Source organism: Paramacrobiotus metropolitanus, unplaced genomic scaffold, assembly GCF_019649055.1.
Source record: "Paramacrobiotus metropolitanus isolate TYO unplaced genomic scaffold, Prichtersi_v1.0 Parri_scaffold0000095, whole genome shotgun sequence".
Classification (NCBI taxonomy): domain Eukaryota; kingdom Metazoa; phylum Tardigrada; class Eutardigrada; order Parachela; family Macrobiotidae; genus Paramacrobiotus; species Paramacrobiotus metropolitanus.
In genome coordinates this window covers 16,975-80,226 of record NW_026570315.1, presented here as the reverse complement: position 1 = coordinate 80,226, position 63,252 = coordinate 16,975, and the positions used below count along the sequence as shown (strand labels likewise).

The following is a 63,252-nucleotide window of genomic DNA, read 5'->3' as shown; positions in this document are numbered from 1 at the left end:
ATTATTTCTAACAGAACATTTTTTCTTCACGACGTTCACATGACATTTATGAATCTTTGGGTTTTATCTATTTGAAAAATCCACGGCTGCTCAGAAAAAACCAGCAGTTCGACGGGTTCTTCAAGTGGTGTAGCAAATTTAAGCTCTAATCGAGCAAGTTGTTTTCTCTCAACCGGAATATCGTCAACATCGTGGTTGGGGGTTAAATCAAAAGAAAAAATGCTCTGGAAAAAACAAAAAATGCACAAAAATATAGAATGTAAATCAGATTTGTAGACTGCCGAAATTTTATACCGTTCCGTAGGAAACATCGGCGTACGAGGTGTCAGTAGAGCAGGCATAATCTCGGTTGCCGAGCTGACATGCTAGCGCACTCTAAAGCATAGCATAATGCCCGTTCGCGAAATCAACCATATATGACAGAATCTAATATCGACGATCAGCGTTATTTCTTCAAGATTAAAATGTTGGAAATTTAATGGATTCTTTCGGTAGTTTCCAAGGTATGCATCGTGGGTCACCATAGCAAAAACAATTCTGTTCGGTATTTTTTCAGAGCCAAAAAAATTGTCGATCGTCTACTGTCGCTTACCAGAAATTAAGGCCCGGCTGCGAACATCACTTGCCGCGTACATCTTGTATATTGTCGGTTGCGATGATAGACGTTTTTGAATTTGGTCGTGAGTTTTTTGTGATATTTTAACAAAACGAGCAATCAGTCGCATATCCATAAAATTAATGTAATAGTTTGGTGCAATATCGTCGGACATGAGGTGAAACGACGGATTGCGCTTGAAAAGTCTGATTCGAATGGAAACTTCCGGCAGTAAGTGCTGTTCCAGAAAAAACAATTCGTGCATTATTTTCCCTACCATTTCATATTGCCTGCCTTCTCTTGTCCTTTCGTAGCGCGCCAAAAGACCTTGATTTAATTCGGGATTAGTTAGATCCACACTATCCATGGTATTCTGTGGCTGAATCCGGCTTAACTTATCTCTGAACCACAGTATGGGTTGCAGTAGATGCTTCTTTACTCCTCGAGAATACTTAAGCAGTGTATGCATATAACCTTTGTAGCCGTAATTATTGTAACTGACCACATAGGGCGTCCCGTTTATTTCAATTTTCACGCGCTTAAACATCATGTGAAACAGTAGGTTAACCGGAGCTGCGTCGCGCACACCTTTAGTGTTTAATACGTTTGTGTAGTGGCCTCTGTCTGCAGAATCTAATTCTCCCACTAGCCTAGCAATAGAAGGGTCGGCTAGAGGATTATCAACATAACTCTGTCCCACCACTGCGCTGCTGTTGCTTGCACTTCCCGCGAGTTGATTAGCCCGCGGTGGGGGTTGTGGCGGTGGTGGTTGTTGTTGCTGTGGTGGAGGGGGCGGCGGGGGCGGTGGTGCTATGGCATTAGATGCTGCACCACCAGCAGCTACTAAGTCTCCGTCTACACCTGACACTGACTGTGCAACTGCGGCCTGCTGATTGGGTACAGCTGCGGTTCTTATGGGCGTTACCGTTGCAGATGGTGGCTGCGTTTTAATAATTCCAAGAACTTTCGTATGGTCGCAGTCCAAGATCTGACATCCCATTTTCAGTAAAACATCCGAAGGGTCTAAGTAATATTCAGTCGCAGGAATAAGGAACTCAATAACGTCAGTGTTGTTTACAATCTGATTTAGCGGCATAATTGTTGTATAATGATGTGATTCGACTGTAGATTGGGATACCGGTGGATCGAACAGTTGAAGCTCATCTGGGAACTTTTCGATAGTAGATTGATTTTTCAGGCTAGCCATGGTTAGTGATTTAGTTAGCTACACTAACGAAGCTAGACTTTTCCCTGTAGTGACCTTTTGAAACAATCCGGTTCGAAAAGCACCCCTTCGCCTACGTTGGCGGCGCCCACGTCGCCGTTTCCTCGTGCTGAATGACGGCCCACGCCCGATTACAGCCGTAGACTGCACAATAGTTCGCTTAATTATGCGCCCTCTTCTTTTTCTTCTTTTACCACTGGTTTTTCTCCGACAGCGCGCCGTTTTTGGGAGGAAAAAGAAAACACTGTCAACACATACTGAATGTTGATTGATGAGCTCTTCTTCTTTTATACCCCGCAGTCACTCAGACAGAAGTATATTTATCGTTTTTGCTTACAAATCCACAAAGCCAAACACCACTTTTTACATTTTCGTTTCTTTCCGACAAAGACGCGACACACATCCATCAGACTAGAAAAGCGCAGTTTTTTTCACTGCATCGACACGTTTGTTACTTGCAAACAAAGATTTTAGATTTTCTCTGCTTTTCCTATATTAGGATTACATTTCCGGTAATGGAGCGTCAGGATGGTCTCTCCTAGAGCGTTTTCGTTCCATTGCATTTTCCAGTCTGATTGGATAGTAACGGTAGGGTTCGACTTGTAAAACCAGTTTTTGACAGGGACATACATGCGATCTTTAGGCTCATAACCTTTTTGCAACTCATCCACGCTAACCACCGCAAGGATATTTTCCGCACGGTTTCCGAAAGCAGAAGAAATTACTTGATTCATGCAGAGAATGACTTGCTTGCGCCCCCGCTGTGTGTCCACCGGTAGACAATTTCGAATGAGTCGGTGTCTCCGTATTTCTGAAAGTTCTGATCGTGAAAAAACGCGCTCGCGGCGCATCACTCCAGCATCGTCATCGTACAGTAGACCCAGAATGACGGACAACAGGTTTCCTCTATTTACAATTTGAACCTGTTCATTCTGACTGAGCCAATGCAACTTTCCTTCCTGCAGTAGAATTAACGGCGCGATTACACCGGTCATATTGGTGACCATCAGGTGGACTGCTTTTGACACGGCCGCAACAAAGTCCGTAGGTGTTTTGTCAAATTCTGATTCGGCAAGATAGGCATCCAAATACAGCTGGCTGGCTGCACTATTCACACAAATTGTCAGCTGCCGCTGCTCAGGTGGAATGGTCGTCAGTTTTGCTTCGTAGTAGGACAATATCGGCAGCTGTTGCTTATTGGAAAATTGTGTAGCGGTGTTGCGAAGTACCAAAGAGCCGTAAGCCACGGAGGCTCCGCTATGCAATACGGTATAGAATCCTCCCTCCATCATCTTTTCTTGCGAAAGAGCAAGTTTAAATGTTAAACCTGCACGTACTCACAACCAACTGATATCATAAAACGAAACAAAATTTTTAGTTTTTCCTGACCCCACTCTGGAGATATCTTCCTTATAGAAGTGCACCGGCCGATTGCCATCCAAGACTGTCTCCGGCACGCGATCAAGCGTCTGCAGACGATACGTTATCACCGGCCCATACAGAATTTCAGAAATTTGAAAAATTTCATCGGAAAAAGTTTGCGTGTATCCTTTGCTGATTTTAGGTTTCTTAATCGCAGTGCGGACTCTATCACCGACTTTAAATGCTGCCTTCTGCAGCTTAATGAACCTTTTTTCCTGACCAAGTTTGAACAACTGCGACTGATTACTGATCGTAATTTTCCTAGGTTTCGTTTTTATAGCGCTGTGTATGCTTCCGTTATAGTTTTGAATGATATTTTGCAGCGCCGAAAACCAGTTGGAGCTCTTCGTAAACGTAAAATGGCGGACCAAAGTGGTTTTTAGAGTTCGATTAAACCGCTCCGCTAACGCAGCTTTAAATCTTGAAGACGATATCTGATGGCGTATGCCGTACTTGTATACAGATTTCGCTTTTTCGTTGATAAACTCTTTGCCCGCATCGGTAACTGAAACAATTATATTTTAAAAAAACCTTCTTCAGTTTAAGATAACTATGCTTTGTCTCATTATTCTAACCGAAAACAACAGGCCGTCGCTTTTGAAAAATTATGTCCAGCGCTTTTGAAACCTACTCGCCCGATTTGTTAACCAGCGGGTACGATGTAGCAAAACGGCTAACGCAATCTACTGTCGTCGAGATGTATCGGAACTTTTCATTAATTTTTTTAATTTTTTGCAGCTCCACTAGGTCACCATGCCATACGTTAGAAATAGAAATTAAAAAATCTTTGTGTCGGGGTGGACCATCCCGACACAAAGATTTTTTAATTTCTTAAATTTATTCCTCGTAGGCTTATGCAGCGTAAAAGTCTTTTGTTCAGAAAGAAAAGCTTTCACGTCCTGTAGGGTTACCGTTAGCTGCTTAGCTTTCTCTGTCTCCTTAGCAAGCCGGTACAGAGTCATCGTTCCACCCAGATAGCCCGGTGACGTAATGTCGGTATAGAGCGATTTCAGAAAAGAAGTTTTTCGCCGACTTTCCGTGGCGGTCGCAGGAAATACCTTTTTATGCGCCATTGCAACTTTCTTACCTCTTTTGCTGGTGTTTGTTTCTCGGCAGCAGCAGCAATAGGAACAACGACTCTGAATAATCTCACGTAACATAAAGCAATCAACTACCCCACAGCCAGAAATAATCAGAAGTTTTCTTGATCCGGCCTTCCTGAATAACCAGCAATTTATGATTTGGTAATTCATTTCCACATCCGGTCACCAACAGCAAGTTGTTATAAATTACGAAACGCCAAAATCTTACTTACATGTCGTTTTGCGAATGTTTGAAGCTTTTATACAGGGGGACAGAAAACACAGCACAGTTGTGGTGGAATTGTGTGGTCTATACTCCGATGGACGTCTCACAGCAGGAAACGAAGCGCTCAGGCAAGTATCCCACAAGGCCGGCCTACCAGTCCGGGGGGCTAATGCGACAAGGTCGCATCACTGTATGTTAGCACTGCAACATAGTTGTTCTGAGAGACCAGTGATATATAATAGCCATCTTGCCTATTATTTTGACGACGCTGCACTCACTGCAGTTTGGCGCTTTCTCCGGAATGGTATGCCGCTTCTTTACAACTATCGTTAGTTCTATCGGGAAACTTTTATCTTTCAAAATTTACTACAAAAGTGTTCCTAAGAAAGTAAACGAGCCGTTTTGCTGCAAACACCAAGCCGGTATTTTGGCTGAACGCATTTTTGCAATAGGGATTGGAAATTCGACAGCTACAGCCAAGCAGGACGCAGCTAAAAAATTACTTGCCATTTTATTGCGAAACTATCACACCAAACTCCTGGAAGTTTTGGATAGAAGGCAGCTGCGATCAGGATCCGTAACCACCAACCCCACCCCCACCGCAGCCAATAACTCACCAACCACGCCGGATCCTTTTCTCTCATTCACTCTGAAAAACTTGCGGCCCTATCAGGCACTAGCGGAAAATCTAGCAAACATGCTCGGCTTTGATTTGGAATACCGACGACTTCCGTCCATTGACGGCAGCAACTGTAATTATCAGGCTGCAGTTGCCAACGAAGACATTTTTATAATTGGAAGTGGGCCTGCAACACACCTGGCAAAAGCGGATGCTGCTAGACTGCTTGCTCGGAAACTACTGGTAAATTACATTCGATTTCTGTTGGAAATCTTGGACTCTCCTCCTTGCATTGCTTCTGTCTCGATGACAGCGACCACGATAACGAAGACGACAACGACGGTGACGACGCCGACATCACCATGAGCAGCGGTTATAACAGTAGGACAAACGGGCGGTATAGATATAGCTTCCGATGCCCTAGAATGGCTGATCGATATCATTCACCATATAATGCACCTCCTCCACCTTCGGATACTGCTGCACCATCTTCCGAAAACAATGATATGAAAGTTGTTTTACTCCGCCAAAGCACTCTGATGCCGGAAACAGCGAAAAGTACACTGGATATCTTGACAACGGCCAAATACGGAACGAGCTGCAGCTGTGCACCAAGACATGTTCTATAATTCTGGTAAGCGTTAGCTATATCCTCCATTTCAAATTTTTCAGTGGTGCTACCTTTAACGTTATGTTCCTTTTTTGTAGCCTCTTCCTAAACCCATTCTACGCTACAGCTACACCCTGATTAACATAACACGTGTGGTGAACTTTTACCAGTTCCAAAACCTCATGGAACAAAGCCTCATTCCTCTAGACGCATATTTTCAAAGCGCTTTGCGAACGACAGCCATTAAACGCACCGGAACAGAGGTGGATTTACCGCGAGGATTTTCAAATGATGTATATCAGAAGTACACCTACTTGGAACTGTACCGCCACTTTAATCTCCGGCATACCTTCCAACTTATAAAAAACTACTTCAATCAATTTGTTCAGTGTCCGCATTGTAGAAGCTGCTCGACTGTAATTGTCCGAAAGAGCGGAAAATTATGCATGATCTGCTTAGCATGTCAGGCTAATACATTTGTTTGCAAGCGAGTGTAAGAAAAATGCAACGATAAATGCAGTCCTAATCTATCGAATTCGAACCGGGTATGTGCGTGGAAATTTAGTTGGCCAACTGGCTTTTCTTATCAACGAAAGAAATGTTTTGTTCATCCGACATCCGATGAAACAACCAACTTCCAAGAAATAAAAAGCAACCGTACAAATTTGCGAATTCTGGAAACGTTATTATGTGCAACGTAAGTTAATAAAGATAACAATAACGCAATTATACGCAAACGTATAACGCAAGAATAAACTAATAAAATTCCAGTATACCTAAAAAACCTCAGTTTAGTATTACAACAACCAAATATGTGAGTATGTACAATGTAATGTAGTGTAGAAAAAACCTACCTTCACAAGGCAGCTAATGTTGAAGTTACTGTTTCTGGCGGCGAAGTTCCTTCACACGCTCGCGGCGGCGTTTGAATTCTTCCCGCTCCGCTTCAAATTCATCGCTTGGACCGCCCTGTGCCCGAACTTGCAAGCCCATTTCACGCCACGCTCGAATTCCATCTACCATATGACGCTCACCTTCCGGTCCAATTGCAACAGTGTCATACAGGATACTAGTCGAAAAGGCGGCCATTTGCGCGGGAAAGGCAGGGTCGGTTGCGCTCCGGCTCCACAGAGCAGACAGCCTTCTGGTTCGTTCATCCATATTCTCCACAAAATGAGCCATGCTGTCGTTAACGGCTTCCTGTTCTAAGATATTACCACATAAACAGATAAGACCACTAACTAATAGAACATAATCACACCAGTAACACTTTGTACATACCTGTGTTGTTGTATCGCTCGGGGTCAATGGCGCTGTGATAAGAGGAATCCGACGGTGGACTGCTTTCAGAAGCATTTTCCAGAGAGAAATTTCCCGGCAGCTGCTGCTGCTGCTGCTGCTCTCCGCGAGACAACACTGCCTGCATGGCGCTGACTTTTTCACCTAGGCGATTGATACTGGACTTTTTCACCTAGGCGATTGATACTGTTGTCCAAGTGCTGCAGATTCACATTTTCCCACGCCTGACTGTTGTCGGCAGTGTTAAGGTCAGACCCCGTCACGTCTGCAAACGCCGCTTACAATTAATCAGGTGAACGAGCGTGCAACACAAAAGCATGGGAGGTGTGCCACAGATGTACGCGCACATACTTTCCAGTATTTGGACGCGCTGGATGTTGAGGTGGAGCTGATGTTGGTGCAGCGGATCCCGGTGGCCATGGGCCTCGTAGGGTAGCGTTGGAGTTGAGAAATCCCAAGAATGTGGATGATCCTGGTGACCGATGAGGTCGGCGACCGTTGCCAGGCCCCCCGCCCAAAGGATGTGGCGGAGCGGATGGGTTCCTGGGAATTCGAACCGCAAAAGGATCACCAGTCCTTTATGCGTGCAACCGTGCTATGCAGCGTTGAAATACATTGTAACGGGATGCTGCACATCCCAGGATAGCCAGGACGATCAGGACAATTCCCACAGCGACTCCAATTATGCCGCTGGTATCCAGAAATGGTGCACTGCTGCTATTGTTGTTGTTGAAGTTGTTGTCGGCGTCATCATTGTCCCAACTACGACCTAAAAAACATGGCGGACATGGTTGGCATGGCGGATGCTGCTGAGCAGTTGAATTAACAGCAACAACATCATCCTCTAAATCGTGCAAGCTGTCAGATTTGTTGCGCGCTGGACCGGACACGTTAGCAATACTGGCGTCGGCACTAATTAAGAGCATTTCTGTTGTGCCGACAGGGTCCTCTTGATACGTCGCCGTCGTCGACGCCATGGTTGTCGTCGTCATCGCCGCCGTACTCATCCTCGTCGACGACGATGGTACAGCCGTACTAACGATTGCGGTGCTGCCATTTTGAGTCGCATGGGTGAATACCACAACACCACCAGTACCATTTGGGCTTAATAAAATGGACGCTGCAGCAGAAGTGGTATTTTGGAGCAAAATTGTTGTTGTTGTTATTGCTGCTGTCGCTGAGATGGTCAAGCTGGTCGCCGTCGCCGTAACCGATGCTAATTCATCGCCGAATACAGCGGTGGCAATGGCCGTCGTGGTGGACAAGGTGTTGTTTAACAACTGAGATGTATTTTCTGGTGATACTGAATCAGATTGGCTGCTGCTGCCGATCTCCGGCGGATCACCACCTTCATTCTCAACTGTTCGGTTACTTGCGTATACATGTATGCGGTGTTATAATTGTACATCGACTGATATTTGGCAGTGGTAGGCGCCGCACTGCTGGTGCTGGTGCTGCTGCTCATATTGCTGGCGATATAATTCACTGTCCACCGGACTTTGTGGTGGTGGTGGTGGTGATGGTGGTGAAAGAACGGACAATCAAGTCAGATGGGATGGAAGTAGTAGAAAACTTTGCTTTTAATGTTGATGATATAATAGGAGTTGAGTAAAGGGAAGCAAAAGATGTATGAACAGAAAAGTTGGAAGTATTATGAGGAGAAACAATATAAGACATAAATGCTGACTCTGATGTGCCACCACTATTGCTTCTAATGCTGCTGCTGCTGCTGCTGTTGCTATTGGTCTCTTGCTTAATTGTTCTGAATACTGCGGTGGGTGGCGCTACGGACTCGTGCTCAGTTTTCGTGGTTGCCGCAGCCGTTGTTTTTATGGTGGTGGTGGTGGTGTTGGTAGTGGTAGTGGTACTGGTGCTTGGGACAACTACACACAATAATGACGGCAATAAATAACGGCCGTTTTATTGTAGCTGCTACCAGAACCCCTATAACAATGCACGAGTGTGCTTCTCCTTACCAGTAGCTGTGGTAGTAAAAGCCCCGGGCGGGTACGGAAGTGGCCGAAGCGTTGGAAACCCGGTGGGAGGAAAGCTGCTGGTGGACCAAGGACAGCACGGGAGATACGCGCAGCCATTACGTTTATCTACAAATATGAATTAATTATCTATATTATCTATAAATATGAATTCCTAACAATTACCTCAATATTTGCTGGTAAATACACTGACCTTTGCCACATCGGGGAGCGATAATCTTTAAACCGAGTTTCTCCAAGCATTCCAGCTCACGGCATTGGTAACCGTCAAAGATCGCGTTGACCAGGAAGATTAGCTGCAAATCCGAGAAATTATGGGTAGGCGGCCAATTCGGGAGAACATTCACATCCGATCCCGTCATGTCCAACATCTTCACAACTCTCACAACGACATGCGGTTGACTATCCAGCGGCCAGGTCATCGAACTGCTACTCGCACACTGCCAGATAGTAGGTTTGCAGGTGCAGAAGTACGGACAATTGGCGGCGGCGGTGTTGGTAGCGACAATGGGATAATACTGGCCGTAAGCTACGCTGCAGACAGCAATTACAGTCATTAAAACCGCAGCGCTGACGATCCTCAAAATCATTGCCATCATAATGTTCGTACGGCAATTCACATTAAATACTTAAAACTGTGGACAATTATTATGAATGCACATGAAAAAGAACAGCTGACAAATGCGGTGAATAATTTTACTTTTAGAACTGAATACTCAATAATAATCAGATGATGAGATGAGTCATGACTGAGTTAGCTGGGCGCGATCTTCCATCTTACCTAATCAAGCTGGCTCTCACTGTCCGAGTTACGATTTCTGACAGAGAAAAAAATTATCAGGAGAATTTAAACGATACCATTACCGCAGCAAGCAACAGTTCTACTCATATAGAGCAATGCATTGTTTACGCTTCATTGCGCTGATAACACCCATGGGAACGCAGGCCAAATGGCTATTTTCTACTTTTTTCATTCATGCAAAATTTTATTAACCACTGCGCTGCAATGCAATGCAAAGGAAGATCAAATATGCACCGACTAAATGGCGAATGCATCCACACCAGCAGCTGCGACTTTGCACGCCCGCGTTCTTTCTCGCGCAGCATGTCCGTGTCATCACCGAGATGCACCAGCAGCTGCGACTTTGCACGCCCGCGTTCTTTCTCGCGCAGCATGTCCGTGTCATCACCGAGATGCAGCAGCAGCAGCACCAGGTCATTCACTTCTGACACTCATGCTTGGAGTAGAGTGCAATTATTAATATTAACCATGGACAGCTAGTAGATAAACTACGGACCATCAATGATAAGATATATTGTACAGTAATCATACATTGCGATATATACAGTAATCATACATTGCGATATATCAGTACATCCTATGAATGATAATAAGATTTATTGAGTATTATTACAATAGATTGTTGTAACTATTTTTATGAATTAGTTACTCATAAGTTTGCATATCATAGTCGTACAGTTGCATCCAGCAAAGAGATGAAGTACGTATGTAACCGGCCGCCGTACTGTCATAATAATAATAACAGTTTGCATTCACACATACATACACACAGCTGCTAAAATTTTAGCATACAAAGTGATACGGGCATTGGGCAAGGGCCGACTGGCGAGCTGAGGCCTAGTGGTTGGGGCAGTACCGCCATCCTATATTAAGCAGATGGACAGCAGCGCCCTGTGCGCACCCTAGGGGTGGTGCGCCGGGCGAAAGAATGATCATCTATCATCATACGTGGTTATGACTCGAGAACTTAATCTTGGTTTTTGAATGAAATTATTTTTTATCAACAAATGGCTTCAGAAAAAGTAAGTTCTTAGGAAAGAAAGACTGAAGACCTAACAAATTCTGCGAGTAAGGAAATGCTCAAAACTGTTTCTCAAAGAGCTGTCGTTCGCAGGGTTTGACCAGTTTAAAGTTGCAATGTTTCCACGGGCGGTTGCCATTGGTACTGATATGCCGCTGCAGACAGAAATTTGCGACGACTTGCGCATCGCAAGTTGCGAGTTAATTTGTTTTCTGTGGAAAATAATGTCCAAGAAAGGTAATATTGCATGTTTAGTGTTGGTGGTGAATTTCATGTTTAGAACTTTAAGGTTTACGTACAGCAAGCTGGCAGCTGCATATCCCACAAGCGCTTATGTTGGGTAATGTGTACTAACTGCAGCAGACCTACGAGTAAAAACAAAATTTTTTTATCAAGCAAGCGAGCGAAGCGAGCTTGCGTTATTATAGATGAGATTTGAGTTTTCTGTGACACGGAGACCTCGAACCCGGGTTCCTGGGTCCGCCACTGAGTTTTTGCTGCTAACCTACACAACTCGACACGCTGAGTCGAATGGCATTGAGGAACCCAGGAACCCGGGTTCGAGGTCGCTGGGTCCCCGAGGTCGCCACCAGGATTTGGCACTTTTCTGGTACAGTTTGATGTGGCGAGTCTAACCGAGGTACCCGGGTTCGAGGTCTCGGGTTCCCCGAGGTCGCCACCAGGTTTTCGCTCTTTTTTGGTGTAGTTTAATTTGGCGAGTCTAACCGAAGTATCCGGGTTTGTTTTTAAAAGAGTTTTGGTGTATAGAAAGGATACTCTAGGGTTTTATTATGCTGCTTTTACAAAAAAGTAATACTTTTAAAACATTTTGAAATAATTTTTTGACCTGCTTTGTGTAACTCATTTGAATTATTTCAAGCAGTGCTTAAGAAATATTTTAAATGATTTATCGAGTATTTTTTACAAAGGGCTTGATTTTGTTGTTCTAATTAGTTTTAAAAACAACCAAAATCTTAAAAAATTTGAAAATAAATGAATGTTTCTAAATCTTCCTAATTACTCGTCATTATTTCAAAATACTTGTCAAAGTATTTCTTTCTATATTTCTCAATATTTCTAAGAGTTTCTTTAAATATATATTTCTGAATATAACTAAAATTTTTTTTAAAAACTTGGAAAATTTTAAGATCCGCTAAATTATTTTAAATATTTCAAAATTTATTGCTAAAGCTTTCCAATGTTCCTATTTATTTCTAAATATTATTAGATATATTTTAAAAAATCCGAATATTTCAAAAAATATTATACATTTAAAAATAGGTTAAATAAATTTAACTAATTATTATATTATGAAAATCAGTTGAATCTTTCCTTGTCTTCCTTATTTTTGAATTTTTCAAAATATCTTTCCAAATATTTTTAAAAATATTCGTGAATAATTCTAAATATAGTAAATATTTAAAAAAGCAGATCATTAAAATTAATTATGAAATGATGAAAAGAAAATAGATTTTACAATTTTTTTAAATGTTCTTGTGTTTCTAGAAATATTTCCAAATAATTTTTTATGTACTTCATAAATATTTTGAAAATATTTAATATCTAAAAAAATTAAATAGATTGAATTAATTATAAGATAAGAAGAACAAATTAAATATTTGAAAGTCTACTTGAAATTTCTCTGTTGTTTCAAAACACTTCTAAAATATCTTATAAAAATAAATCCTAAAATATACAAGTACTTCTAGAATATTTTCTAAAGCATTTCCAATTATATTTCCAAAGATTTCTGATATTTTGATATATATTTTCAATTGTTTCTAGAAATATGTCTGAAAATATTTCTCTGTACGTATTTGCAAGTATTTCCACTTCTAAGTATAACAAATATTATTAAAATATAATACACATACTTAAACATATTTATTAGTGTTTATAAATGTACATATTTAAAAGTATTTATAAATACTTCTGATTATAATTCTGAATATTTTTTAATTTTTTAGAATATTTTTTTATCTTTTTCTGAATATTTTTAACTACAGGGGTGCTACGCCAAGTTGGGACAGTTTTTTATAAATATTACTACATGTCTGCCGTCATTAAATAAATAAATAATTATTTTTTACTTGACTGCCGAAGGATCAGGCATCTTTTAAACCTGAGATCTCTACATTTAGAGCATGCTTCAAGCCCCAGTGAGGGGAAAATTTAAGTAGACCAGCTAAAAAAAACCGCTAAACCCGTATGGAGTGCCAGCTTTCCCCACACCCATTAATTTTTTTAAAATCCTGTTGAGGCCGTAGTCCTAAGGTGATAAACCACAGTTATTTATCATCCAGTTCTCTTGTAGGAGGTGCTTGACAACAGTCGATTTCAGTCAAGCCTCTATGACCTTTGCAGTACTTCTGCGAGCACTGTAAAAGTGAAGGGTGACCTTATTTGCCAGCTTGCCGCGCAGCCGCAGAATGCCAGAGAAAGCCGTTTCTGATGAAATCTCGTTCCCAAAGCACTAAGCGTCAGCTTCAGGTTTACAATCCATATATGAAGCGGAAGACACTCTGCTCCAACAAACTCCAACAGCCACCATGACTTTTTGTTCCTACAGCTTTGCTGGTTTTTTCTGCCGCTCTTCTTGCACTTACACCTCCCCGCCTATGAGGCATGTATTTCGCGGCACATCAAAATCAACTAACAGGACCTACAACTTGTTCACGAAAAGTATTAGATTTAGGTTATCTCTATTTATGCGCTAGGCAACCACAATTCTCGGTAGGCCTTTTTTAACATACAAGTCTATGGGACATACCCCTTGTTGCAGCGCTAAGACAAACACTGAACGCGAAAGATTTTTGTCCTGGCCCGTGACAAATGCTCTTTGGGTCACTCAACAGTTTGCAGAAAAGTTCACGCAAAAATATCGATTGGCGAATTTGTTAGATGGGCAGATATAAGCAGTCCAAAAAGGACTACTACCCCTTCCCCTAAATCAACGCTCGGCCCGCAACTGACAGCTGGAATGGCGCCGGTTTTAGTTTTTCTGGATTTGCAATAAAAAGTTGCATGGGAAAAGTCTAAATACAAAACCAAAATAACGTATAGGAATTTTTGGCAGTTGTTTTACAAAAGTGTCCCAACTTGACGTAGCACCCCTGTATATTTAAAAGTTTTTAGAGATTTTTAAAAAACTTTTAAATAGTTTTAAATATGTCTACACAGATTTTCAAACATTTTTAAATATTCCAAATTGTTCCTAATATTTCTACACATTTCTAAGTATTTCTATTTATTTTTAATTATTTCTCAATATATTTTCAAATATTTTGGAATATCATGAAATAACATTGATTTTTTCAAGATACGTCACAATCAGAAATTTTTTTGTTGACTCGCTTGGCAGCACCATTTCGTACACTAAATTTAATACATACTATTAAATCGGATGCATCTCGCCATTTGAAAAAATGCCAAGTTGACTAGACAGTACAGATACAGCAGTGCTTCCCAGTTGCATAATTTATATCCTTGCGGAAGTTGAGGCTTTTTTTCCTCAGCTGGCATCGCAACAGTGACGTCGTGGTAGTAGTTACGATTGTTTGATGAAACGCCTAATTATGACATTTGCGTCATTCTATATTATGTACAACAATTTTACAAATCTTTTCCCCCCTTTCAGCATTCTCCACTTTGGGGGTGGCATCAGGATTCTTAGTCATCCGTGATATCCTGCTGATTGTTTTATCGAGAAAAGTTGAAAATTAAAAACGAAGAAAACAATAAATAAATATGTTTATCGATAGAACTTAGTTTTCGAATAAAACAAAGAATTTAATGCTGACGGTATACCCCTATTATATCGGTGCAGTAATAAAATTTTGCACAAATAAAAGGGTTGCAGTCGTATTAAATTTTGCCGCACTATTATTATGTACCACAGGAAATTGTTACTCTTTAAGAAAATAATTTTGTGGTCCTTACTTGCACCAACACTACAAAATACATTTAAGTGCCGTTAGGAATAATTATACAATGGTAATGCTCAGTGTTTTGGACACTGTTCCGTCTAATGTTTAAACTGAAAATGTTTTGTCGTTTAGATCATGTGAACGCAAGGTGTTGCCGATTGTCAAACATTCTACAATGTCATCCCATATCAAACAGTGTTACTAGGTTTAGAAATTAATAAACCTTTATTTCTGCACGTTGCTTCTGCACAAAACTTTTGTTTTGTTTTCGATTTAAGCAAAAAATATACTAGGTGTTTGAACTCCTACTCCCCTGCACATAGCTGCAATATGGGATCGATCTTTCATACTATTTGTGTAATAACTTCAACAAATGTCTACAGGTCGCTCGCTTGCTTGCCCTTAGGGCTGCTGAGACCTATACTAGTATTAGTGATTGCTTAACGGTCGTTAGGCGCGCCATCCAAGGTGGAATGCTCCACTGATAAAAACGAAAAATATGCGAAACTCCAAAAAATTTCGTCAGTTTTTCACAGAAGGCGGAGGCGCAGGCGACGCCGAGCTGCGGCGCGAGCGGAGCTCGCGGCGCAGGAAGCAAGTCAAAGGCAACTGCTTTATATTTTCCACTAAACAAGCTATAAACGAAATATTACTAACAGTTTAATAGTTTTATCTCGGTAGCAGGTAACCCATTACCCTGCTGTGTTTTGCAAACACAGCATGGGAATTTAAACCTGGCCGAACACAACACACGCTTATTACCAAACTCCGCTACAGAACGCATATGATACAACACAGCTCAGAATTGCAAGCATTAATAGACCCATGCACTGGCACACTAGACAATAACTGTATTGCGGTGACTCTCAGATCGCTACATCTCAGCATACCGCTACATCTCAGCTATCTGCCGGCTGATCCTAAAAGGCTGCGTTTTGAAAGAAGCTTGCGAATATACAAAGTACATGGCAGGCGTTTAGCACATCAGCACCAACAGATTTGATGTACAATAACCGCTAAAAGCGCGTGTAGAGCAAAGGGTAGCTGGCCTGCCCTTCTCTGTGACTTTTTTGAAAGGGAGAAGGGAGCTGCAGGACACAAATGCCTACCGGTAGAAAAAGGCGATTTGGACCATGCTGCAGGATCGCCGCAGAAGACGGTTTGCAGGGAAGAATGGGTCTGATTCAGACCGCTTGCCATTTCTATGGCTTTTGGACCGTTCTGCGAGGCTGCGATGTAGCGATCAGAGAGTCACCGCAATACAGTTAATGGCTAAGCATTGACATAAACGTAAAACGCGTATAAAGCACGCAGATTAAACGCTGTAGACAACAAGATCCGTATCGTTGGGCCGTATCCGTAGTTGAATGAGGAACAGAGCGCAGGTGCTTTATCCAGATGCGACGAGCGAGTTGAACCATGGAGGATCCGTTGAAGCCCAGGCGTCGAAGAAACGCACACGCCACTCAGTACGGTCAGCGCTGATGCCGACTACAATGTTTTAAAATTGCTATTTAGTTTCTGTAAAAAGTAATTTACAACTGATTGCGTAGGGGATACAAAGCAACAGAAAACCAATTGGAAATCGGATAATTTTTGATAATTTTTGTTTGTCAAGCCGGAGTGTTTGGTTCATTTTCAATCAGTGCGAGTAAACTTCGAGACTGCAGGTCTGCAACTGCAAGGCTACTGGTACATTGGAACTCGCGATTCGCGATAGTAAAAATGAGCAGGTTGCATTATTTGTATTTAAAATTTGAATTACAAAGCAAATGTTTTGCAACTGGGTAAATAACATTTCTAATGGTATTAAATATTATTTACTGGAATGGTGCGAAGGATTCGTGCTGAAGAGCCAAACCGAGAACCGGCCCACTTCCGGAAAGAAAGTTTGAAAATTTCGTATGCTCATGTCAGCGCTTGTCCTGGCAGTCCAGTAATATTATAAATCTATGATTTTTCCTCATAAAACGACTTAGATCTACAGAAGCAGTTGAGAACAATATTTTTTTTGCATTGCATTTTTCTTCTTTTATTATTCCGCGCAATTTGCGCGGGGTCAGCTAGTAAGAATATATTGGATTACAAGCGAGCAACACGCCGAATAGAACGATGGAAGTTGACGGCAGCTCTCCAGAGAGATAATATCGCGATCAGTGATATGGTACGTCAGAACGACCAGCTTGAGTTTCAACTACATGCAGTCGACCACCTCTGCCTTTGGGACCTGAACGAGTTACACCGGCTGGAACAAGACACGCTGGAGAAGTCGCGCATTGCAGTTGCCAATCTGCATCGGGAAGTAGAGCAGAGACTATAAACTTTCAGGCTTCCAACCCAACAAGGCTGGTGAAATTACAATTTATGTTGAGCCCGGTCGACACTAACCGCAGTGATAACCAACGGCTGGAGGAGACATTTCACGCCATGGAAATGGAGATTGGTTAGCTCCGATCTGAGCTCAAGATTCTCCGTCACACCGAAACCCATGGCTATGGCGGCACAGCAAGAAAACTTTAAGCAACAATTAACCGAACAAGCTTACGCTTTCATGAATGCGCGCGTAATGAAACCAATGCCCACATCAGGCTTGAACACAGCTATAAGGAGTTTTTCATGAGATTCAATTTATTCAACTTATGGAATGCACAGGAAATTTAACTACCGAATTTAACTTCTTTTGGATTTTTGGTTTTTTACTGGGCCGATTATTATTGCCCCTGGATGACAAATTTTCCGTTATTCAGTACGAAGGGTGGCTACGGGACCTTAGTCTGGTAGATTGATGTTCTCCAGAGGCTGTGTGGTGGCAGCTGTCCCGTAGACATCCAGCGAATCACCAGCGGAGTACCTGTAAGTCTCCAACTCATTTCGTTTTACTGCAACTGTTCCCTAGCTACCGTTAACAGTAAGCCTCAGTACTCCTGTTCTGGCTGCGGTAAATTTGTTACAGGGATGGGGAACTAACAGACGCTTGTGTCCCAGAACCCTGTCGCAAAAACCTCAATTGATCCCGTTTCAACCCAACAGCCTCCTGCTCCAGCCCCTTCTGCGCCGATGACTGTTAACCCTGCCGTCGATAGGCTGCACGTCGACCAACGCTATTGAAGGAGCGAACTACCCGCTGGGTACCACATCGCGTCCGTCGGGCTCCGGCAGCATCTTTCGAGAAAGCCATCAAGAATGCCGTGCAGCACAATAATGAGCAGCACTGGGTACGCTCCTGTCTTTTGCATCGCAGGTTTTAGCTGTTCCTGAAAGCCCATATGGTGCCCGAAAAGTGTCCCCCGCACCCTAATCAAACAAGCGGTAGCGGACTGTGAAAGTGAAAAGAAACGGCCTCTGCCTGCCTGTAAGAGAAAAAGCCCAGGAAGCCTAACGAGCCAAACGGCAACCTAGTGCGACGCGTAGGAATCAAGATTGACGACGGCGATTGTTCGGGGGCAGTTCGCATTCTGATGTCCACTGATACCATAGCCGAAACGTCGCAAGAGGTCGGTAATGGATATCATGGCAGCCAAACATCCAGAGTCTCACCTGCCTGACAGACCCAGACTTACCGCACCAGCACCATCAGTTACATCGGACGAAGTACGTCAGGCAATCCTCACCTTTCGACGCGAGCCTGCTGCAGGACCTGACGGTCTTTTACCTCAGCACATACTGGACATGTTGGGGAAATGTTGGGGTTGTTCAAGATGCTATCTCCGCCAGCTTTTGCAAAGCCTGGCCCTGCTACTAGACATAATCATACAAGGATCTAATCCCGACTCCGTCCGTCCCTATTTTTTCGGTGCAAAACTGATCGCCCAGCGGAAGAAAGACGGTGGCCTGAGGCCTGTCGCGGTCGGTAACACTCTGCGACGGTTAACGGCAAAAGTTATATGCCGTCGCGTTAAAGACCGTTCGGCGGCTGCCCTTCAGCCAAGCGAACTGGGGTTCGGTATCAACGGGGGCGCCGAGGCAATCGTCCATTCCGCTCACAAATTCTTATGCAATGTCACAGTGTATACTGTAACCGCCCACGATGGCGATAAGTTATAGAAATGCTCCTGTTAATGGATTTCCGACTGGATTATCAGTGTTTCTGATCTTGATTTGTCCATTTTTATGTATTTTCTCCCATTTATGAATAAAAGGTATTATTTAGGGACACCCCATGTTTCCCCATATTGTAGATTAGAGGATATAGGTAGCACTACTTATGACAAATGGCGCTCTTGGGCAGAACAATGTACCAACCTGACGGTAGCTGTGGTTCTGCCCCAGCCGAATTTGGGTCGCCGACGCCGACTGGGTTTCTGTCGGTTCCTGAAGCAACGCAGCGGCATGCGGCCGCATATAGTGGTTATTCTGCCTGTGGATGGACACAGGAAGAAACGATCCACTATTCCCATACAGTTTCCGTGGAGTCGATGGGCTCTGCGGTCCCAAAACAGGGCTGTGCGGATCGACCCATACCCCACCATATTCCGGATTATTCTAAGGGTTTTACCACCCCTTCCCCTTATGGAAGCCCCTCAGCTACGCTGCCACTATCCAGTAAAAGCCAGTGGGATCGTTACACGCCCGACAGAATCCAGCAGGTGAGATGCTATGCTCCTTGTAGCGGTTGCCATTCAGCACACTGGGCACCCCTTACGTTCCATAGTACCGCCGAGCAGCGACAGCGCATTCATGAACTGGAAAAAGAGTTAGCAGCTCTTCGGAAACAGAAAGAGCACTACAGATTTGCTGCTGCTCGGTTAGATAGGGAACGTAATTTCTTCAAAGGGGTGGCTAAAAGAAGTCGAGCAACCCCTTCGAATCCTCTTTCTACTCGTTGCGCGAAGTAAGTCACAACAGGGTGTTTTCCTGTTTCGCCACAACACGCTTCGCGCAAATTACCACCACAGCCCCTGCAGCGCGCGGTTTTGACGATAATGGCATCTGATGCCATTTCAGATGATGCCGTTTCATTTCCGAAGCCCTGCTTAGAGGTGCCCGGTTCGTGTGAAAGCCGCGGTGGTACGAACACTCAGATCTTATTGTCAGCAGCAATGGCACGGGATGCAATTTCCAGTTCACCCCCGGCGGACAGGGATATCGCGGTTGATCGTGTTACTGCCACAGCTGACTGCAGTATCCGTTTACGTGAAGGGAAAATGGTACCAGTTCGTGTACTATTAATTGATTTCCGGACGATCGATTTGGCAGCGGAGCTTAAACGGACAGCTGCCGCCAGGTCAGTCCGTTTTCGACCTTATATCCTCCCACCTGCGAGGGCAGCACCGCCTGTTGCTCGAGTGGCGTCAGTTGCAAAAAACGTCCTGCAGAAGTAACCCGGAGGTTTACTCCTGTGTGCGGCCTCCTCCGATTCCGGAGGAGGCTGAAGCGGAGTGAAACCTCCTCCTGGGATGCTGGACCGTGATGTGGGTGAAACCTGCACCGCCCATGGCAGATGCGACCAATGTGCCTGCACGGACCAGGGTGTGGAAGGATCCTGACAGGATGCCTTCTGTAATGACAGCGCAAAAGGGCCACAGGAGGTCTTCACACCTTCCTGCTTCCAGTCACCTTCTTCAGAGGATGCCAGAAGGACGCGAAAGGTCGCCCGAGCGAGAAGTAACTCTTGTTGTTCTGTTTTTGTTTAAGAGCATGTGATACTCTTTGTGCTTTCTTTCTTACGGGCTTAGGGCAGCCCTTGTTGGGAGGAGGGGCATGTGTATGACAAATGGCGCTCCTCGTCTAAACAATGTATCAGCCTTTCGGTGGCTGCGGTCTTGCCCCAGCCCAATTTGGGTCGCCGATACGGGTGGCGAACCCTGCAGTTTCCCCGCCGATTCCGCTGCCTCCAGCGGCATACAGTGGATATCCGACATCTGGATGGGCAGCCTGCTCTCCGCCTGCCCGACAGAACACATACCAGTGGATTACGGACTGCCCGAAACGAACACATTCCTGTACGGAGCTTGTGCTGTTCCACACCATATCTTGGGCTATTCTAAGGGTTTTTCCAACCCTTCTCCTTATGGATATCTTCGTGCAACGATTCTTGCGGCCAAGGAAAGCTATAGGGATCCTGCTGTGCCCGACAGAGTCCAGCAGGTGAGTCACCACGTTCCTTGAAGTGCTGTCAAAGTCAACAGCTTGGCATCCATTACCGTCTGCTGTCCAGCCGAGCAGCGGATCGCCCAGCTTGAAAAAGAGCTGTCAGCTCTTGGAAATGAGAAAGAACACTACAAGGCGGCCGTAACTGAGTTCGAGCGAGAACGGAATTTCTTCAAAGGGGTGGCTGAAAGAAGTCGAGTGCTACTCCAAGTATTGCAGAATCGCGCAACCCCTTCGGTCCTGTTTCTACTCGCTGCGCGAAGGAAGTCGCAACAGCGTGTTTTCCTGTTTCGCCACAACATGCTTCGCGCAAATTATCACCACAGCCCCTGCAGCGCGCGGTTTTGACGATAATGGCATCTGATGCCATTTCATTTCCGAAGCCCTGATTGGAGGTACCCGGTTTGTGTGAAAGCCGCGGTGGTAAGTGCAGTCCAATCTTATTGTCAGCAGCAATGGCACGGAATGCCATTTCCAGCTCATCCTCGGCAGACAGACATATCTCCGCTGCTGCTGTCACTGCCACAGCTGACTGCTGTATCCGTTTACCTGAAGGGAAAATGGAACCTGTCCGTGTACCATTAATTGGGTTTCGGACGCTTGATTTGGCAGCGGAGCTTAAACGGACAGCTGCTGCCAGGTCAGTCCGTTTGCGACCATATCTCCGCCCAGCTGCGAATGCAGCACTGCCTGTTGCTCGAGGGGCGCCAATGCCAAAAAACGTTTTGCAGCAGTAACCCGGAGGTTTGCTGCTGCGTACGGAAGCCAAAGCCCTCCGATTTCGGAGGAGGCTAAAGCGGAGTGAAACCTCCTCCTGGGATGCTGGACCGTGATGTGGGTGAAACCTGCACCGCTCATGGCAGATGTGGCCACTGTGCCTGCACGGAGTAGGGTGTGGAAGGATCCTGACAAGATCCATTCTACCACGGCAGCGTGAAAGGGCCACCAGTGGCCCTTGACACCTTCCTGTTTCCAGTCAGTTTCTTCGCAGGGCGCTAGTAGGACGCAAAATCTCGACCAAGCGAGTAACTATTTTGTTGTTTTGTTTTTGTTTAGGAGCATGTAATAATCTTTTGTGCTTTGTTTTCTTACGGGCTGAGGGCAGCCCTTGTTGGGTGGAAGGGCATGTGTCACGGTGTATACTGTAACCGCCCATGATGGCGATTAGTTATAGAAATGCTCCTGTTAATGGATTTCCGACTAGATTATCAGAGTTTCTGATCTTGATTTATCCATTTTTATGTATTTTCTCCCATTTATGAATAAAAGGTATTATTTAGGGACACCCCATGTTTCCCCATATTGTAGATTTATAGGATATAGGTAGCACTACCTACGACAAGTGGCGCTCCTGGTCTGAACAATGTATCAGCCTTCCAGCCCAATTTGGGTCGCCGATACCGGTGGCGTACCCTGCAGTTTCCCGGCCGATTTCGCCGCCTCCAGCGGCATACAGGGATATCCGACATCTGGATGGGCGAGCATGCTCTCCGCCTGCCCGACAGGCCACATACGAGTGGATTACGGACTGCCCGAAACAAACACCTTCCTATACGGAGCCCGTGCTGTTCCACACCATATCTTGGACTATTCTAAGGGTTTTTCCAACCCTTCTCCTTATGAATATCTTCGTGCAACGATTCCTGCGGCCAAGGAAAGCTATAGGGATCCTGTTGTGCCCGACAGAGTCCCGCAGCCACCACGTTCTTTGCAGGGCTAGCAAAATCAGCAGCGTGGCACCCACTAGCGTCTGCTGTCCAGCCGAGCAGCGGATCGCCCAGCTTGAAAAAGAGCTGGCAGCTCTTGGAAAAGAGAAAGAACACTTCAAGGCGGCCGTAATTGAGTTCGAGCGAGAACGGAATTTCTATAAAGGGGTGGCTGAAAGAAGTCGAGCGCTTCTTCAGGAAATGCAGACTCGCGCAACCCTTTCGAGCATTGTTTTCACTCATTGCGCGAAGCAAGTAACAACAGGGTATTTCCCTGTTTCGCCCCAACATGCAAAGCGCACCTCTTTGCCCCAACCCCTGCGAGCAGGGCAAACTTTTGTCGAGCGCACAGGTTTGGTTACGGCAGTTGAAAGGGCTGTAATGGCAAACAATGCCATTCCGTTAGCTATACAGGCAGTTTTGGAGAAAAACGCCATCTCGTTCGCTAGCTGTGCACCGCCGCAAACCATTTCTCTGCTACCGTCGCCCTCAACGGTAGTCCGTACCATTCTGAGCAATCCCAGGGGTATGGGAATTTGCCCATTACCATGTCTGCCTACTTCCCGAAAAGCAGTCCGACTGGCCTGTGGAAAAGTGGTACACTGCCGTGCACCACTACTGGATCTCCGTACGATGGATCTGGCTGCGGAACTGAGTCGCATTGCGACTTTAGAGCGACACCGTTCCGCACGCAAGTTTCCATACGCCCGTCCGCTGCAGACACGGTGCGTTAGCGCGCTACGTTGCCGCGTTCAAAAAACGTCCCGCAGCAGTAATCCGGAGGTTTACTGCTGCCTACGGAAGCCAAAGCCCTCCGATTTCGGAGGAGGCCAAGGCGGTGTGGAACCGCCTTCTCCTCAGATGCTCGACCGCGACGCGGAAAGTTCCTGCAGCGCCCATGGCGGACGTCGCGAATGTGCCTGCATGGCGCAGGGTGTGGAAGGATCCTGATAAGGTGCGTTTGTTCAGCGCGACTGCCAAAGGGTCACAAGCGGCCCTTCACACCGTCCTGCTACCAGCCACTCTCCTTGACGGGATGCCAGTAGGATAAGATTCGCTTACGGGTGCTTTGTTTTTATTAAGAGCATGGGTATAAGTTTATTGGGTTATTCACATTAACATAGATTAACAGCAAATTACGCAGTTCATCATTTCAGCACATAATACACTTCGTCCAATCTCTTACCAATGCAAAACGTTTCCTGAACACAAGCAGCGTTATCTCGCTTTAAAGCAACACTGATTCGCTGCTTCAGAAACTGAGTAGACCGTTTCTCCTGTGTTCTCTCATAAAGCATCTTACCGAGTGTAGAGATCTTACATTTAGTTTTATTAGCCCACACACTCATTGTTTCAAAAACCAAAGCAGAGAAAATAAAGTTATCCCGTAAATATCCGTGCTTCTGGTTTTTCTTCGCTTCTGCCATGGTGGCTGCCGCACCAGCCTCCTGGGACCTCTTGGCAATGTATGAAGTGGCCATGGTGTTCGGGCAGGTGACATCCCAAACCCAAGATTTTCCCTGGCTGAAAGGGACTGAGGTCATGCCGTCTGGTCGTTTCAAAGTATCGCGATACAGGCCCGGTGGTTCCAAAACTGACGGGATACTGGCCGAACCACACGCACGGATAGCATCTCTGACTTCATTGTGACGGGAAATTTTCGCTTTAAGGCGTTTGCATCCCAGCCCGTGATATCCCCACAACGTGATATCCCCGTGATATTGCATCCCGTGATATCCCGTGATATCAACGGTGCTGCCGCATTGCACCGGTGCTCAACACATACTGGGGCGCCGATTCGCTGCGCAATCGATATTCTCACTTCGGTATTAGACAACATTGTACCGAGGCTTGCCACTGGTACCGCGTTCAGCCTCAGCCCAGATTCGGGTTGGGAAACAGCTAGCACCCGTGCTTTCTGATTCACAGAAGCGGTCTGGCGTAGTACAGCTTCTTTCTGAAAGAGCACTACCGGAATGTCCCAAGCGCGCTGTAAAGCACGCAAATTTTTCGTTGGGGGCTCGGTGGGCCCCAATGCCTTCCAAGCTTGTTCCTCACATGACGCATATCCTTCGCTGAACAGGTCAGTCATGTGTGGCACCAACGAGCGTACCGAGTTGACCGAGGCAAGAAATGCCGAAGGCGCTAGTCGTTCGGTGCGTAAGATGCCCAAACCGCCTCCCCGCACAGGTAAGGATACTTGTTCCCAGATTTCGGCAGTGACATTTACGTTGGTAATTTCCTCCAGGCTGCTGCGCACACAGGAGTCGAACTTCTTTAGGATTTCAGGAAAATTAAACGCTTCGCAAGTTCGTAGAAGATGCATCAATTTAGGAACGGACAAGCAATTCTTCAACAGAAAGAATGCCTGATGGGATGGCAAGAGTGTAGACGAGAAATCATTTTGTTAACCATACCAATCTTCTCTTCCAGCAGTGGGCCGACCGATTCATTGGTGATCCCTGCACCGAGGAGGATAACGCTTTGTTCGGTGAGACGCTTCATGCTGGGGTACCGCTAAACGAAAGCTGCTTCGGTCTGTGCCCGCTGCTCCGGGCTTCCTCCGCATATGTAGTACTCACACTTTTCCACGTTGAGTTGCAGTCCCAATTCAGTTGACATCGCCCGAACCGTGTCGATGTCTTCGAACACAACGTCGACCGCTCCTCCGAATGTAACGTCATCGAGAAATGAAACCTTTAGTACGTATGGATTTTAAGGCTTTAGATATGGGCAGCGTAACGAGGCTGTAAAGCAGGGGTGCCGATGGGTCGCCTTGGTGCAGCCCTTCTTCTGACTGGATGATGTGCTCCCCAAAAGCCAAGGAGGTCGGTTTGCCGTAGCATTGGTTAAAGAATGGAAAATATTCTGGCATTTCGTTCTTCACCGTTTCCAGAATCTTGTGCCGGTAAACACAATTAAATGCATTTGCGAAATCTAGCTTGACAAGTACACGGCATTCACCAAACAAAACAAACAAACAAACAAACAAACAAACAAACAAACAAACAAACAAACAAACAAACAAACAACAAACAAACATGCGTGTCGCGTGGATAGCAGCTTCAGCTCCCCCTTTCACGCCAAATCCGACTTGGTGTGGGAACAACTTTTCTACCATTCTTTGTTTCACTCTGCGGCAGATTATTTTAGACGCAATACGCCTGATGGTATTACCTACAGCTATGGGACGAATTCCGCCATTCGGTTTCTGGAGACCAGTGAGGGTTACGCCATATAGTGAGGGGAGGATTTCATCAGGCACGCCCCCCGAGATCATCTTCGTGACGGCGCCTGAAAGTGTGCTCGTTCGTTCCATGTCCCAGGAGGTCTTTCACATGTTGGGGGCGCATACCAAACAGAGCTCCTGACTAACCGTGTGGGAACGAACGGAAGCCATCGAGTATTTCATCGGTAGTAACGTCAGAGATCAAGAATTGTGCTTGTTTTTATCAACCGGTGTCGCATGGGCACACACCCGAGGATGCTTCTCCTGCAACAACAACGCCGATTCTTGGGATGGACGAATAACGTTATCCGTCGAACATAGGGCTTTAACTGCCGCCGAAATAGCACAGTCCTGGAACTTGCTGTTTACTCTTCGTGCAATGGCTTCGTCAGGATTGAGTGCGGCCTGTCGGGGAGGGTTGTAGGAGACGGGGGCGCCCCACGGCCATTGAGATTGAGTCGCATCGCAGCCGTTACTGATAACTTGGTTTTGTCTGGTGGTAGGCGAAATATATCGAACGCAAATGTGCTTAACTTCATCCATGCCTCCGGTGTGTTGTCTGTACTGCATAGAGCATGTGATACTCTTTTATCGTTGCATATGTTTGTTTTCTTACGGGCTGAGGGCAGCCCTTGTTGCGAAGAGGAGCATGTGTCACGGTATACACTGTAACCGCCTATTACGGCAGCCAGACAGGAAAATGCCCCTGCTAATGGATTTCGATCTGGAATATCAGTGTCTCTGATCTGAATTATCCATTTTTATGTATTTTCTCCCATTTATGAATGAAAGGTATTATTTAGGGACACACCATGTTTCCCCATATTGAAGATTTATAGTGTAACAGTAGCCGATCTGGCTGCTGTTCTGGTGGGTTGGCGTGTTGACCGTACCACGATGTTGTGTGGGCTGTTGGGATGAAAGGTTGGCACGACCGGCAACGGCGCGGTCGTGGACGCTCTTACTGAGGTAGCACAATTACTGAACGTAACAACGGAAGTTCACGGCATGTTTAATGACAAGAACAATGCAACACAGGGAACAAGGTTTAGGCAAGAGTTTAACAAGCAGAACAAGCTGATCAAGCTGATGCAAGCTGTAACAAGCGAAGGCAAGACTGAATTCTAGAAATTGTGAAGAAGAACAGCTAGCCGGTAAAAGGACAGAAATTCATAACGCAATGATGAATCATAACTGGGTGGTCTTATGGTTGTACAACTTCTATCGCTAAAATAGGATATAGGTAGCACTACCTATGACAGCAGTGATTCAGACAAAGTAAAAGTTCTTCTGAAGATAGACTTGAAGAATGCCTTAAACTGCATTTCCCGCGCCACCGTTATGGAAGTTGCAAGCGTTCATCTTCTCGAATAGGCGAATTACTTGTGCCATTATTCGGAACTATGGCCATTATTCGGAACTACACCACAAAGATGAAATTCTGTCCTTGCAGAGCGTCAACTACCAAGGCGATCCACTTCGTCCGCTGTTATTTTCTCTGGGAATTCTTCCACTTACATCCGCGCTCAAGGCAATGTTTAATGTGTGGTTTCTCGATAACGGTACACTTAGTGGATGTGTCGAGACAGTAGCAGCGGACTTTCAGACTGTCATCGAAACAGCACACGCAGCCGGCTGAGCGTCAACATGTCTAAGTGCGAGATATTTGTCTGCGGAGGGACCTGCGATGAACGGGAAGCGGCGGTGAAAATCTTCTTGGACCGTTTTCCAACTGTGCGCTGCCCCAGATAACTTTTGTCTGTTGGGTGCTCCATTGATGAAGATCGGCATCACGTCGGCGATACAACAGAAAACGGAAGTTGTGCGCCTAACTGATAATCGTCTCAAACTGTTGCCCAAACATCAAGCGTAGTACTTATTGAAGTACAGCCTCAGCGCGCCAAAGGTTATTCACCTTTTACGTTGCCGCCAAACCTTTGAAGCACGAGACCGTCTCTGCGAGTTTGACGACGTCTTGAGACAGTTGTTGCAATCAATCTACAACGTGCGTATGGATGCATCCGCGTGGCGTCAAGCTCCCTTGCCATTGCGCTGTGGTGGGCTCGGGATCCGACGGGTAGAGGAATTATCTTTGCCGGCCTATTTGGTCTCGATTCACGCTACCCAAGGCCTCGTTTGTCGACTATTACCGCATTCGGTAGGAGTGGACGTCACGGATCACGTGGCCCTTTGGAGGTACATGTCCGACGATGCATCGCCTCCTTTACCCGAAAGCCGTCACCAGGAACGGGCATGGGACACTCCGTATTGTTTGGTAGAGCAGGCAACCATGCTGCACGAAGCTTTGGATGGCGCTAGCAAAGCTCGGCTGTTAGCTGTTTCGACTCGGGAGTCAGGCGCCCGGACACGCGCACTTCCATCGTCTTCACTCGGAAACCTTTTGGATGATGAGTGGTTTTGGATCGCTGTCGTGATTCGGCTTGGCGCACCGTCATCATCCGATCACCAGTGCAAATGCGGAAGCGACGTTGTTGCAGACGGCTACCACGGCTTGAGCTGAAAATTTTTAGCGGGAAGGCGGGCTAGACGCGACTGCATTGACGACATGTTGCGCTGCGCTCTTGAATCAGCAGGCATACCCGCAAAGACTGAACCGAGAGGCATGCATTATGAAAACGAAACACGTCCCGACGGCATCACTACTTTCCCATGGACCAGGGGACTGTGTTTGCCATGGAATGTTACCTGTGTTGATACTGTCCCCCGCTCGTATTTGGATCAGACCAGTGTAAAGGCCGGAGCGGCAGCATACCATGCCGAAGCTGAGAAAGCAAGAAAGTAGAGTTTTCTGTTGGGCGCTATGAATTTATGGCCGTCGGTTTCGAGACTTTCGGTAGTTTTGGCACATCTGCCAAACGATTTGTTAACGAAATCGGGAAGAGGATTTCACAACAAACCGGTGAGATTCGTCGTCATGAGTTTTTGAAACAGAACATCTCTTCAGCAGTTCAACGTGGTATTGCTGCTTCAGTAATCGGGACCGTTGAGAATGTTGTTTTGTTTAACCGTAATTAGATCTTGCTTTTGTTATCGCGCTATTGAATTAAATCACAGATGACCATAAAGATGCTAAGAAAGTTATTGGCCCAACATAACCACACTGACCGGCTGGAAGGTGAGAGCGCACTAATGGAATCCACCAGGAGGAGCGTTGGGACCAGGGATTCTGCAAAGTTAGAACGTATCATCCAATTGATCTAGGAAAATGGTCAGTTTGACCCGGAAATCATGTGTCGAGCAACACGAAAAGTCCGCCGATGCCAGAAAAGAAGCAGAACGCGGTCATTCACATAATTTCTGCGCACCTTTGCAGAAATGTTATTGCAAACTAATCCAGAAAGAACTTCAAAGAAGACTTTTCGCAAGCAGATAGTGGGAACTCATAGGCTGTTTCGCAGATTTTTGACTTAAAATGTCGGCCCCTTACGGTGTACAGCGTGCTCAACCGCGAGCACGGATATAGGTTATTAGTAACGCAAACTCGGTCTATCAGTTGAAAGAACTCCTTCCTCGTACCTATTTAGTTGGTGATGCACATCGCTTCCCAAAGGAGATGACCTTTTGGAGCCAATATAACTAATACTAATCCCTGATTAACCACCCATGTAATACGACGCAAGGGAAGGTGAAACGAAAAATTTGGCATGAAAAATATCTGAGGCATCCATAATATAACCCCCGTAAACCGAAAAAGATTTCCCACTGAACGGAGCAAAATTTAGTACATTAGCCGCTAGGCGCGGATGTTGTGGTTGTTGTTGTTGTTGATGTTGATGTTGATGTTGTGTCAGTTGTGGTCGTGGTCGTTGGGCCAGTGGTGGTTGTAGTAGTTGGACCAGTGGTGGTTGTTGTCGTTGGACCACTGGTTGTTGTTGGACCACTGGTGGTCGTTGGGCCAGTGGTGGTTGTTGGACCAGTGGTGGTTGTTGGTCCAGTGGTTGTAGTTGTGGCGGGCTTGAGAGTCGTGGGAGGGGGAGGCGGCGGGGTAGGGGCAGGAGTGGGCGCGCCCGGAGACGGAAGGGTCGGTGCAGTTCCGGCCACTGTGGTTCCTATCCCCGAACCTGTTCCGGGTGGAACGACTCCCCGACGCCCATGAACAACTCGCTCACGTGGTGCTTGCCTGGCTGACTGCTGCCTTTGGTTTACTGTTCCTTCTATCGGCCGTTGCCTTATGTTGTCTGCTAAAACGAAATAACATGATAGAATAATGCAGCAAGCTACGGAACGAATTGCGCCTTGTAAATACATTGCTGTTTTGTGCTTTTCAAAGCGATCACGAAACAAGCCATGTGTTCTTGAAAAAAGTCATGGGACAGATTAAATAGCAGGCGTCAGACCAGCTGGAGGCTGCACGCGCGCAAGAATACCCTCAAGCATACAAGAAATCTGCCATCTTCGAGCCACAATCAGCGAACACAACAGGTACTTGAAGGATTGGATCTTGTCGCTCGCATTGTTTTTTTTCTGACTCGAAAACGCAGCTCTACCAAAACTGGAATTATTATGCTCTGTCTTGCGCTAAATGTCACAAATCTGGAGAGGAGCAACATATAAAATATAACAAAAACGTAAGTGCTAGTGAAAGCTAGTGAAAACTAGAGTTGCTTTACTTTTACAATAAAAAAATTAATAATTTTTGAGTGCATTTCCAGATTTGGATACAGTTTCACATCCTCGATAGTTGGATGGAAATTTTCAAGGGTCATGTCAAAACCTCCATCAAAACTTTAGCCGGATATCATGGATGATGTAACTGATGTCTTCTGATGTAACTCGGCAGTACGCAAAGCTTTCGTTTCCCTGGTTAACAGGTGGGATTTCTCTGCATGACGAAGAGCGCCATCCCTAATCACAGAGCGAGCAATAAGTGTAAGGAGAGTGTGCTACGTCCATTCAACCACGGGCTTGACCAATCAACCAACGTCGAAGTTCCAGCCACCCAGCCTAACCCCAACCCTCTGAACCAGGTGAAGTTTCTTTTAAAACTGTTGACTTGTTAAGCGCATCCATAAGGGACGCGTAGAGCGGTTGCTGCAGCTTTCAGATGCGTAATTTTTCGATGTGTGATATAGAAAACTCAGTAACGTCATGGGAAGATCTAGTAATTTTCTGCATATCTTGTTTTTTCTTTACTGGGTTAAAATAAGAACGACCGCAGACAATCTTTAGGGTAAGACGAAAAGTTGGTAGTACGTCACGTCCTATTGTGGCAAAAATTAACGGATATTGAATGACGTCAACTACAGTACTCGTACTCAGAGCATAATGTTCAATGTACGGCTTAAACTCAAGCAAATTAATCTGTAGCTGGCTACTAAAACGAGCTATCATGTTTTGAGTAGGTTCGAGCAAACTTGGATACGCCAAAGGTTGATTACACAATAAAGACGGATGCAAACTCTGACACTTACAGCAGATTTCTCTGCCGTTAGATAATTTCTCTCTGAATCTGACTTTCGTTAAACTGCGAAACATTTTGCTGACCATTCTGATTATTACCGTTAAATCGCTGCTGATTATTACGTGTTCAAACGGGTACAGCAACAAATGGAAGAAAAGCTTATGACAAAGCAACTGTGTTTCTGTGCTCGCGGCGGTTGTGAGGTAGTTGTACATGCAGCCAGACGGTTTCTCAACTGCTATTTTGAAGAAGTGCAAGTTGTCATTAAGTTTGGTTTTCGCAACGCGTTCAATATTTTATCAGACAGTGTTACCGTAATCCCAGCAGTCTACCAGTGGGACACTCTGTTCCAAGCTGGGGTGCAGCAAGGAGATCTCCTGCGCCTGATACTGCTTTCACTCCTTGGCAGTGGATGCATGATATCTCACATGGCACTGGCTAAGCGCACATTTGCCCTGGACGACGGAACAAAAGCGAACCCGGATGAAGGCTTTCATGCAGAAATCTGAACACACACCACGCCTTGCGCGCTAGCCGAAAACCAGCTGTCAAAAAAAGGATTCTGTAGCCAGCGCAGCTGTGCTGCAGACCGTGAAAAAAGGCAGGCGATAAAAGGTGGCACTGGCACCTGCCACTGGCAACTACCACCGGCAGTGGCAGCTGCCACTACGCGTTCTGGCAAGCGATAAAACGTGGCAAGTACCGGAACCTTGAAATGAAATAGTTATGCCATCCAGCGACAATCTCTATATAAATTATTCAGAAGGAAGTAAGTTGCAGAGAAACCTATAAAGAATACCATTTAATTACGAAACCTACTTAAGAAACCTAATTAAGAAACCTAACTAAGAACTTAAGAAACCCTAAGAAATCTACGAAACCTAAGAAAACAATTGAATAACACCAAGAAAATCACCTAAGAGACATTTGAATAATACCACCTCCATAAGAAAACCACCTGATTAAGAACCATAATTAAGAACCCTTATCAAGACAAAAGAAAACCTAAGAAACCTACGAAACCTAAGAAAACATTTGAATAATATCAAGAAAATCACCTTATCAAGAACGCTAATTGAGAAACCTAATTAAGACCCTTATAAAACTAACAAAGAAAGTTATTTGAATAGTAACATAAGAAAGCATAAGAAAACCGAAGAAAATATTTTGAACTGTACGGTTTCCGAAATGATAGGTTTCCGAAATGAATGGCTACGCGACAGATCGTCGCGGACATTTGGTTATACGGACGTTTCGTATAAGGACAACTCGTTTTTGTGGCAAATAGTCATGCGAGTGTTCGTTGCCATAAAGAAAATATTTTGAAATGTACGGTTTCCGAAATGATAGGTTTCCGAAATGAATGGCTACGCGACAGATCGTCGCGGACATTTGGTTATACGGACGTTTCGTATAAGGACAACTCGTTTTTGTGGCAAATAGTCATGCGAGTGTTCGTTGCCATAAAGAAAATATTTTGAAATGTACGGTTTCCGAAATGATAGGTTTCCGAAATGAATGGCTACGCGACAGGTCGTCGCGGGACATTTGGTTTTACGGACGTTTCGTATAAGGACAACTCGTTTTTGTGGCAAATAATCATACGAGTGTTCGTTGCCATAAAGAAAATATTTTGAAATGTACGGTTTCCGAAATGATAGGTTTCCGAAATGAATGGCTACGCGACAGATCGTCGCGGACATTTGGTTATACGGACGTTTCGTATAAGGACAACTCGTTTTTGTGGCAAATAGTCATGCGAGTGTTCGTTGCCATAAAGAAAATATTTTGAAATGTACGGTTTCCGAAATGATAGGTTTCCGAAATGAATGGCTACGCGACAGGTCGTCGCGGGACATTTGGTTTTACGGACGTTTCGTATAAGGACAACTCGTTTTTGTGGCAAATAATCATACGAGTGTTCGTTGCCATAAACCAGTCAATAATTTTTCGACTCCGCAAAAGTCGCGCGACCAAATGTCACACAACAAAACGGCTACAAAACGAGTTATTCTAAAACAAATTAGCCGCTGCGAGGAAAAACTTTCGGCGAAATATCCCACGACGAAATATCCCGCGACCGCTTGGGCTGTCACGCCATTAACACCACCAGTACTGGAACCGCTATACTTACCATTGCCAGCATCAGTGTCACTACCGTCTACCAGAACCATTACCGCAGCCGTTACCAGAACCAGTACCATCAATAGAATTACCCGGGTACTTAAGTACTTCCTTCTGAATGTTAGATAATTTATACAGAGATTGTCGCTGGATGGCATAACTATCTCATTTCAAGATTCCGGCAGTTGCCACGATTTATCGCTTGCCAGAACGCGTAGTGGCAGCTGCCACTGCCATCTTTTATCCCCTGCCGTGAAAAAGCATAAAAATGACCAGACAGGAAAATACCCAAACCAACCAAAGACGGGGACTGAATCATAAGCCCGCCCTAACAGACCTGTAGATGATAGTGTCGAAGGCGGTTAATTAAGCGATGTACTAAATGACATAAATACTGTAACTGCTGCGGCCAGTGATCTCAGCTGGAGCTTAATGAATCTAAATGTGATTTTTCATTTTCGGTGATACATTGCAGGATCGCGAAATCACAAAGGATGTTTTTATTAGGCGTTACCCGGAATTTGTGCAACCCATTGAGAGCAAACTGATATTGCTCCTCGTTGCTCCTTTTTGCATTTTTCAGGCCGGCATTTGTGTTGACATTCCTCCACGACGTAAGCGTTCTGCTCTTTAACAAATGCTCACCGAACTGACAAATCAACAAATACAACAGGAATATAATACGACAATGCGCTGGCACATCTTGCCGCGCAGTAGACCTTTTTAGAAGACCCCAGAACTGCAACGACCTACTTCTAAGCTAAGTACTGCATGCCCATCAGGCTGTTGCATTAATGCAAGTTCGCTTCTGCTGCGAAGTTGCATTGGCTACTTTGCGTTCCTTAAATGAACTATTTACTACGAGCAGTTCCAGGTTGGTTGGGCGGAGACGAACTTGATGAATTGATAGTTTTACCAAATCAGCATTAACGAACGTTAAGATGGACTTCAGTTAGGCTTCAGCATCGCCCAACTTCATCAGTTGGGCTCAGCATCGCTCGCTGTTTCCAGTGATAAGCCGGTGGTCAGAAGACGTGTGGCAGAAATAGCTATTCCAGCCTATTTGGCTTCCCGTCTTTGATCTCGGGCATCACCTCTAGAACAGAGAGTTATGAGGCGCATCAGATGTAGTAGGCATCTGCGGACGCAAAGCTGCATTTTGAAATTTGGCGGCGTACACAGCAAGTGTGGGGCAAAGCTGTTGTCCAAAAGTAAGGAAGTTATTACAAGTACGTCCTCAAATAATGTCACTCGCTGTGCGCGTTTGCTTGAAGCCGCACAGCCGGATCGTGAAAATAGCTGAACGTTGTACCTGTGCCCTTCCTTGGAACCTTGATGTCTGACGAAAGTTTCTGTATTGCAGTTGTTCTAAGAATTGGCCGACCATCCTGTAATTCTCATCACTGCCCAAACTGCCGTCTACCCGTGGACAAATACGGCCACCATGGCCTTCCTGTACAAAGAGCGCAGGACTCTTTCTTCACCACTCTTTTTTGGACGAAGTAATTCGGGAAAGTTTGGACACCGCCTAAACTCCGGCTGTACTCGAACAGCGAGGGACCAAGACCGACGATAACCTACGGCCGGACGGTGTATTGCAATTGCCTTTTTAAAAATGATTTGCGACTGACTAGAGACGTGACCTGCGCGGATACAGTAGCATCGTTCAACGTCATCAGCAGCGGCGCAAAAGCTGACTAAGCGGCCACAAAGGCTGAAGATGGAAAACGCTGGAAATATGAACATCTTGAATGCGCAGTTACCTTTGCCTTGTTCTTAAGCTTTCGAGACTTTTGGTGTACTTGGAGCAGCATGTGTGAAGTACTCTGTATTTGCGCGAACTGGGCGCGCGGCTGAAGGATGCTACGAGAGAACGACGCTCTTTTGTATTTCTGCTCAAACGTCTTAGCATTGAAGTACAAAGGAGAAATGCGCTGTCCGTAGCGTCTGCCGTTCTACGATCGGACGGTCTCAAGTTTGCTAAGTCTTGTAATGTTTCTGACTGCGATATTTAAATTCCACCTCATATCCGAATCAATAAAAAAAAGCCACTCTAAAAAATTATTGTTATCGGAAATCTTTAAATAGGTTATTCCATTTGGAAATACCTTATTTTATCATTACTATTGAGAAAATTGCAACCTTACTCTGCAAATCCACACCGCCCGTTATTGCTTTGCCACAGATGTAGACACGGCGCGGTGTTACCAGCTGATATGTAACTTTTAATTTAGGTTAGGGCTATTAATACCGCGATCTCTTAGGGTTTGCTGAATAAGAGAGCGTCTTGGTACCACAGCGATAGCAGATGTGATCTGCACCATTACTTTCTTAGATCTATGTACGAGCGCCTTTCTGCCTTTGTTGGCAGCCTCATCTACTATAGTGCCTGACATGCGATGGCGTTCGTGGTCCTGCTGCCATTACCGGGTTGCCAGGTTGGCAGTTGCATCTGATGCAAACGGGGTAACGCTAAAATGGCAACGGCGCCACGAACGTCAGAATTGTTCAGGTTGAAAATAATGAGAAATTAAAATTGGTTAGCGCAAATTTGTTAAACTTCCTGAATGACGGATATGACTACATTTTTACAATAATTTGCTTGAAGGAATAAATCACCCTTTGAAAGTTCAGCAAAATTTTGGCGCTTCTTACGATCCGATGGGATGAGAACTGGCAGAGCGCCGGACGCAAACCTTTCATCGGCTCACTGGCCATGAATTTTGCAGATGTCAGAAATAAATATACAGTTTAGAATAATTCTAACTTTACAGCTTCATAGAATTCATTGCGTGGCAAGAAGTTAAAAAAGAAAGAGAACCGAAAAGAAGTTTTTGTAAGTCGATCTTCTTTTGCCGCAAAATGTTTTTTGTGGATTCGTTTTAAGAGGTTCTTTGTCGAACGGGCAAAAATCTTTATTCACGACGTTTTAAAACCGCATTTACACATTGTGGACTACTGTCTATGTGCTGGTATCGGTTTGAGTTTCAACACCGAGGGAGCGTTCATTTACATGGATTACTGTGGTTGGGAGATGCGCCGGACACAGCAAGACTGAATGCAATGGGACCAGAAGAAAAACAGATTGTCGTCGATTACTTTGACAAGCTGGTTACATCGATTAATCCTGGAATAAATAGTCCTCCATCTAACATTCACCCGTCGTCGCAGAAACTGTCTCAAATTACTGATAGCAAAACGGACTGCATCAGCCTTGTCAACCGCTTAGAGCGACACACCATTTGTAAACTGGGGGCCTGCCTGCGAAAGAAAAACGGACAGCTGGTTTGCCGCTACGAGTTCCTTAAAGCTATTAAGGAGATTTCCGAATTGCTGGAACTTGCACGCATGCAGTAACGGTGAAATTAAATACTGACCTCTCTGAGAGAGTTAATCAGCTGCACCGAGAATTAACAGCAGAAAAAAGAAGGGTGAATCCCAATGCTGATTTGGTAGCACAATTACAGCAAGAATTGGCCATTGCGCAGCCACAGATTACCATGGCAAGTAAATCCTCAAATGCGGCAGTGTCTGTTGCCTGTAAAGACACGGAAGAAAAATTAAAAGCGGAAATCGCTCAGTCGAAAACCGATTATAACATTGCCCGTTGGGCGAAAGGAAAAGCCGAAAATGACTTGAAAACTTTAAAGCCGCAGACGAAAAATAGGGCACAGCCGTGTCTAGCATGCAATAACGCTTGTAGCCGGCAGATCTATTGGCCTGTTGACTGTTGGAGAGCCCGGCAGGAAAGTGGTTTTTCTCCCATAGATCTGCCGAATTGTACCCACAGTTCTGCCGACCCGACCCTATGCATTGCTTATGGGAACTCCAATAGATCAGCCGAACCGGCGCAACAGTGAAACTTGACACTTCCACTGAGCGTAAGCAGCTATTCATAGCGCGGGCAGGTTGCAGCATCAGATGCAGCGCACCCTTTATCATCAATCCGAGAAGCGAACGATTTGTATTAATGTCAAGCTTAATTTCTGCTATTTAGGTGAGTAAGATTATTACTGTGAAGTGAGAATGCAGGCACTGGACATGATTTATGATCAATGCAAGACGTAATCAAATATTTGAATGTAGTTACAAGTTATTATAATTCGCAATTTTATTTTCTATTTAATCTCACAGACTAAAGTATGTGTATTTATTGTCTATGTGTATTTATTAGTATGTGTATTTATTCTTTCAGATTTTTACTTAGAATTTTCTAAGATATTAAAATTAATACTGGGCTTTGCAAGGCTTAACTTACACCCACAAGATATCAAAGTAATTCAAAAACAACTTTACCAGCAATAGACTGGCCGAACTGCGCCTGTACTACATGCGCCAATAGCCCTGCCGACCCGATACTATGCATTGTCTAGTTCCCAGGGAACTCCAATAGATCTGCCGAACGAGAACAACAAGAAACTTGATGTCACCGTCGTGCGCGAGCGGTGTACTAGTGATTACTGAAAGAGCCGATGCGTTCTTGTCAAACAGTTGCGATGGACAAACGAAACAAAATAGTCGCGGTGGACAAACGCACTTTGCCTGAAATTTGCGATATTTAAAAAAATTAGGAAGGCCGGCTTGGTGACAGTTCACATTTGTCGTGCAAGGCTTCTAGGGGTTGCAATCCATCAATTTGCGGTAACTGACCTTTCAAAATTTCTAATAATGCAGAAATAATGAAAGTTATCAAAGGTGGAAACCTAAAGTGGATGCATAGTTATCCGGTATTAAATTTGCAAGTTGCAAACATACGTAAATGGCTGTCAACATTAACTAAGACCATTAATATACTCATTTGTACGTAATACATAAATTCAATTGCGGCGGTTTCTATAACTGTCTATGTGCTGCATGTACAAATTACAATAGAGTTGCAAATAAAGATAATAATTATTAGGCAGTCTCGGGGAAGCACACGCGCTCGCAAAACCTATTGTCATATCTGACAAGAACGCATAGAGCCATAGACTCGTTTAACAGACAGCGGTATGCCGGCTAGGGTAGTGTTCGACAGTGGTATCAGGTTTCATTGTTGTTCTTGCTCGTCAGATCTATTGGAGTGCCCATAGACAATGCATGGGGTCGGGTTGGCTGAAGTGTGGGTGCAGTTCGGCAGATCTATTGGTCGTTGTCTAAAAATACTTATTAATTCTGGGTGCCCAAATTTTCATGACACATCGGCAGTTAAACTGTCCTTTGTTTATGTTGCCCAAACGTTTTTCATTACTGTCACAGTTTTATCAGCGCATGTAGAGGCATAATGAACTGGTTTGTATAGTGGCTAATTTTGGTTTGTATAGTGGCTAATTTCAAGTAAAACTGTCTAATGATACTGTACGGGTACACCATCCCCAGTTTGTATGCGTTAGAATAATTGTTGTTTGGAAAATATAATTATATTCAACAAAGCAATTTGTTTTGCAATGGAATATGCGCATGAATCACGTTCAACAGAAACGCTCTCCTGCAATGATTAGACCCGGCGGTAGAGAAAGCGCGCGCTTCTCTCTGTTCAGTGCCGGTACAATATGTTTAGGCGGCTGTATGGTGTACTTACTGTATACGATGCAGCCCGGGCGTGCTATTGCCGGCTTGCGCTCCAACAGAAGTATCAAATTGCTCTGGTGCTCTGGTTCGGCTGATCTATTGGAGTTCCCATAGACAATGCATATGGTCGGGTCGGCAGAAGTGTGGGCGCATTTCGGCAGATCTATGGGAGGAAAACCACTTTCCTGCCGGGCTCGCCAACAGTCAACAGGCCAACATGTTTGCCGGCTACAAACGCTAATGCAGCTAAAGCAATAGCGCAGTCTTTGGCATTCGAAAGCCAGCAGGAAGTTGGCCGTGTGAAAGATGATAATGACAAAATCCGGAAAGAAAACAATAAAATCAGAGTACTATATCATGATCTGCAGAGCTATGCCAAGGAAAAGGCAGCAGAGGTAATCGAGTACCGCATTCGATTGCGGGGTTATACGGTTAATTAACGGTTCTATGAACCGGAAATACCTGTTGGCATAGCAGCAGTGCGGCACTGCAGGCGCCGGAGCGATATGACGGGCAGGACTTTGGTCCTTCCGATTTGAATGTATCCCACCCATATCAGCAAGTAAGTCCGTCACAGGGTACGGCGGTGATAAATAATTCCAGTGTACCATTTGCCCCGGTACTTGTGCAGTCGCAGCCACAAGTTTGTTTCCCTGCGGCCGATATCCGCTTCACAAAATGCAGGCCGGGTTGACTGTCCAGGAAATCCAAGTCAACATCGTGCCCTGGTAACGGTAATCTGCAACAGGATGCGCCTTTTGAAAATGCCATTAATAATGGCAGCGTTCATCAAGATGCGGTCGTTCACGGTGCAGTCTCACCCCGTGGTGGAAGTCCCGCTTTGTCTGTGTGTTCTAGTGATTCTCTAGAATCAGCAGTTCACTTGTTCGTTGAACAGAACAGAATAGCAGCGGAGCAGAACAAAGCACAAATAGCAAATCAAAATAAAATGCTGGGGTTGCTAATTGCTCAGAATAAAAATACTTCCAGCAGACATATGACACAGAAGCAGAGAGCAAAAAGGGAGCAAGTATCTCTCCTTTATTGTGAAGCAATAAAGCAACCAACAAAAACAACCAACAGAAAACCAATGCGGAAAAGCTGTGTGGAAAGTGGCTGCCAGCGAGCTCGGTGGAAATCGTGATAATGCCGCGGCATGCAGCAGCTGAATCACAGCTGGTACCGCAAAGCATGGGATCGCTCGTAAGCGCTGGGCCACACCTCCAAAGTGCTGAGCGAACGCTGATTGGTCAGCGTAGACAAAGTATACGCTGACGTTATCAGCGTATATGAGCGGCACGGATGGCGTGGCCATACGCGTGCGGGCGACAGAGCAAGCCACGAGAGGTGTCTACCGCCTCGAGTGGGCGGTCTCTGACAAGTGAAAAGCTGATGCACTTACTTCCGCATGAAAGTGCAAAGAAATAAGGTCCCATTCACGAATGGCTGAATAATGTCGATATGTGAGGGCTGTCGAATAACTGGGACGATGAGAGGACGTGCAGAGCAGTGGCAGCATCTTTAAGGTGATAGAACGGTTTCACTATTCCCGTTGATCCGTTTTCCAAAACTTGCTCACTTATACAAAAAAAATCGCTCTACCAGCTGAAAATGTGAGCGGTCAACAAAACATTGTCCATTCTTTGTAGTCCCACAAAAATCTGAATGCCCGACCGGTCATATTTATAGGTTTTACCAATGACAGCAATAGCAGCGCCAACTGAACCTTGCATTCAAAACACACCGACTCCGCGATTACCAATGCCTTTGAGTTTTCGCTGTGAAATTTCCAGCAGAATCATTGTTTTTATGATTGGTATTTTGGAGTCCTCTCTCTGCTTTTTCGTCATCCATCATTTACTCTTTTATCATGGATGTTCTTTGCAAGTTCTTGTCTCGCTTACATATTACGAGCCCAACGTGCCCATGTACCCGAGACTTCAACCCGACAGAGTACTGCGCTTATATTCGGCTACAGTATCTCGATGGTTAGCCGAAAACATTTTTAATGGTTATCAATGGTTATTTACAATAGACCTAGGTACCGGCTCTCGTGACGCGTACCTTTACCAACCGTGAGCCATTTCGCCCGTCAAAAAAGTTAACACACCTTTCTGCCGGCAAAAAGGTTTGATGCGGGAGTCGTGAGCCTGTTAATCTTTCTGCCGGCTGCATACGCCGTTGTCCAATACTTCGAGTAGTGCGAAAAAAGTTTTCGCAAACATTATTGATAACGCAGTGTTTTTGGAAACGATCACTAGTTGTCAATTTAAAATCAGCATAGAAGTCAGATAGGTGTGACCACTCAAGGCATTTTACTCACTACAGCAATCATCGAAAAATAATTCTCAACTGTAAGGCAAAATGCTACTTTATGGATTACTTTATTTTGTCCCAGTCTTCTACGGAAGGGAAATTTTGACCCGATATTAAGTATACACAAAGCTTTAATCTTTATTTTGTGACTTGCATGATTAGGCGGTCATGAAACTCTTAACACAATAATCATTAACTTGTGTACGAATTTCGTGTCGTGGTGTCCGGTATGCTGGGAAACAACACACGTTCCGTGTGGTAAGTGAGGATTCAAGAGTGCCGGCATGACCGGAAGTGCGCAATTACAGCTGAGTGTCTTACCTCACGTTACAGACTGCTCTCTGCCGGCACCTTCCGTTTGTGCCCGGTCCCTTCGCCCCCAAACAAGCCCTTCCTCGGTAGAAGTTTGGGTTGGTAAGCGCCACAGGTCGGATGTATCGATCCACGTAATCGCTTTTCCATCGTCCGTCTCGCTTGATCTCCTCCTTCGGCAGCGCTCGAACAACGGCTTCGGTTGCTGCTCCGATGCGGAAGCTGTGTGTACTGAAACGCATGCGGTCGGGATAGGCCTTCTAGGAGAGACTTTAAGGATCGGTCCACTCGCTCCCGTGTGAGATAGCGACCGTCGGCGTAGCGGTATAAAGGTTTGGTCCCTCCTCCTTGCATAGCCCGCTACCGGTGGTAAGCTTCGATAGCGCGCACGGGGCACACTGAGCGGTAAGTGGCGGTGAGCTCGATCTTTGTGCCTTCTGCGCACTGGTCCGTTTTCGTCCGTTTCAGGGAGACTATCGCGCGCCCGCACGTCATCTATATGTCGTTGCATGTCAAAGTTGATGCCACATCAAGCGAGGTGGACGTCTTGCTGACTAGCTCACTGACTCGTATGAACCCAAAGAACGCCATGCAGAACGCGCTCCACAGCATCCCGGCCTCTTCAGTGTCATCGTGCTCAGCAAGTCGCGTTTTAAGTATGCGCATTACATTCATCGTAATTGGTAGACGTTGGTCAGGCATCGGGCCCTTAAGCCGCTTGTATCCGTTAACCGCGCGCACGACCAGATCGTCAGTTGTTGGGTTAGGAAGGTCTGCTTCACGATGGTGATTGTGAATTGCCGCCAAATACACTTCGCATGTCCGATAAGCTGCCTTGTCCACAAAAAGCTGCGCGACAAGCGCGGCTACCGTCGCCGGAACCGCTGGAAGTGGATTTAGGCGGTTGGCAAGGCAGAATGCCTGGAAGCGGCTAATCGAGGAATCGTATGTCGTCCGGGAGGATGCGGAGATATTTGCGCCAAGGAGGCGCTGTAGAGTCTGGTTTGGCCGTAAGAATCCTGTAGGCTCCCAAAGATGTCCGGGCATGGTGTAGGCGACTGTGACGCCTGGGGGGCCAGCTTTCGGAGCCGCTCTGTCTGAAAACGAGATAAGGCATCAGCTATGCCGTTGTCTGCACCGCGAACGTGTTTTAAGGTTAAGGTAAAGTTATTAGATTGTGTTCGCACGTACAAAATGCCCTACGATAGACCATACGATATACGATAGGCTCGTGCACGTCATCACAGCGTACCCTTATCGGATCGTTTGACGATAGGAATGACGGTAAGTCGTGATCCTATCGTTATGCTTTCGTGGGCGTAACGTTTGTCCCTGCGAAATTGCAACCGCCTTAGCTGGCATATACTTGGTAATCCGTCCGCTCGATCTTGTGAATTCCAGAATTTTGATTGGTTGTTTCTGTATCCATGTACATCGCTGTGTAAACATAAAAGAAATGGTAATTTTTTTAAAAAACTCTAACGATTTAATTCAAAACCAGAACTCTTCCCACATCCTGTGGATTTATTTGGCGCCCGATTGCGAAACGATCTAAACGTCGAATTTTTGAGACGGATTTGTAGACTGAGTCTGACTGTTAAGTTATCGCGATGGATGCTGAGACAGGGGAATCTAACCAAGATATCCCTAATGTGCGCCCACTGAAGTGTCGGTTCAACGCAACCTCTGACCTGGCTCTTCTTGATTTAATCAAACACCACAATCCTTACGTCGCTGATAACAGGACTGCTGCCTGGAAAGACATCGTGCAATCGCTCAACGAGACAAAGGTAAAACTTAAGTGAAAACTAGTTGACTAGAACTGCATTTATTTAGATTTTAGCCGTGCAATGGTACGTGCAGCTACAGCTACCGTTTTGCAGATCTTCCCGAAACCTCTCACAGACAGAGCCGTCAAGGAACGGTTTGCAAATTTGGTAGCCTGGTTTAAAGTCCAGGATTTGCGGAATAAGAGCCGGAGTGGAAGTGAAGAGCAGTACGGGCGGATGGAGTCCCTTCTGACTGGATTGTGTGAACTTATTAAAGACTGCGAAGAAACAGAAGCGGAAAAAAAGCGCGCTGCCACTGAAGCACAAAATGAGCGGCAGAAAATCGCGAAACTCATGAAGAGTGCGGGCGAGCACGGCCGAAAAATTCCGACAGATGAAGCTGAACACTTAAAACTGGCAACTGGTAAGTATTCAGTACGAAATAATTTAAACGTACCCTTACGCTAAAAGCATTTATTCACCTTAATATTTATTAAAAATAAATTATTAGGTTCTGCAAACAGTATTTCCGTCCTATTTATTTGGTTATATTTTTATTAGCCTCTCATAATACTCATATTTTTCTGTTACAAAAAGTTCACAGTACACTTCTATGAAATATGGATAATTTGTTTTATGCCTTTCCAGATGCCGCATCCTCATCGGAATGTCTGGATAAAGTTGAGTGGATGAAAGAAACAGGATGCGATGAACAGGACTGGGAAGATGAAATCCGGTGTCGTGAAGCTGGGAAAAAGATTCTTGTGAAAAAAAGAAAAGTCTCGCCCAGCAAGTTTAAGCTTGGTGGATCTCCAAAAAAGATGGCGGAGAAAAAGATTCGCACGTCGCGCTCGAATGCTGCTCGCTCTCAACACGCGGAATCCGATGAGAAATGGCTCGAATATTTTAGAGATTCGGACGCCAAAAAACTGGATTTTGAAAAGACTAAAGCTGCAGAGGAATTAGCGATTAAAACAAAGTTGAGTGACGATGCAAAGGAGATTCGGTTAAAAGAACTTGAAGTGGAGAAACTGCGTCTGCAAGTTGAACTGAAAAAATTGGAGAACGAAAAATTACTGGAAAAAAATTTTGGGATGTAATTACTGCGTATTAAAAATCCGCTGAACTATTTTTAACGATTACTAACACTAATTACAATTCGTTGTTACTTATTATACTCATTAGTACTCAAACTTTATTCTCTCAAATATTCTTCCAGAAGTGGTGGCTCTAAATTAAAGTACTGACTGGCTTGATTGGGGTACAAGCAGTTTCTGCAATTTGTCAGTAGTACAGCAACCCTAAAAATCTTATTCACTGGTTTTTCAAAAATTTTCATTTGTTTTCTGTAATCTACGAAAGCAAACTCCTTGACAACTTCTTTGAACCCCCACTCCACTGACTCTCTTACTGTTGACATGGCTTCATTCAGGGCGTATTTTAAGGGATTAGTCGCTGTCTCTGTTTGAGAAAATGGTTTTATCAACAAATCTTTTCGGCCGTATCCTGAATCTCCATAAATGTAATAGCGCTGGTCGAATGAAGCTTGTTTTTCGCGAAAGTGTTGCAAAAAATTGCTTTCGGCAAACATTTTACTGTCGTGCATGGATCCTTCTTTCGCTCCAAAAAGGTTACCGATCATACCTGTTAAAAATATAATAAATAATTTAAGAATGTTTTTCCCTGCTGTGGTTCATTGCAATTTTATTGGAGAATGCTTATGTAAGTACCATTTGGAAACAGCACAGACTGCCATTTTGTACAGTGAAACCTTTTGTGGCCACTATACATAATACGCTGGTGTCTCTTCGGCCGACATATTTCTCTTGCTGTCCCATCAATGAATCCAATGACACCCGGATAGACTCCGCCTTTCGCTGTGATGGCGCGAGAGAACTCGTCAAAATCTCCCTGCGTTAGCCAAGGCTGATCAAGGGCAGAAAGCAGTCGGGACCAGTGACAGTCGACCAATCGCAACGTATGATAAAAAATTCGCGCCAGAGACCCATGAGATCGTCCCAAAAATATTCCGAAGATCACACCATCGATTGGGATACGACATCCTTCGTAACAAAATACACAGGGCTTCTATACCAGTACATCTATCTCGTTCTACAGTACGAACGAGATCCGGAATGCGCAAAGCCATCCGCAGGCGCTCAATATCATCCTTCCGCACTCGAAACATCCTCCAACAATCCAAATCCGAGAAACGGTCGAGATGAAACGGTTTTTCGACCCAAGCCTCCTGCTTTTCACGGTAATACGCTTCATCCTGTCTTCTTTTAAGGAGTCTTAATGCTATAAACTGCCTTCTGTCTATTCGCCCCTGATCTCAATAAATGGGCAATAATAAAGAAGCGCATTTTTACTCAAAGAAATTCGAATTCAAGTGTTAAAAGTGCTGCGACATCTAAGATCTTCCCAAAATTTAAAATGCGTGGTATATCGTACGGCCGCAAACAGTTGCGAACACACAAGTCTTCTCCGGTGCACTTCCGATGCGGTCGGCACCGGACCGTATATGGTTTACCGTCTATTGTGGCTGTACGGCGAACACAATCTATTGCAGTTACGACATACATACAGACATACAGACAGAAGGACGACATTTTTTTCATTTCTGTTGAATTAAAACATCGGCGCTACCGTCGATTAAATTTAATTAGGTACCTGTCTTGCCCAATTCTTTTTTTTCTCAATATCGAACTTCTCGATCTCGCCCTAACTTTTTGGCACCAGTGCTTCTTGTTTTTACTGTTTTATTTATCTATTCCTGCCTGGTTCGCTTTCCTGCTTTCTTCGAAGCCTCTGCTGCCTGGCTCAGATGGAACTCAGGTTGGCGTCACAAGTTAATTACCTGTTAATGCGCGTGGTTTCGTCGCAACAGCTTACAGCATACTGTAAGGTTGCCGATGCGCGCTGTTTGAGACGTGCCGCTTCAGTTTCTCTCATTGTGGGTTTAGTGCCGGTAGTCCAAATAGGAAGCCTCGCTTCAGAGTCACCTGCACGACTCAAGAAAGGCATCAGCCTGAAAAGACGTAAGTGCCTAGAATACTCAGTCTGGGCAAGATGTGCCTGTAATTTGTGGCGCTGTCGTGTATGACTATCGTGTAGTACAGCAACCGCGGTCTACGATGTATTGCTAGTTGTCGTGGCTGTTCGCTACATTACTGGGGTCAGGCAACAGATTGTATCAACACTGCATCGGCTGATAACGGCCCGTTTTCTGTACGGAAAGAGAATTACAGGTATTAAAAGGCCACGTTATCAGGAAAATGGTAGCTTGATTTTGTTTTTCGCTAATTTTTGACGGCCTGATCATCAACACCGCGCGCCGAACTTGCAGGAGACCCTGTACTTCCAATGTTCATAATTACAGCAAGAAAAGACCTTTGTGCCGTTACGGTGCAAGATCAGGCAGCTGATTAATTTTACTATCTGAGCGGAACCTTTACGGCTTTGTGAATGCGTACGATTGATCATTTTAATAAAACAACAGAGAAAGAAGACGACAAAATGTAATGATTGTGACCGGTTTTTTTTCGAAATCCCGAAGTACTGAAATTCCGATTTGCGGAAACTGGATCATTCACGCTGATTTGGCTCAACTTCCATAAATTTCTCGCTCGTTACAATATTAGCACGAAGAATACGGTGCTGTCACTGCTGCCGTATTATCACAACGGATTACTACTATGGGATATTATTATCACCGTGAATTAATACGGATTTACGCGGATTATTATTGTCACTGTGGATTACTATATTACATATTATCGATGTGGATTAATATTATCTCATGCCGCGGATTAATATCTTATTCTGCCTATTCTGGAGCCGTTTGTTCCCTTTCAATCGCGCACAGTCAGGTATTGTGCACTATGCTATCTTATGCATTGGACTGATTGATTAATACTAATTTTCTGGTACGTTTTTTAAAACCGGTTTACGATAAACATTGAGGCTGTTTTGCAATTACTCTTGATATATCTCATGCGTTACATTACGGAATGCATGGAGATGGGGAAAAGAGGCGGTAAATCAAGAGAGTCATTACCACGCCATTGCTGGTAATAATATAAGTAACGTTGATAATACTTATGCCGGTCAGTGGTCACGCTACTGAGCACTGATAGCCCGGCTGTTTTCGAGAAGTGCCATCTACTCGCTCGGGTCGCAACCAGGCTAAACCATTAGCCACTGTTAACGTGAGCAACTGGCGACAAATAGTGCTATACCGGTTTGCTGGTTCCTGCTGAGACGGCACCAGAACCTGAGAGCCGACAACAGTCGGTGTGAAAAAACAAACTTGGGATCGGAAGTTCGAACAGGTGTTCAAATCACACGTGTTATTTCTTGGTCTGTGTGAATAAATATAAGAAAAATGATTGCATCCTATTAATTTGCATTCGCTTTCAAATGGCGGGACGGTATTGAAATTGGGCGTTTGCAGGATGTCGGTTGTTTGAGAACGGGCTGTAGCAGGCACATCCAGTGCGCTGTACCGCTCAGCGTGACAGTCCCGAATGCCCGTGTAGCGGGTGTGCGGGAGCATGCCAGCTGGCCGTTCCCCTGCAAGCCGAACCCCTTTTTATTGTGAACAAATGTACGGTACAAACACATCACCGCACATAGGGCGGGTGGGTTGGGAAAACAGTTTGGACTTGCAGTTTGCGCTAAAAACCATTATTCGGAGCAAAGCTGAAGTCAAGTGTAGACATGTAATGAAATGCCGAATATGAATGATTAAACACATGCTATACAGCAATGTAAGGTAATACTCTACTATAGCATCATGTGTAGGATGTTGCCACGGAAACCAGCGGTGGGCTGTCTGGGAAAACAACTGCCGCTCATGCAAATTAACCGCAATTAAATAAATTTAATTTATCTTTAATTTGCATTCGCTTTCAAATGGCGGGACGGTATTGAAATTGGGCGTTTGCAGGATGTCGGTTGTTTGAGAACGGGCTGTAGCAGGCACATCCAGTGCGCTGTACCGCTCAGCGTGACAGTCCCGAATGCCCGTGTAGCGGGTGTGCGGGAAACAATGTAAACATGCTCCAGTATAACTGTTTTTCATAGGGTGACAGAAGGGAGGAGCAGTCGATGTTAAGTTTCATAATTCGCATATGATCGATAGTAATTGGTAGTCTACGATCAGAAACAGTACCGCGCAGACGCTTGTAACCAATGAGACATTGTGAAATATTCGGTGCATTGAACTCAAAACTGAGACCACATTCTCTGAATGCATTAAAAAGTGCTGATAAATAAACTTTAGCTGATGAATAAGATAAGCCGCTTTCGAAGAGAAATGCCACGTAACGTAATACGGTAGATTTAGTAATGTGTGCCGAAGACAGGCGAAACTTTCTGCAAAACTCAATAAATCTGTTTAACGCACTCTGATAAGTTTTCCGGGAAGATGTCGCAATATGATTAGAACGCAGTTTATTAATAGTTGAGTCAAGAGAATTTAATGATACATCAGGTGATAATCGTAAAGCTCGCGCAAGATATTTTCCGGCACTGGCGTGGGGTTCAAATCGGCATTTGGCGCTAACATGAGAAATCGATTTATCTGAAAACGGGACAAAGCATCAGCAATCTTATTATCGATACCAGATATGTGCTTAATCGTCATTGTAAAATTAACTCGTGCTGCTATGGCCACCATTCGCCGCATCAGCTCCAATACAATCTTGCTTCGCGATTTATAATTTTCCCACGCCTGAGATGCACCAAGATTGTCACAGTGGAAAATTACTTTTTTTCCTTTTAACTGTGATCCCCATAATGTAAGCGCTACAAGTATGGGAATGATCTCAAGGCACTCTATGGAAAATTTAGCGTCCAAAATATTAGGTGGCCAGCGTAGCTGAAACCATGCGCCGTTAAAATAACCACCGCACCCAAGCGTAGAAGAAGCATCAGTAAATAACTGAATCGCATCGCAGCGAGTCCAGTTAACCTCTAAGAATTCCGCTGTGCCGTTCCATTTTGGAAGAAACTCCAACCACCAATCAACATCTTTGTGGAAGTCGTCGTCAAGAAAAAGTTTTTCCGCATTAGTGACCGATGACAGATTAGCAATCAGCCTTCTCGTAAACAGCCGACCGACCGGCACACATTTAGACGCAAACATAAGAGAACCGATTAAGCTCTGAAGTTCGGTACGAGTACATACAGTTTTCGTCTTCCACATAGTGAGCATGGTCACCATTTCAGTCAGCTTGCCATGCGGTAAGCTAAGAGTTTGCGAAACCGAATCGAGAAGGATGCCGAGAAATTTTAGTTTGGTAGATGGGCCTTCGGTTTTTTTAGTAGCAAGCGGCACGCCCAACAAAGTGCAAAGGTCACTAAATTTAATCATCAGCTGAGAACAAAATGTGAGTCAGAAGTAGTGGCTAGAAAGAAATCGTCAACATAGTGTAACATGTAAATATGACCAGTTTCATGCACAAAGATCCAGTGTACAGCATCAGAAATCAGACAGAACAAATACGGAGAGGAACGCGAACCAAAAGGAAGAACAATATCAAAGTAGAAAAGACCGTTACACTGATAGCCAAGCAAATGCCAGTCAGCCGGTCTAACAGGCACCAAACGGAACGCATGCTGAATGTCGAATTTAGCCATCAACGCACCTTTACCCAGCTGGAGAAGGAGACGTACTGCATCGTCGACGCTACAGAATGTTAGCGAGTAATCATCTTTGTTGATGTAATCATTAACGCTTTCTCCAGTTGGGCGAGACATATCCATCAATATGCGGTATTTTCCATCCGGTTTAGGCCTGACGCCGAGTGAATTTATAACGAATGTACTAAATGGCGGAGTAATAAATGGTCCGACTGAATGCAGTAGTGAAACTTCCGTATCAATTTGATTTTGGAGGTGCTGTGAATACATACGAGCGGACGCTGCATTAGGAGTAGATAGAGTACGAACGGGACCGCGATAACCGATATCCGCTCCAGAACGCAGTACCTGCAGTACTAATGAAACGTACGGTCGATCCGGGTGCATTTTTAGAAAATGCGCAAATGCATCCGCTTTCAGTGGCGTAATGATGCTATTGGGCACCGTTGCCTGCTTTTGCTTTGCACTGTGGTTCGCGATGCTCCCGCTGACCGCAGTTGGCACATCGATGCTGGCGGCCGTAACGGCAAAATATACCAGTTGTGCAGTGTCCTTTGTTCCAAAGGTGGCAGACTTCGTCGATTTTAGATCCCCCGTTGCCGGCGGGGAGGTTGAGAAAAGACTGCCCAACCCAGGAGGTACGGCGGCTGCCGGCATTACTGCGCAGCAGCAACGGACATTCCGGTCGAATATGGCCGAATTCACTACAGTGGTAGCACTGGATGACGTTGGTTCGACTCGCACCAATAACGGGATGATCAGTATCATGCCCGACAGGTTGAGATAAATATTCTGTATAAGCATCATCGTTCTTTCGGGACCACTGCAAAACGTCATCAGGGTTGCGACAGACTGCAAGCCGAAACTGCCGGTCGTAAGCAAGCCATTGTTCGGTTGCAATGCCTTTCAGCGCGGCTGTCTGAGCAATGTGATCCATGTACTTAGACATCGGCAAGCTCAGTTCCGGATGCACTGCACACCGATACATTTTAAGAACATTAAATGCTCTGAACCACTGGTGGAAATCGCGAATCGGTTCGGTCTTTGCCGCGGATGCCTTCGACGTGGATGGTGCATGTGACATGCAGATGTTGGGCAAAAGGTCACTGAGGTTTACGAACTCTTTCTTACTGAACAATTTGTACAGCAAAGGTTTGTCAACGGGTGTCAGCAAAATCTTAACATTTTCCGGTAGAGAATCGAAAATTGCAGTCGCTTTACGGCTAAGAGTCGTAGCAGCATTACCGGTGAATGAGACGCCGGGATCATCGCTTACGGTTACTGCATTACCTGGGTCAGACACAGGTGATAGGTCGCGCAGGCGGTGCTGTAAACTGGCGGACTTGCCGGACTTGCCGGAGTTCTCGATTCGAACACGGCTTGATAACGGAGAAAACGACCGCACACTGTTGTCGGATGCCGGAACTACTGTGGCGACGGATGCCGATAGATCAGCGATCTGTTTCTTCAGTAGTTCTAATTGTTGTTCCATTGCCGATTTCTTTTTGGTGATACCGGGATTAGTAGTTGCGCTTCGGGTGCTTCGTCTTGTGTTGGTGACACCACGTCCGGATCCGCGAGGTCGCCCACGCCCACGATTCGAACTGCCACGTCGCCCGTCAGGTGCCATAATATGTGCGGGTACAGAGGTAGTGCAGATAGAAAAACACGAGATGATGTGTGCAGTATAGCAATACTCCGATCAGTTCAGACGAACGACTCAAACTTGCGATCTTGGACAAAACAGTTTGGACTTGCAGTTTGCGCTAAAAACCATTATTCGGAGCAAAGCTGAAGTCAAGTGTAGACATGTAATGAAATGCCGAATATGAATGATTAAACACATGCTATACAGCAATGTAAGGTAATACTCTACTATAGCATCATGTGTAGGATGTTGCCACGGAAACCAGCGGTGGGCTGTCTGGGAAAACAACTGCCGCTCATGCAAATTAACCGCAATTAAATAAATTTAATTTATCTTAAATAAAAATAGTACCATCTTTTGTCTGGGCTTTTGTCGGCAATCATTATAGACTGGGCATGGTGTCAGAGGGTGCAGGTTGCCGGAAAAATGATTGCACCCTATAAATAAAAATAGTACCATCTTTTGTCTGGGCTTTTGTCGGCAATCATTATAGACTGGGCATGGTGTCAGAGGGTGCAGGTTGCCGGCTTACCGGTTGCCGAATGGGCTCGTTTGAAACTGAAATGCTATACAGCACCGTGCACCGTGCAGGGGTGCACTAAACTGCTTGAACAATATCACACAATCAACCCGGGCGGTTGAAAGCGAATTTCGTCAAAAAACGACTGACTGTACTTCGATTACTGCCTTATATGGGATCCCCTCATATTACTCTCACTTACCGTAAAACCCGATATTAACGCCCTGGGCTTGTATTTTTTCAAGAGCTTCGGGAGGGGGCGCTTAAAACCGCAGGGGGCGTTTATTACGGGGGGGCGTCTAATATTTCAAATGATTAACGCGCCCCTGTTATTTAAGCATTAACGAGACTAGTATGTATGAACATTAAAGGAATAATTCAGTAAATAAGAAATCTGTTAGAAAATCATAGTTAAATGGGAGTGCATAGGTTGAATTTAACTAAATTAGCAAGAAGTACCATTCAGACTGCACCGACAACAGACTACAAAAGCGCGGGTTCGCAATTTTTTAGTCGCCCCGGGGCGATAATTTCGGGGGGGGGGGGCTTTTATTATTTCGAAAGCTTTGAGAGGGGGCGTTTAAAACCGCACGGTGCGTTAATTTCGGGGGGGGGGCGTTAATATCGGGTTTTACGGTATCTGGGCTCCCGAGTAATATGAGCAACCCTCTACATGGGCGGTTACGTTATTACTCACACTTTCGCAGCTGTTATTAGTGTTATTACGGACTGAAAATTTTGATTTATTTAAATACTTATTTTGCCAGCCACAAAGCCTAGTGAAATATAAGTACGCTAAAGAGTTTAAGACGATCCGTTTGATAAATAGATATAAGTAATATATATAAATGTAATTCGGATGTGAAATTTCGGAATTCTTTGGTATGCTCACTGCTAAATCCGGTTGAAAAAAAAGTGGAAAAGCGAAAAGCCGAAAAGGGCTCTGCTATAAATCCGATAAATATAATTTGACGGGTACTGCTAACTGGCCGGGAGCCCAGATAAGGGAGAGTAATATAAGGGGAGCCCATAGAAGGCAGTATTCGAAGTATTGTTTCATAATTTGAAATTATTGGTGAGTTTTCATAATTTTTGTCAAAAATATGACACCTGAGATTTTGGGGGATCCCTCCAAATCAGCCCAGTTCTCCCGTGCTCAAGGGGGAATGCCCCAAAATTTTAAGTGTTGTTTGGGCGACCGCTCGTGGTCGTGGATCTTGAGGATGCGAATTTCAAAAATCGTCCTTAACGGTTTTGTTCAGAATTTTTACGACGAATTTAACGGTGTTTTCAAAGAATCAGCAGAAAAAACTTTAGGAGGAAGTCACTTTTGAAAATTTAACGGGGTTCTCGATACGGGCCTGATAGTAACAGGGTTCTCGATTTTGGCAATGGTCGTTATCAACCGCCCGGGTTGATTGTATGATGCTGTTCCAGCAGTCCAGTGCACGCTTGCACTATGCATGGTGATGTATGGCATGGATTTGGCGCAGTGTAAAAAATGGTGCCAACTTGAGTCGACGATACAGTAAAACACTGTTTTGGCAGGCTATGTGACTGCAAGACAGCGAGCGTTAGACAGCTCCGTTCACTTTGCTTGTCCACGAAAGTTACGATACACCAGTCTAAAAAGGATCCGTTGTGGGTTAAGTCGTTACGTTTAGCGTCATTAAGCGCCGCACTGTGCGATTGTTTGTTATGGTCACTAAAGATGAAGAGAAGCATTCACGGTAAAATCGATGGGGTAGCGCCCCAAGTGGTCGCGGGACCTTTCGTCGTGGGACACTTCGCCACACGTTTTTCGTCGCAGCGGTTAATTTGTTTTGGGACAACTCGTTTTGCAGCCGTTTTACTGCGTGATATTTGGTCGGGTGACTTTTGGGGAATCGAAAAATTATCGGCATGTTATAACAACGAACAGGCATATGACTATTTGCCAAAAGAACGAGTTGTCCATGGACGAAATGTCCGTAAAAATAAATATCCCGTGACGACCTGTCGCGTACCCCATCGTTTTATTCGTGTATAAATAAGTACACGTACAGATTACGTTGTACTGTGTTTCAACAATGCCCGATGTATAAAGGGATTTTTCTAGCGAAACTGAAATATCCTTGTGTACCGTAGATCGTATTTCGTCAAACACGCGCCATGCAGTTTTGGAGTGCGGGTGTGAATACTGGTGCCGGGTGTTCACGTTTGAGAACACGCGTGCCGGGCGGGGATTTTCACGTTTGTGGGAATTTGTGACGATGGGGTCACGGTTCACGAATATAGCTAATGAATAATATACTAATACAAGTATAAAATTTGCAGCGAATGCACATAGACAAACAATCCCGGCATCAGCACAAATCCAATCTCTCTCCAATCTCCGTATTACGATCACACCGAGAACGTTTGCTTTGAATTTATGTCCGTTGCGAAATATGGCACGTGTACTTTTGAGTCGCAGCGGCAGTTCCAACTGTAGGCATTAAAAGATCACTTTATCGGGGAAAAAGGTATATCAAGTGGTTTTGCTTTTCGCCTAATTTTTGAGGGCCTGACCAGCAAAACCTGCTTCCGAACTAGCAATAGGGCACGTACTTTCTTTCTTTCTTTCTATATATAGTTTCTGTTACACCCTGGTCACGCCAAGTTGGCGGCATGGCGTTATATTTTTCTGCCGGGTCATGTCGCTCATGTTTTCCCGATCTTCGTAAAGTTTTTGGTGCAGTTTCCTTTTGCGCATTTTCTGAACATAAATTCACGAGACCTGTCGTTGTGATGCCGCGAAGAACACCTTCGGAAGGGAAGGCATCGATGGAACGAGTCGTGACAGTGGTTGAAAAGCATTAGTTCAACCCGAAAATCAGAAAAGACTTTAAACGCTTGGAACCAAGCTTAGTTGAATGACCATCACGAGAGCACTTTGTGAAAAAAAACTCAAATTCAACGGTTTGACCAAACCTGCAAAACGGCCAGGGGAGAAAAATCGTTTTTCCGCCCAAAACAGGCACTGGCCGAAAAAAATGATGGCGGTCGTTGAAATACTGTTGCTATGGAGCGTCGCGCGATTATGACGCCAATGGTGATAAAAAACTTAAAGCCCAACCCCTTATGGCTCGTACTTCGTGGCTCATGGTTAGGGAGACCTTACCATGGTTGCAGGGTGACCTCGCGAAAGAAGGCTTCGTACAGTTTGGCCACGCCTACAGTGATACCGCTGCCCCGCGCCCCGGCCCAGGAGGGGCTTCAACTTAATGGTGTAAAGTGTATCCCGAAGGGTCACTAAATGGGTAAGGCAGAAAATTTGGTGCCCTTTGAATACTGCATAAGCAGAAATTAAAAACGAATTTTGTTTTAGAGGAAGGCCAACACGGTAGTTAAACTGACCAGTGTAACATTAAATACACTTCAGTCCTTCTTTCGTATTAGTTCGTTTTTGGGTGGACCAAAATACAGCCAACGTATCAAAGGATTATGGTTCCTAGTAGATATAGGTATAGTTTAGTGTTGACGAATGTAACATTAGATACACTTCAGTCCTTCTTTCGTATTAGTTCGTTTTGGGTGGACCAAAATACAGCCAACGTATCAAAGGATTATGGTAATGAAGAACTTTTCATATTTACGAAAAATTTGAAGACAATGACAACCACAGCCGGCCCACAGCAATGCAGCAAAAGTTATAAAATTTCACGATTTTCTGTCTGTACTTCTATAATTAAACAGTAAGAAGGCAGTGATGTTCCGGCAATAATGCCCCCATGCCGGAAACCACTAAATTAATTCCGGCAATAATGTCCCCCATGCCGGACTCCACTAAACTCGTTCCTGCAATAATGTCCCCCATGTCGGGCACCATTAGATTCATTCCGTCAATAATGTCCCCCATGCCGGACACCACTAAATTCTTTCCGTCAATAATGTCCCCCATGCCGGGCACCATTAGATTCATTCCGTCAATAATGTCCCCCATGCCGGGCACCATTAAATTCATTCCGTTAATAATGTCCCCCATGCCGGACACCACTAAATTCTTTCCGTCAATAATGTCCCCCATGCCGGGCACCATTAGATTCATTCCGTCAATAATGTCCCCCATGCCGGGCACCATTAAATTCATTCCGTTAATAATGTCCCCCATGCCGGGCACCACTAAATTCATTCCGTCAATAAGGTCCCCAATGCCGAACACCACTAAATTCGTTCCGGCAATAATGTCCGCCATGCCGGACACTACTAAATTCGTTCCGGCAATAATGTCCCCTATGCCGGGCACCAATAAATTCATTCCGTCAATACTGTTCCCCATTCCGGACACCACTAAATTCATTCCGTCAATAAGGTCCCCAATGCCGAACACCACTAAATTCGTTCCGGCAATAATGTCCCCCATGCCGGGCACCACTAAATTCATTCCGTCAATAAGGTCCCCAATGCCGAACACCACTAAATTCGTTCCGGCAATAATGTCCGCCATGCCGGACACTACTAAATTCATTCCGGCAATAATGTCCTCCATGCCGGGCACCAATAAATTCATTCCGTCAATACTGTTCCCCATGCCGGACACCATCAAATTCATTCCGTCAATAATGTTCCCCATGCCGGACACCACTAAATTCATTCCGTCGATAAGGTTCCCCATGCCGGGCACCATTATATTTATTCCGTCAATAATGTCCCCCATGCCGGACACCACTAAATTCGTTCCGGCAATAATGTCCGCCATGCCGGACACTACTAAATTCATTCCGGCAATAATGTCCTCCATGCCGGGCACCAATAAATTCATTCCGTCAATACTGTTCCCCATGCCGGACACCATCAAATTCATTCCGTCAATAATGTTCCCCATGCCGGACACCACTAAATTCATTCCGTCGATAAGGTTCCCCATGCCGGGCACCATTATATTTATTCCGTCAATAATGTCCCCCATGCCGGACACCACTAAATTCATTCCGTCAATAATGTCCCCCATGCCGGGCACCATTAAATTCATTCCGTTAATAATGTCCCCCATGCCGGACACCACTAAATTCTTTCCGTCAATAATGTCCCCCATGCCGGGCACCATTAGATTCATTCCGTCAATAATGTCCCCCATGCCGGGCACCATTAAATTCATTCCGTTAATAATGTCCCCCATGCCGGGCACCACTAAATTCATTCCGTCAATAAGGTCCCCAATGCCGAACACCACTAAATTCGTTCCGGCAATAATGTCCGCCATGCCGGACACTACTAAATTCGTTCCGGCAATAATGTCCCCTATGCCGGGCACCAATAAATTCATTCCGTCAATACTGTTCCCCATTCCGGACACCACTAAATTCATTCCGTCAATAAGGTCCCCAATGCCGAACACCACTAAATTCGTTCCGGCAATAATGTCCCCTATGCCGGGCACCAATAAATTCATTCCGTCAATACTGTTCCCCATTCCGGACACCACTAAATTCATTCCGTCAATAAGGTCCCCAATGCCGGGCACCATTAGATTCATTCCGTCAATAATGTCCCCCATGCCGGGCACCATTAAATTCATTCCGTTAATAATGTCCCCCATGCCGGACACCACTAAATTCTTTCCGTCAATAATGTCCCCCATGCCGGGCACCATTAGATTCATTCCGTCAATAATGTCCCCCATGCCGGGCACCATTAAATTCATTCCGTTAATAATGTCCCCCATGCCGGGCACCACTAAATTCATTCCGTCAATAAGGTCCCCAATGCCGAACACCACTAAATTCGTTCCGGCAATAATGTCCGCCATGCCGGACACTACTAAATTCGTTCCGGCAATAATGTCCCCTATGCCGGGCACCAATAAATTCATTCCGTCAATACTGTTCCCCATTCCGGACACCACTAAATTCATTCCGTCAATAAGGTCCCCAATGCCGAACACCACTAAATTCGTTCCGGCAATAATGTCCCCCATGCCGGGCACCACTAAATTCATTCCGTCAATAAGGTCCCCAATGCCGAACACCACTAAATTCGTTCCGGCAATAATGTCCGCCATGCCGGACACTACTAAATTCATTCCGGCAATAATGTCCTCCATGCCGGGCACCAATAAATTCATTCCGTCAATACTGTTCCCCATGCCGGACACCATCAAATTCATTCCGTCAATAATGTTCCCCATGCCGGACACCACTAAATTCATTCCGTCGATAAGGTTCCCCATGCCGGGCACCATTATATTTATTCCGTCAATAATGTCCCCCATGCCGGACACCACTAAATTCGTTCCGGCAATAATGTCCGCCATGCCGGACACTACTAAATTCATTCCGGCAATAATGTCCTCCATGCCGGGCACCAATAAATTCATTCCGTCAATACTGTTCCCCATGCCGGACACCATCAAATTCATTCCGTCAATAATGTTCCCCATGCCGGACACCACTAAATTCATTCCGTCGATAAGGTTCCCCATGCCGGGCACCATTATATTTATTCCGTCAATAATGTCCCCCATGCCGGACACCACTAAATTCATTCCGTCAATAATGTCCCCTATGCCGGGCACCAATAAATTCATTCCGTCAATAATGTCCCCCATGCCGGGCAACATTAGATTCATTCCGTCAATAATGTCCCCCATGCCGGGCACCACTAAATTCATTCCGTCAATAATGTCCCCCATGCCGGGCACCACTAAATTCATTCCGTCAATAAGGTCCCCAATGCCGAACACCACTAAATTCGTTCCGGCAATAATGTCCGCCATGCCGGACACTACTAAATTCATTCCGGCAATAATGTCCTCCATGCCGGGCACCAATAAATTCATTCCGTCAATACTGTTCCCCATGCCGGACACCATCAAATTCATTCCGTCAATAATGTTCCCCATGCCGGACACCACTAAATTCATTCCGTCGATAAGGTTCCCCATGCCGGGCACCATTATATTTATTCCGTCAATAATGTCCCCCATGCCGGACACCACTAAATTCATTCCGTCAATAATGTCCCCCATGCCGGGCACCATTAAATTCATTCCGTCAATAATGTTCCCCATGCCGGCACCATTAAATTCATTCCGTCAATAATATCCCCCATGCCGGGCACCATTAAATTTATTCCGTCAATAATGTCCCCCTTGTCGGAAACCACTAAATTCATTCAGGCAATAACGTCCCCCATGCCGGACACCAATAATTTTTTTCCGGCAATAATGTCCCCCATGCCAGACACCAATGATTTCGTTCCGGTAATAATATTTCCATGCCGGAAACCTGAAAGTTCATTTCGGCAGTAATTTCCCTTCGGTGACTGATGTCTCTTAGCTGTTTTGGACTGGTAACGCTGTGGTAACGCTGGTGGCAGTTTTTTAAAGGTCACCGATCGACCTGAAAATTAGCTTTCCGTTGTAGGTCCCCTAGATCACCATTCTGACCAAAGGGTTACCGTTTAGGAGATGGTGTGCAGGGGGGGCACGGCAAAACTGTCCGGGGGGACAGGGGGGACACTTTTGCCGGCACATTCGTTCCGGCAATAATGTCCCCCATGCCGAACAGCACTAAATTCATTCCGGCAATAATGTCGTATATGCCGGACACCCCTAAATGGCTGGATAACGAAATTCGTACGGACGCTTAAGTTTCCACCCAAATAAAATTGAAAATTGCATTTGTAGGATTTTTGTGATGTTAAACCATCTTTCAAACCATAAACAAAGTAGCGCAAGCGTATGGGAGAAATTTCCGCAGGATGAAAGAATTATTACTAGAAAAATTTACTTAAAAAAGGACTGACTCACCGTTTCAAAATACTTGCTTTCTTGGTCGTGGAGTTTGGTAGATACTTATTGCAATAGGAGGTTGCTACCAAGCAGCAACACCCCAAAATGAACGCGATCCCGTATTATAAGTGCCGCTTGTGGCTTGTCGGCTGGAACTTCAGGTTCCTCAACATTATCAAATACAAACTGATCATGGCAGGAATTCCTGAATAATCACAGCAAACCACAGACCATATTCCAAAACATCACGATTCGACAGCAAGCAAAAAGAACTCAGGAACCGTATTCTGTAGGATTTGAATTTAAAAATTCAAAGTTCGACATCCTAAAGCAGACTGCAACTGCAGAGTGCAGACGTTGGGTTTACAGTACTAATTGCTACGGGACTGAATGTGAGTGTGCTAGACTGTATGTACAGACGTTCAATTCAAGTGGGCTGTACACGGCAGCCCGCTTGTTTGCAAGCCAATGGGAATTACAAATGTGCATTTTGTGGCGGTGACCGACGGACGGACACCATATTTTCCATAATCGCTGAACATAGAAGACCTTCGCTACGCTTCGGTCGAAAAAGGACAAAGAACACGGCTGACTCGGTTACTTCTCCGTAAATGGGAGCGACCAGTTGTTCAAAGTTTAGTTGCTGTAGCCGGTTTTTTTTAGAAACCTCGAAGAACTAAAATCCAAATTCTGAAAAATGGTGCATTTACGCTGATTTACGCATAATGCTGTTTTAACTGAAAAAACAGCTAACAGCCGGCCGTAGTGCGGCCCTACAGTTACTGCAATCGTATGGGATCTGGAGCGGTAGTGCAAGTTAGCACGTAGTAACTAATAATCGAGCAGACAGTTACTATTTCACCATTAACTCTCCAACCGGAAGTTGCGGGCCAACTCCCATAAATTTCTCGCTCGTTATATCAGCACGAAGAAAGAAATGCTGTCACTGCTACCCTATCATCACAACGGATTATCATTATGGATTATTATTATCACTCCGGATTAATGTTATAACTGGGATTTCTGTTAACACTGCGGACTAATATGATCACTGTGGATTTTTAATACTATCACTGCGGATTATCATTATCATATACAGCGGATTATCATCTAATTCTGCCTATTCTGGAGGCGCTAATTACTACAACACAGTACCTTTTTTCGCTTACTCAATCAGTACACGTACTGTGCAGTGGCTGTGTTAAATTATCGGAGTGGCTATTTTGCCGCAGTATCTGCGGCCAGTTAGCTAGTTGGCTATTTTGCCGCACACTGCGGGTTTTCAGCTGGTTCGCTATTTTACCGCAGTATATTTGATGGATTTCTTAGGTTTCTTAGGTTTTCCTTAAGTTGTAGTTATGTTATTCTTAAACTTACGCTTAGGCGATTCTGCAGTTTTTCTTAGGTAATTCTATTATTTTTTTGTTTCTTAGGGTCTTCTTATGTTATTCCTAGATGTTATTCTAAGGTTATTCAAATTAGTAGCCTGCTCCAAGAACTGCTAGCCAAAGAGCGATATCGCTGCAAAAAATTGCTAAGATCCGTAAGAAAACATCAGCCTAATTACAAATTTGTAGAATGATATAACCTATGGCTACTGTGTGCGGCAAAATAGTTAACCAGCTAACTTGCCGCTGGCACTGCGGTCATATAGTCTATGGCTGCTGAGCCGCAGTGTGCGGCAAAATAGCCTCAGCCTTATATTATGCACTAGGCTGATTGATTTACTCTGTACTGTATACTAATTTTTGGTGCGTTTTCTTTTTGCCTGAATCATTGCCTATAGATGCGTGATAGCTTCGTCGTACGTGTACTTAATGCGACCGCCGTGCATGCAAATTAGTGGGATTGGGTTTCACCTCAGCAAGGCCCGCGCTCAAGCTCGGACTTGGACATGGACTAGTAAAACTTGAACTTGGACCACACTTGGACTTCCTAACTTAGAATTGGGCCCCTTTGACTTTGTCTTCCTAACTTGGACTTGACTTCTAGACTTCGACTTTGACGTTTCAACTTGGACTTTTCAACTAGGACCTATCAAATTAGAAACCTAAAGAAACCTAAGAAAACCTAAGAAAACCTAAGAAAACCTAAGAAAACCTAAGAAAACCTAAGAAACTTAAGAAACCTATGAAACCTGAGAAACCTAGTAGTGATAAGAAACCCAAGAATAACCTGAGGGTATGAGAAGAATAACCTGAGAGTATGAGAATAAGCACAAGAAAACAGTATCCAAACACCAATGTAAGTAGTACAATTTAGGAAATCAAAGTGATCCAAGTTAGGTAATCCAAGTTAAACAATCCAACTTATGTAATCCAAATTAAGGAATCCACGTCCAAGTTTTGAGTAAGCCAAGTCCAAGTTTGAATAATGCAAACCGAACCCAAATCCAAGGTTCCGTGCGGGCCCCCCAACGGGGACTTGGAATTTTCAATTGGATTACTTAGGTTATGGAATTTTGTTGCTTAGGTTCTTAGGTATCTTGGCTCCTTGGATTTCTTAGTTATGCATTTGGGTTTCTTAGATTCTTTTTTTATCTATTAATTTTGTTTTTGGTTCTAGGTTCTTAGGTTAGGTGTTTTGACCTCTTTTCCTTCCCAGTTTCATAGGTTTTTTTGGTAGCCTTAGAAAACCTAAGGCTTTTTTTAGGTTACCTAAGAAAGAATATTAAGAAAACTAAGAAATTTGAACATAAGAAGCCCAAGAAAAGCTTAAGAGCCTAAAAATGTTTTCGTAACCTAAGTAATCCCAAATGAAAACGTCCAAATCCAAGTTGGGAAGTCCAAGTCCAAGTTACGAAGACAAAATCCAAGTTAGGATGTCTAAGTTAAAAAGCCCAATCTAGAAGTCCAAGTTAGGAAGTCCAAATTAAGACGTCCAAGTGTGGTCCAAGTCCAAGTTTTAGTAGTCCAAGTCCGAGCTTGGCAATCACAACCGGTAGGGAAACTAGGCGGGTTGGGGGGGGGGGGGCAGAGAATTCATGGACATTTTTCTACGTCCTCCGCCCTAAAAAATTTCGTGTATCACCGACAGTTTCGAATTTCAGCCGAGCGAAGTTTTGAGTTTTCCGTATTTGTTCTACTGTACAGTTAGACATCAGTGTTTTGTTTTTTTTATTGTTTTATCTTTTATTGTTATTCCCGTGGAATCCTCGATTATGGATAGTTTTTGCGTGGCTGCTGCTGTGGCGGTCGTGATGTTGTCCCTCGTCCCGTGGAGCACCCCGTGCCCCAGTCAAAGAAATGACATCAGCCCTGTGGACCGACGTGAGTTGACAGTTTTGCAGGATAAATTTCGTAGTCTGTTGGGGCAAAATGTGCCGGAAATTGATAGCGCAGGGA

General features: G+C 44.9%; 3 protein-coding genes and 2 long non-coding RNA genes across 7 annotated transcripts in view; 3 read left to right on the top strand and 2 right to left on the bottom strand.

Moving 5' to 3' along the window:
* The first annotated feature begins 30,302 nt into the window (after window positions 1-30,302).
* Window positions 30,303-32,047, top strand: LOC129596767 (uncharacterized). The gene is made up of 4 exons (XR_008691473.1): window positions 30,303-30,435; window positions 30,520-30,616; window positions 30,679-30,834; window positions 31,210-32,047. It is a non-coding gene; the product is annotated as an uncharacterized LOC129596767 (long non-coding RNA).
* Window positions 32,048-33,645: 1,598 nt separating this feature from the next.
* Window positions 33,646-41,833, bottom strand: LOC129596768 (uncharacterized). Of its 3 annotated transcripts, none has more exons than XR_008691476.1 (4): window positions 41,580-41,833; window positions 38,953-39,681; window positions 36,770-36,930; window positions 33,646-34,488 (listed from the first exon to the last, which is right to left on the bottom strand). It is a non-coding gene; the product is annotated as an uncharacterized LOC129596768 (long non-coding RNA). The 3 variants fall into 3 exon arrangements; XR_008691474.1 differs by lacking the exon at window positions 41,580-41,833 and adding an exon at window positions 39,764-40,059; XR_008691475.1 differs by lacking the exons at window positions 33,646-34,488; window positions 41,580-41,833 and adding exons at window positions 35,747-36,653; window positions 39,764-40,059.
* A 1,347-nt stretch (window positions 41,834-43,180) lies between these two features.
* On the top strand, window positions 43,181-44,560 carry LOC129596779 (uncharacterized). The gene is made up of 3 exons (XM_055494123.1): window positions 43,181-43,360; window positions 43,454-43,763; window positions 43,988-44,560. Exons 1-3 carry the CDS (start codon window positions 43,181-43,183, stop codon window positions 44,437-44,439), a joined length of 942 nt encoding a protein of 313 aa, XP_055350098.1. The 3' UTR covers window positions 44,440-44,560.
* A 5,157-nt stretch (window positions 44,561-49,717) lies between these two features.
* LOC129596778 (uncharacterized) lies at window positions 49,718-51,646 on the bottom strand. The gene has a single exon (XM_055494122.1). It carries the CDS (start codon window positions 50,822-50,824, stop codon window positions 49,718-49,720), a length of 1,107 nt encoding a protein of 368 aa, XP_055350097.1. The 5' UTR covers window positions 50,825-51,646.
* Window positions 51,647-62,962: 11,316 nt separating this feature from the next.
* The window catches only part of LOC129596771 (uncharacterized), a 5,823-nt gene continuing 5,533 nt past the window's right edge, over window positions 62,963-63,252 (top strand). The window contains exon 1 of the mRNA XM_055494118.1: window positions 62,963-63,177. Coding sequence (XP_055350093.1) covers window positions 63,069-63,177 — 109 coding nt within the window. The 5' untranslated portion in view covers window positions 62,963-63,068. The remainder of the gene's footprint in view (window positions 63,178-63,252) is intronic.

Bases quoted from the DNA above. Each gene is read 5' to 3' on its own strand.
- LOC129596779 (XM_055494123.1), top strand. From the start codon at position 43,181: ATGGATGCTGAGACAGGGGAATCTAACCAAGATATCCCTAATGTGCGC. The intron at 43,361-43,453 runs GTAAAACTTAAG...ACCGTTTTGCAG, and splicing joins AATCGCTCAACGAGACAAAG to ATCTTCCCGAAACCTCTCAC. The intron at 43,764-43,987 runs GTAAGTATTCAG...ATGCCTTTCCAG, and splicing joins ACACTTAAAACTGGCAACTG to ATGCCGCATCCTCATCGGAA.
- LOC129596778 (XM_055494122.1), bottom strand. From the start codon at position 50,824: ATGACGTTTTGCAGTGGTCCCGAAAGAACGATGATGCTTATACAGAAT.